Below are 60,767 nucleotides of genomic sequence, written 5' to 3'. Positions count from 1 at the left end.
TGACAAGAAATCATGAAAAAAAATTTGTGCAATACAAAAATATATGTGCCATGAATCCGAGCAGAAATTATTAAATTTAAAAAAAAATCAAACTGAATATTAGTAAAAAAAGAGAAAAATTAAAAATATGAATTTTTCTCAAGACGGACAGCCCCAACGTAGGGGGGAAACCCAAATGCACCAAACTAAAGACCAACTGATCAGAAAACAATTTTAACATTTAAAATTAAAGAGAAACCCACAACTTTTTATTTATAAAACCGAACCTAAGTATTTAAAACTTTTAGTCTTTGCTACTATTGGTTTACCACCTTCACATCATCATCTTGAAAACCATAATATTGATAATGGATAGTCTTGATAAGTTTATTTATGAAATTCAGTAGGTTAAGGATTAATTTGTATTTTCATACTTGTGAAATCAATGTATTTTGTACAAGTTATTAAAATATCAAACGACCAGATCTGTCCGCCGCATATCTCAGTAAGGTGAGCATTACATGTAAGGTTTTATGGCTGATATGCGGGCGAGGCAAAAGTTCTCCGCGACAATTGATCTTATGGCAATTTGTCCCTCACTGCTAATTCAGAAAACATGTGGTTGTTGTTATTTCTGGCTAGTAGTCCGGAAAAACCGGTAACGTGGATCGACCACTGAAATATGACCGGAAAACAAACAAACAAACTAACTGAAAAGATTATTTCTACAAATGATATTGACACTCTTGATAATTGTTTGTTTGAAAAAAGAGAAAAACTTTACGATCGTTTTATTAGTATGCTTACAAATAATATAACCTTATTAATCATTATCATTCTACATTTTATTTCGTTTAAATTGTGAACCAAATTGTTACAATCGTAGAGACGTGTTAAACTTAATGTATTTTCAATATTATATAAGTATGCTTTGTATATCACCAGGCATGTCAAAAGAGCACTAAGGTGGACACCAGCTGGCAAAGGGAAACCAGGAAGGCCCAAAAAGGTAATGGAGGGGGCCATAGCAGGGGAGATGAAAGATTTGGGATACGGGGGGAGAAAGATAAAAAGACAAAAACAGATTTTTGGTGGAAGTTTTAGTGTTCCCTTACACGAAGATAAATTAGAAAAAAATTACCTCTGTTACATTAATATTTCCCAATCGATGATAAAGGAAGTATAAGGTTTAAAAATTTTTAAAAAAACAGAAAGAAACAATTTTTAATTTTCATTATGTTCTTATTGCTTCAGAAATGACCTCCCTTATAAGTGATTGATAATGCAGTGTGTATGTTTAAGTTATGCTAGATTCCATGTTTAATATTCATCAAATAATTATCTTCCTTATCTTGTATTAAAAAACGGAAACAATGTATCGCAACTTTAATCTAACATTTTTTGCAGGGTTCTTTTTGTTCTTCTTTTTTTTGTCTGCGTGTGGGGTGTGATTGTTCACAGTGAGCATTCGAACCCAAAAAAGGAATTCAAGCAAGGGATTAGACACACGTAGACAGGTCAGGCAAGCAGAAAAAAAGACAGACAGACGTTGGTTAATACAATATGATAAACAAGATCAACAAGGAAAGGCGGCGTTCAATGAACGCAACCCCCATATGACCCAGCATCAAGAACCAATGGCAAGGAGCCCAGGCGGACCAGCCTACTATTTATGTCATGATACTACCCATCTTTATTTTAAAATAATTTATATAAAATGTATATAAGTATTTATGTATGTATGAAGGTAGGTAGGTGGGAAGGCAGGAATTCGAGCGCACGTATGTGCGTGCTAGGTGTGAGCAATAGAAAACCGTACGTTAATGGATAACTTTATTCTGAATAAATAAGAATATTTTATTAACAATGATAATATTATCAAATGATTTATTGACAATTGCATCAAAACAAACAGAAACAAATCTGGCCAATGTCAAAATTATTATAAATGATATAACGATACTAACTTTTACTTTATTTCTTACATCTAAATATTTTAATAAAGGCAAATCGAAAACCTGGCGAGCTTAATGTGTAAACTATTGGGTTTACAGTCGAATTTACGTATGTCATCCAAAATGTTACATGCCAAATAATTTCTGGCACCAGGTTTGGCTTTGAAATAGAAATGTCAAAGACAATATGAAATGGAACCCATAGTATTGCATATGATAAAACAATTAATTGCAAAGTATAAAATATCTTCTTTTCTTTTTCTAAACGTCTATATGTCATACTTTTGTGTTGTGTTTTAAAGTCACTAGTATTTTGTTTTTCAACACTTATATAACTGACGCATTTCGCGTGTGCTTTTCCAATTCCGCTTGAATCATTAGTTTCACTATCGGTGTCAACAGCTGTATGAATTGTTTCCCCATTCTTATCCTCATTCTGTGGTGCGGACGTCGAGGGAGTTTGCAGTGAGTGTCTAATTCGGTATATTGCAAAATTTTGTTTAATCTTATTTCTGAAATATATTGCCAAGTGAATGTAACAATATAAAATAGTAATAAAAGGGAGATGATGTCCAAGCACTGCTACAACGTAAACCAATTCTTGATTGAGAGAAGGATCCCACAAACACTCATTAGGTGAACTGTTTTTTAGCCGATCAAGAAGCCATGGAGGTACCCACAATATTAACATGAACGCCCTAAAATATATCAAGAAAACATTGAATAAAAAATGTAATTTTGTCTAACTTATATACTCAATAAAAGCAATGTCAAAAGTATACAAATTATGCATGCCTTACCAAATGGCAAACAGACTGATAATGCATCTTCTTTTGGTATGGAAACGCCTGTAGTTGTAACTCCATGTCACACTCCAAAATCTGTCCACCGAGATCAGAATCAAGGTGAAAACTGACACAAAAGTCATACCTGAAAGAGAAATGCATTGTATCAGTTCAATCAAAATAAATCCTGCTAAATGATTATTTTATATTATAGCAATTATCTTTGTTCATCGAACATATTAAATATTTTCTTAAAAAAATAGCTGTCAAAACTGGTTATCATAACATTTAAAAAAGTTCAAGCTGTGTGAACCCCAGATGATCCAAAATATTTCGAGACAATTAAACTCGGGGGAAATGTACTAAGATTTTAAGAAAAGTAAAAAAAAAATCAAAAAAAATCAAGAATCAAGTAATTCACATGTTTATGCGATTAAGACTACTTTTTCATTTTTGTAATTTACGTGGATTGTAAGTGCTGTTTGCAATAGGTAAACAACTTTTTTCACTTCACAATATTTTGCTTTTAAATTCATTTCCATAATTTAAAGCCACTGACCTCCAAATGGTAAAATAAAAAAAAATGAAATAAAATTTCAAGTAAATAGTTAGTACTGATCTAGTTAGGTTTATTTATCATTCCATCATTACTGACATCTTTATTTAAGAAAGAATGTTGACAAAAGCGTTAATAAATCGGGTTTTCTTTTCCATAATCTACTACGTTACTAACGCAGTAGCCAATACAAATAGAAGAAGATAATTCATTTAACGCGGTCACGTGTCACAACAGTGATCCGGAAAAATCCCTGTATCCGGTATGCCCGGGATCGTTTATCAATTTTCGTCATTAAGTAGGCCCCTATCACATTTCAAGCTAAAGGTTAAATCGATAAATTAGTCATCATATATATGAAATAATTAAACAATTAAAATTTTTTGTCCCACGAATTACTACAAATATAAAAACAACAGCAGTTATTCGTATCCCTAAATGTTTGATAAAATCCCGGATTCCGTGCGTTCCGGGGCACAGGTCGCGATATTGCCCTGTACGATCACGTGATACTAGAAAAAAAACCGGATGAAAGAATTCCGTGGTATAATAAAAGAAGGTATTTCCAGTTGGTGGAAAAGCGAACTGTTTGTTTTCAGAGCAATACTGTTAAAATATGAACATTTTGAAGTGTCATTTCGATTTCTTTAAACTATATAATGTTTTTTAGGGGGGAATTTGAAATATTAGCAAGCCGGCAGTTGTGTGCTATCATTTGGAGGTCAGCTGCTTTAATGATAATAAGCATTAATCTGGAGGCATGCTGTTTTTTTGTTTTTTGTTTGTTTTTTTTTTGATAGGATGGAACTGGTCGTTTGCTGTAACTGATACATAACTCGTAGCCATATCTATTTGTTTCTATTTTTGTTCATGTATCTGTAGTGTTTATATGAACGGACACATACATATAAGATTTTGAATAAGTGTAGGTCCAATACTGAATTTCTTGAACGAGTTGAATAGAATTATCTGGCGAATATTACAAGTATATTTATTCAACGAGGACAATAAATTTGGTCATGAAGCTACACGAATATAACATTATATATACATCTCCAAATATACATTTGTTTGCAGTAAAATTAAAACACCTTTTCATTTGCGCGCTTAAAGAATGATGCTTACATTTAGTCTTGTTTGTATAATGCAATTAACGTCACGTCAAAATATGCAATACTATATTTTCGGAGTCGCAAAAGCGGCACGTGTATGTTATAAAATAAATAAAACTAAAGCTAAACTAAACAAATTAAATAAATTTCAGCTTTGACTGGTGGCTTTTAAACTTTAAACAGAAACTGTTACCCACATGTTTGAATAGTTAATAAAGATAATATAAAACATTTTTATTTCTGCCTTGTTGGTATTACACATCACATATATTTCGCCTACTATTGTCTATAATGCAGCCACTTCCGGTACAACTAAGGCATTAAGTTAAATAATAATTTATTTGTTTACAATAGGATGGCAATGGAAATAAAAAAAAACTTATGTAAAAATGGAGAAAAAAAGAAGAAAACATTTAATAGTTTTATAGCTAATCAGTAAAAATCAGTAACCACTGGCTGCTCTTCGTTCAGCTAACACTCCGTAATAAAACAATAAATTATTCAAATAATTTAAAAGCTATATTTCTATTTTTTTAAATCTTGATTTATTTATGCTCTGTACAAGAATTTTCCCAAGTGGTACTCATTTCCCTGAACCGTCGTTTGCTACATGAACTTTTTTAAGTTAGTGTAATATGTATTAAAGTAAACACAAATACCACTCTTTTACGTTTTGCTACTTTAATGGCTTATAAATTTACATCCAACGCTGTCTGCTTTGTACACTTAACTTGATAATTAAATATATCTAAACGACAGTTGGTCTCTAGAGGAAAAGGTATTGAATTTTGAGGCTGAATGTATAATAAGAATTTATGTAATTCGGTTTGAAAAAGTCTTGGAAAACTCCAAGTTGGTAAAATTAAAAGAAAAGATTATTTCAACGGTTAAACAAGATGCCTTGGATAATTAAAATCGTACTTACACAAATTCAAAAAAGTTATTTGATTTTTTTTTTCAGATAAAAACAAATTGAGAATACTTCAGTCTATGAGTATATAGTAGTTTAAAAGATAACAAAATAAAACTTATTCTACAACCATAATCAAAGAAGATCCAAGCAGCACAGAGAACTTCTCCGAAAGGCCAGTATCCAAAGACCATGTGTGTTGCTTGGAAACTCATAGCAGTCACGGCAACAGCCACATCTGTTATAGCCAGATTTACAATGAAGTAATTAAACGACGTCTGCAGCTTTCTATCTATTTTCACGGCGATCAAAACCAGTGTATTGCCCAATATTGTTGCCAAAACAATTCCATAAAGAATTATCCCAACTACCACTTTATTCCAAGATAAATTTACATCTATATCCCTTTCCTTAGTATTATTTGATTCAGTTGTAAAGATCATGATTTTATTTTTTAGATTTTTAAATTTATTACTTTAACAGTTACATTCACCGGTTGTTCGCCAATTGTTCCTTACTGTAACAAGCAAACTATCATCATAAACCCACAAATGACAACTCTAACGAATACGACGCAATAAAAACGATCAATTTCAAAAGTCAATAAATTCATTTTCAAATTTTAATATGCTGCAATATGTATCTTGAATGTTTTTGCTGTACGAGGGGTAATTAGAAAAATTCATATACTAAATCTCATTGCAGTCCGGTAAGCTCAATATGTAGAGCGTTCGACTGTGAATCGGGCGACTTCGTTGCGTTTAATCATGAAGTCCTTTCTACTGTCATTTGCATTGTACTTCTTCTGTAGCATGTACAGAAGATATCGTTTCTATGCTTAAGGGAAGGCAACTAGTACTGGTAAGCTACTCGACAGCCTGCCCAGGAAAGATGCAATTGCTTAACTGTTAGCTAGTAAGTTCAATGTCGTTTACTGCTGTAATCCGGACTGACATCACCACGATTGAAGGTTAAAAATTCAATACAGTACAATTCAATATCTGTTTCATATTCTCTAATTTCTTTTAAAGAAAGCATTTCAATTATAAAAGCTATGACATACATAAAACATAGCCCGAAGCATGTCGGACTTATATAACCACGTTACATTGTGACGCTTTAAACAACGTTGCACAGAGTGACAACTTAAACATCCCATACAACTGTTCCTCTTTCGCAAAAGTACCCTATGAACCTGGACATAGCTTAACCAGGTAATCGTTCAATATATTTTAAACAATACAATATGCGATTCCCATAGCTTGTACGATTTCACTGTTTTGGCAATTACGGTCTTCTCCTTCCGTATCAGGAAGTCAATGAAATAAATAATTAGTAAAAACGCCCTTGACGCTGTTCCATCCATATTTTGAAACCGCTTAAAGAAGATTGCTTCATTATCTGTGTATATGTAACAGTTTCCAAATTTCCATACATTGGCGTTGCAAAAAAAAAATCCTAAACACAGGCATAATTTCACTGCTGCTTGAATTCCACAATACGTCAAACTGTCAAGGTGGTAAAAATTTCGCAAACATTTTATCGACTGTAAAAACATTATAATAGTATGTGGTCGTACCACTATACATCAAGTACGGAATGCTCTTGGATACTAAATATAAATGTTGAACATAGTCGCATAAATGTTTGCAAAAATGCATAATATGCAGAAATATTCAGACGACTTACGAGTACACAGTACGCAAACGTTTCAAAATATCGAACGTAAAAGTAACAACAAAAGTCTACGTATTTTCTGATCAACCCTCATATTTTTGGTCATTTCTAAATTTATTATTTATTGAAATGTAATTGATTAATAAGTGATAACGAAAATTTATTTAAAGTCGTAATTTAAATGAACGTATTGGCAAGTGGAATTTAGAAATTTAATTATTTTGATTCTGATGTTGATAATTCAAATGTCAGTTTTGCGCGTTTTTATTTATTTATTTTTAGTTTATTTCTATTTATCTCTTTCTTTCTTTTTTCTTTTAAATTATTAATTATCAGAAATTAAAACGACATTTTTATCCAGAATATGTTTTTTGTGTATAATATTCCTATTTTTATTAATATTAATGTATATTCTCATGAATATTTAAATCTTAAATGTCAGTTTCCGATCAATTATTTCCTTCGAGATTTGGAAAATGTGTCACTCGTACTGCTGAAACTTGTATTAACAATATGATTTAATTAAAATGTAATTTAATTTAAATCCATAAATATTCAGACATCATAGAGTTAACATAAACAACCTTGAAACAGACTCAACCCGTTTTTCTTCATGTGTTGACAAATGACAGTCTGTATTCAATTTAAAGACCTGTATTGCTCCAGGCATGTTTTCATGGAATGACACGTAAGTGTCACATTGAAGGTTACATGATAACCGCCATATGGACACACTTGCGGATGTTTCAAAATTCAAAATTATTGTACCAGTTCATGTTGAATGTTGAATTCTGCTTAAGGGGGCGTGGACGGTAGTTTGCACTTGACAGTACCGTCCATGAACAGGCTCAACCAAACCGAGCATGCAACATTTTCAATTTGCCGTGTTGGGCATTCTTTAGGGGGTTCCTATTTTCTCTATTTTATATTTTTTTCATAACGTATTTTTTTTCATCTGGTGTTCTTTTAAAGTTTCCAAAAACGTTACTCATTGGCGAAACACCTACACCATCTTTTGCTTCTATTGCTATTGATAGTAAGTGCATTACTTATTTGCCTTTAAGCTGAACTATAATTTGTTGTTGATTTGTTTTGGCCGACAAAACATACATTATAGATATTAAGTAATTTGAACTCGTACGAAAGACAAAAAACAATCCCTTTCTTTTTGCTTTGTTATGACATAACATTTGTTCAACGCTGCTTTCTCCTTATAATTCACTTATAACATGTTTTCTGTGAACAATTTTGTATTTCTATTGTATTCATTATTTGTCTTTTACATAATAATAGCATTTATTTAGTCATTGAGACATTTTGACAGATCTTAAATCTATACACTGTTTTTAACGTCCGCTTTTGGCGAATTCCGACGTAACGCTGAATTTAAACCCCGTTGAGAAAAATAACACTGCCAACTTTTTGACACTTATGTCGTTGAAATCTGATCAGTCGTTGTATCTAAATCAAAATGGGGAAAAAAGCAAGAAAATCTATCTGAATTAAAAACAAAGTTATTATCTAACAAGTTCTAATGATTTAAAAGTGCTTGAGAATTTTAAGACAAGTTTTATGGTCGAGAAAGGTGCCGCGTTCCTTTTTATGCCAAATGCACGCATGTTTATAATATGTAATGAACCAGACAGCCGCAATTGGAACTCACACCATAACCAACCCCGTAACACCTTGGTGACTTTAGAGAAAAGCTTTAAAAATCACAGAATTCTTCTAACACGACCATGATAGCTTATTACACTAATTTAAAAGAAAAGGAATAGCATTAGCGTTATGATACTAAAGGACTAAATACACAATAATCTCCCTCTACAATAACTTTTATCCTGATGTTTTATATAATGTCAGATACCTTTCGACAATTCTTACAAACTTTAAGATATTTTTAAGACAACAAAAATAATACATTTTATACACATGAACAAATAAAGAAAAAATAATGGTTTCCAACAAAAGGAAAATAAATTGAAATGTACACCTTGGGTATAACTAAAACTATTTATTCAATGGCGGATACTCAACTTTTGTTTGTCATCGTCGCAAATTGTGTTCAGCAACAAAGAATACAATAATAATTGCTCGGGTTGTACTATTATATCTCGTCTTTTTGGTATTTGTGCAAAGCTTCTAGCAGGATGAACGTACCAAATGATGATATACCACAACATACATAGAACAGAAGTCCCGATAGCCAGTGTTCTTTTCTTGGGGCGTCTGTGGCAGTAGTTAAGAAAGATGACTTCAAAACACAAGCCCCTAGCCACAGAGTCATGGGTTCTTTCATTTGAGGAAGCTATCACGCTAGCTTGCGGAAGCAAACTGTCAAGTAGGTGTTACATTATTAGCAAACGAAATATAGCAATAAGAAATATCGAAACATTACCCACTAACAAGAAATAACCACTTTCTCTGCAAGTGACCAACAACTTATCGCTGAATCGGCAAGAGTCAAATAACACAGAAACGGGTCAGCCAGAGAGCTCTTGATTACATCCCATGCTCTCCCCATGCTCTCCCCAAAGAGCTCAGTTGACGGACAAAGTTGTTTGTTTAATTAGTATTTTGCTGAAATACAGTCAGTCAATGCATATGCTAAAGCTTTTCTGCTATTTAATATGTTCATGTCCTTGCTGTAGAAATATCCATCAACTTTGGATGACACAGCCGATCTATTTTTAAATTTCTATGTAAGTTTGAATTTATTCTACTTAAATAATCTTCTGCTTGCTCTAGTCATAGGTTCCAATACTTTATTTTATTTGATAATTCACATTTGTACATTAATATACAGAACGCAATCTTACCCTTTATTTTTATGCTAAGGTTTGCACTATTATTTCAGACAAATTTAGTTAATTACGAGATATAAACATAGATTGTAACGTATGCTTATAAAAATGAAACACACGTTGCACTCAGACACAAACATCACCAAACGCTTGCATTTTGGTTTTTAATAATTTTACTTCTCAAGCCCTCTTTAATTTGTGCGAATATATAATGTTTGTGATATTATATTGGGTATACATATTCTTGTAGACGTGAGTATAACGGCATTACATATTCTTAAATAATACAATGAGAATTTATTCCTCATTTGTTACATCTTAATATCTTAGTAAAAGCTGAACGAAAACCTGGCGTGCTTAATGCGTAAACAATTGGGTTAACAGTCGAATTTACGTATGCCATCCAAAATGTTATATGCCAAATAGTCTCTGGCACCAAATCTGGTTTTGAAATAGTTATGTCAAATACAATATGAAATGGAAACCATAGTATTGCATATGATAAAACAATTAATTGCAAAGTATAAAATATCTTCTTTTCTTTTTCTAAACGTCTATTTGTCATTTCCTTGTGTTGTGTTTTTAATTCACACGTATTTTGTTTTTCAACACTTATGTAACTAATACATTTCGAGTGAGCTTTTCCACTTGAATCATTAGTTTCACTATCGGTGTCAACAGATGTACTAATTGTTTCCCGATTCTTATCCTCGTTCTGTGGTGTGAATGTCGAGGGACATTGCAATGGCTGACTAATTCGGTGTAATGCATTATTTCGTTTCATTTTTTTCCTCAAATATATTGCCACGTGAATGTAACAATATAATATAGTACCAAAAGGGAGATGATGTCCAAGCACTGCTATAACGTAAACTAATTCTTGATTGAGAGAAGGATCCCACAAACACTCATTAGGTGAACTATTGTGCAGCCGATCAAGAAGCCATGGAGGTACCCACAATACTAACATGAACGCCCTAAAATATATCAAGAAAACATTGTAGAAAAGAATATGTATTTTGGTTCAATTATATACTCCATAAAAGCAACGTTACCGTTTTACAAATACTACATGCCTTACCAAATGACAAACAGACTGATAATGCATCTTTGTTTGGTATGGAAACGCTTGTAGTTATAACTCCAGGTCACACTCCAAAATCTGTCCAAGGAGATCAGGATCAAGGTGAAAACTGACACAAAAGTCATACCTAAAAGAGAAATGCCCACAACAACTTGAGGCCTAAACATAGCTTTAAAATCACAGAATTCCTCTGTTATAAGGGAGGTAAATGAGTTATTAAACTGAAGTTAAAAATCTCAGTAATCTCCCTCTACATAAATATAAGAATACCTTGCTATTTCTGTCGACAGCTATACATTTTAATTGAAGACACTGGCAAGGAAGTTAAACAAAAAGGCAAGAACATTGAATATATGTGAAAATTGGCGTTTTTACAAAACTTGTCTGCCAGCTGACCGGAAATCAAATTGAAGCTAATAATCCCGCAGTCAACCTGCAGTCAATTGAGAGTACATGGGATAACACATGATAAAACTTATAGTGTACTTATAACCTTTTGTTTATGGGGTTTTTTTTTGTTTGTTTTTTTTTTTTTTTTTTTTTTTTTGTTGTTGTTTTTTTTTATTTTTTTGTTAAGGAACCAACACAATTAGGTCATATGGCGCTAGAACAGGAAAGTTGATTTGATGATTTTTTTCTAACTTCAGATGTTTAAAACGTTAAGCAACACCATTGGTGGATCACTATCGAAGATAAAACGTTAAATTGTTAATCAGTAAAAGTTTCCATGACATAAAGTTAAATGCACAGTGATTTATTAATTGCCCTTAGTGCAGTAAACAATACAGGAAAGTTGATTTGATGATTTTTTTCTAACTTCAGATGTTTAAAACGTTAAGCAACACCATTGGTGGATCACTATCGAAGATAAACCGTTAAATTGTTAATCAGTAAAAGTTTCCATGACATAAAGTTAAATGCACAGTGATTTATTGCCCTTAGTGCAGTAAACAATAACCAATAAAATATTAATTAAATATAGCTATATTAAAATTTTCCAAATGCCTTTCATGCAAGGTCTGTTATCCCAAGTGGTACTAATTTACATTTGCTTCTTGGACTTTAATGTTAGAGTGATATTTTATTTAGTAGACAAAAATGCCACACATTTCCGTTTTGCTAATTTAATGGCAAATAACTTCACATTCGACGCTGCTTTATATACTTGATAATCGAACCTGCTTTAAACTTTTTTAAAACGAAAGTTGGACTCATCAGGTATCAACAGGTAAAAAATATTTATTTTTAGATCTTGAGGCATCGAGTAAAATAAGTGGAATTTATTGAATTCGGTTTTTAAAAAAGTTCTGGAAAACTATACAAGTAAATTTAGAAATAAATAATTTAATTAAATGGTTAAACAAGTTGTTATGAAAAAAAGATAAATTTAAGATTTATTTTGTACCAGTGAAATTTTGACACGTAATATGAATTCTGTAATTTCAGTTAAACGCAAACATAATCTCAGTACATGAGTATGTAGGAGTCTTAAAGGTAAAAATAAACTTATTCTACAACCATAATCAAAGAAGATCCAAGCAGCACAGAGAACTTCTCCAAAAGGCCAGTATCCAAAGACTATGTGTGTTGCTTGGAAACTCATAGCAGTCACGGCCACAGCCACATCTGTAATAGCCAGGTTAACAATGAAGTAATTAAAAGACATCTGAAGCTTTCTATCTATTTTCACGGCGATCAAAACCAGTGTATTGCCGAATATTGTTGCCAAAACAATTCCATAAAGAAGTATTCCAACAATCACTTTGTTCCAAGATAAATTTACATGTTCTGTATCCGTTTCTGTAGTAGTATTTGATTCAGCTGTAAAATTTGACATGATGCTTTAAATTACTTTTAATGTTCACCAGATGATCCCTACTGTAACTTAGTCTAGCAAAATATCATCCGTTAAATCCACAAATGCCACTCAAGAATACGACGCCATTAACTAAATCAATTTTACGTTAAAGTCAGTAAATTCATTATCAACATTTGATTTGTTGCAATATGTTTCTTGAATGTTTTTGCTGAACGTGGGGTGATCAGATAATTCATAGACTTTTTCTATAAAATAAAAACTAAATCTCATTGAAGGTTCATAATTCAATACAATTCAATATGTATTTATTTGAAAGAAAAATCATCACAAATATCAAAGCAGCTATGAGATATATGAAATATGCATAAAAGTCAAATGAAATATACATTAACACAACCCTGAGCATGTCGGAAAACACAACCCGAAGCATGTTGGAGTTATATAACGACGTTACATCTCGGCGACTTAAACAACGTGGCACAAAGCGTCAACCCTAACATCCCATACAACAGTTGCACCTCTTTAAGCGTTCCCTATGAAAATTGTCATGTAATATGTTTCATATGAATTCCGAAGATTTCCCGATTTCACTGGTTTTGTCTCCTTCTTTGTATTTCTTCGCCCACGTCAACAAGTCAGTGTGATTTTTGAAGACGCTGATTGTCAAACACGCACTTCCGCCCTTTTTTACTCATTTTTATTTTGAAACATTCAAACCACTCGAAGAAGATCGCTTCAGTACATGGTTTAATATACGTCACTGTTTGCAACTTTTCATACATCCGCGTTGCATAATATTTTAAACAGACACATAATTTCACCGCTGCTCGAATTTCTTGCTGTTCCGGCGGGTCCATTTTCTACTCCGAAAGTGTGCAGGCTTTGCGGAAAGTGCGTTATTTACGGGTCTAGCATCATACAATACTCAAACTGTCAAGTTGGTGTTACATTATTAGCAAACGAAATTTCGCAAAAATTATATTGACAACAAAATCATTACAATTATAGTAATTGATCGTACCAACATACATCAAGTACTGAGATTCTAAGTTGTCCATATGGGATATTTAATATGTGTGTTGAACATAGTCGCATAAATTTCGTCAATTATACATCATATGCAGCAATCTTTAAGCGACTTATTTAATTTAACAGTAATTTCAATAAAGTTCTCCGAAATCAAATATAAAGTAACAACAAGAGTCTACGTATTTTTGATCACCCCTCATATTTTTACCATTTCTGAATTTATTGTTTATTGCGATGCGATTGATTGATAAAAGAAAGAGAAATAATTATATTAAAATCGTTATTAAATTGGATGCATTTGCAAGTGAAATTAAATTTATACAATTGAGAGTTTTCAGGTTGATAATTCAAATGTCAGTTTTACGACTTTTTGTTGATTGCACAAATTTACTTCAATTTTAATATTATTTTAAGAGATTTTTATCGTTTTATTTATCAATAATAATTTAATGTTGACAAAAAAGCATAGGAAAAAAATGGTTATGAAATGTTACTATGTTACCTTTTATATAATTAAAATTTTAATCAGTTTTAAATTGAAAGTTCTGTCCAAAACATGTTTCCAGTTGATGATAAAACTATTTTGTTAATATCAATGTGACGTCATTAATATATTTTCATAAATATCGTAGTCTTAAATTATAGTTTCTGACTTTTTTTCTGAGATTTGAAACATTTGTCACTTGTACTGTATTTTGTACAAAACAACGTATTACTTAATCAATATACACATATCATACAGCTAGCATGAACAACTAAGACGCAGACTCCATCCGATTTGTTTTATATGTTGACCAAAAAAAACAATTTATTATTTTTTATTCATTTACTTACTGTTTTTTGTTTTTTTACTTTATCTTATTTTATTTTTAATATTTTTTTTTTATTTTATCTTATAGTTTACATAAAGTTACTCTTTGGCAAATAACCCCAACCTATCTTTTGCCCTTTTAGCTGAGCCATACTTTGCTGCTGTTTATGGCCGCCAAAACAGGTATAGCGATTTAGTAATTTGTACGAAAGACAAAATTTAATTTTCTGTAAGACTTTCACGTTTTGCATCTTGAATGGCATATTATTGATTAAACCCTGTTTTCTCCATATGATATGCATCTCAAATCTACTTTGTGAAAAAATAGTGTATCTATGTTAATTACATTTTTTCTTTTGCATTATAATTTATTGTATGTAGTTTATAGTATGTTAACAGTGTGACATTTGTCACAAATTTTGTCAGTCATTGAATTTAAATATTGAGGTTATTTTTTAACAGTTTAAAGTTGGTTTGTTTATAGTAGAGAAACCCTTTGAGAAAACAGAAATTCCGGTAAACTTCATACAATTGTTTTTTAAAAGCCAAGTCTGTGCCAAAACTGTCAACTTCGCTGAGATAAACAAGGAAATCCATATTTTAGACAATGAACTGTTAACAAACGTTGAAGACAATGTTTCCGACAGACACTTGTGTGTATAGTCACTCAGGGAGTCAAGTCCTGACCCCAGCGTGATTCGCCCTTGTTTATTCATATTTAATCACGAGCGGGAAATCTGTTTTAGTGATAAGCTTGGTTTTACTCAATTCCTACATGAATTGAAAAAAGATTCCATTTTACTATTCTTATATAGTACTTGGATGATAATTTGAAAGTAAATAGGAATTTGTTTACATTTATAATGGGTTTAATGGTTGAGACGGGTGTCAATTTCGTGTTTACATCAGCTGCACGAATGATTATAATGTGTAATGAACTACAGGGCCGATATTGGAACTCCATCCATAAGTAACCCCACATCAACTTTAGGCCTTAACTAGCTTTAAAATCAAAGAATTCCTCTTTTATAAGGGAGGTAAATGAGTTACTAAACTGAAGTTAAAAATCTCAGTAACCTCCCTCTACATAAATATAAGAATACCTTGCTATTTCTGTCGACAGCTATTCATTGTAATTGTAAACACTGGCAAGGAAGTTAAACAAAAAGGCAAGAGCATGTAAATTGACGTGCAAATTGCCGTTTTTACACAACTGGTCTGCCATCTGACCGGAAATCAAGTTGAAGCTAATAATCCCGCAACTGAGAGTACATGGGATAACCCATGATAAAACTGAAACAAATAAGAGAGAATTTAAAAAACTATTTCATTGATAGCGTTGTAGGTAAATCTAATTTCATCGCTAGAAAAGAAATGTCAAAATGACAATATTGACATTCATTCATTCATTTATAATTTTCCGTTTAAAAAGTGGTTATTATGGCTTTCCTCCATGGTCGTAATTTCGTGTTTTTGATGTTTTGAGTTATGTTATGTTTCTGTTTATTATCTAGCAAGTGATTGAGAACATGTAAAACTTTAACATATGATCTTACATTATTTCTCTATTCATATTGTCTAAACTATGTGGGTTTTTTTTTTTCTTATTTTTTTAACACGTCTAAATAAAGAAATAACTTAACTTTTTTTCTGATGAATGTATTAAAACTCAATTGCTTTCCACGGGTCATGAATTTTAAGATATCAATGATGATACGCATGATTCCCATTTTTACTCTTGATTAAACTTTACATTTTTTAACATCTCGGGGCACCACCACCAGTTTAAAAACATTAACACAGAGAGTGTTGAAACGATTAATCTGAAGAAGGTAAAAATCGATTGGATAAGATACTAATACTTCCCCCTACATTCCCTCCTAAACAACGGTTTTAAGTTTATGATTGAAAACAAACTTTTCACATTATATATGCCATTCTTCGATCTACACGTCTCAGCACTGTTCAATTTTAAGCACGTAGAAAATTTGACAGGTAGTAACGGTAGTATCGTTTACATTGTATGTACAGACCAAATGAAGTGAAGATCATAAGATTTGTAAAACTAAAGCAAAATCAAAGCACAGAAAGCGCTGAATTTGTCTAAAAATGTCAATAAAGAGAAGATTGTGAGATTATAAAACAATTTGTTTTTGTAAAGTGCCACCAGTGCTGTTTTCAGTGTTATAACTGTAGTAAATTCGCTATAAGGCTAATTGCAACAATGATATTCAATTCAATGTTTATTTGGCTTAAATCATTTTAAAACAAAACAACTAATAATAAAAACACATTAGTTGCCTTATCTGGGATTTGAACTCCAGATCTCTCGCTTCCTAAACGAGCGTGTAACCCCTCGACCACGGGAAGAAAGCCTGAAGAAAACCTCTTCATACTAAATTAGGGTTTGTAACCCTTATTAATTTCGAGATATTTTGTTCGCGGTAAATCTGTTGTTTAACACTGATGTAAATAATCTTGGAGCTTAATATAAGCATGTATATCTGTGAAGAACTACACAATATTAGAAATCTTCGACGAATTGGGAAGTATTTATCTTCCCCGAGTAGGCTTAAAAATGTATGCGCCTGTCACTTGACAATCTTTACACAGTGATCTCCCCTTATCCCCTTAATTTTTCGGCGTTAGTGTACTTATAAAGGGAAGTAACCGCTTCGAGGAGTTCGGACTATTTTCGGATTTTGCAAATAAACATATCAGGGTCTGAAATTTCGCTACCATTATTTGTTTGGTCTGACGACCCAAACAAATAAAAACAGTCTTGATTAGATGAACATTGACATCTTAAAATCAATCGCACCCTCCCATGTCATCCATGATTTCATCTATGCACCTACTTTTTCTTTGTTATCATTGTCAGAAGTAACGAGTTTTTTATGTAATATTTCTTTCCTCTAAAATAAGTTGGTTCTTCTGTCTGATCACCAAGAGTATCCATGTTTTCTGCCATTATGTTATTCAGATGGCTGAAAGACCCTTTAGGTTTGTTTAGGCTTACTGTCATTTTTCTCTTGGCAATCGTACGTACATTTGATATAAAATAACCCAATGAAGAGCGTCCCTAATAAACTGTGGCAAATCAGTACACTGACTCAAACTTTTTCATCTATTATCGAATTTTTTCTAACAAGTATGTGTTGTTCAAACTCTGAGAACGAACTATCTCTTCTTTAATAATTAAAATATTCATTCAGTTTAAAAAAAAAAAACAATTTATGTTTCATTTGACTTATACTGTCGCCATCACCATTAAAAACCGTTCGTTTGCATTGTTTAGTTATATTGCAATACCTTTGATAGTCAGGCATGAGACAACCGCGACAAAAACAGTAATTGCAAATTTCTTAATATTACTAAACGCATGCGCATTATGTACAGTTACAACATACATCGTACACAAGAGTGCACACTTGCTCATGCATAGCACTGCAACTATACAATTATGTAAGTTCAATAGAAAGTGTGCGATTGATGAAATGCACATAAATACCAAAAATTGAAAACAAAATCAAACCTTTAAATCAAATCTAAAAAATGAAAGTTTAAGTGTATGTAAAAGATTTAAATCTTATGAAGCTTCCCTCGAAAATGTTTAAACAGGTATCTTCTGAACATTTTTTGTTTCGAAGAAGCCTTATTTACGAGCATAACAAACATATAGCTTTATAAACGAGTGTTCAACCTAAGAAAGAATGTGTGCTTGCAGAAAAAAAAATGTTATATTGTTATACAAATATCAAGTTTTTCAACTGGTTTAAGATAGCACAAGTTAACTGAGAAAAAAATGGACGGTATAAAAACTTATTTTTTCTTATTTCATCTTAACTAACCATGTTTTTAAATGTTTTACCCTTTTCAAACGATTTGTTAAAAATGTGGGAAACCTTTCTTGTGCGGGAAATTTTATCACATTTTAAAACAAAAAAAAAAACCCTTTAAAATCCCATTTGTATTTTTTTATTACCCAAATTTAATTTATTTTTCCCCCAATCAACAGTCATGCTTTATTTAAATTCCCAAAACACTCTTTTAATGTATAAAACTTTTTCACTTTTATTGGGAAATTTAGCTTTCAAAACCCAAAAAAATTTACGAAAATAAAGATGGAAAAATCTTCCGAGGAAAGGCTTCATTTGATTTTTTTTCAATTTATTGATATATACATAAAGTTAACTATCATTTTCGGATTTAATTTAAAGGTTTGAGTTTGTATTTTTATTCCCTATTAAATCTTTTGGTATTAAATTGCATTAATTTCGTTAATCGCACGCTGTCTATTGAACTTAGCATAATTATTGTGCAACGCATATTTGTGCTTATTTTAAAAAATGCTATAACTGTTTTTGACACTGCCGTCTCTTTTTTTAGACTAACTAACAGTTGCATTGATAATAAAACAAATCATGCAAGCAAAGAGTGACTTAATTTGAAGTTAATTATGATATACATGTACTGTAGTCCGAGAATTAAAGTTAAATGAAAAATAAATTGTATCAATGAGTCGATATTATAAGAATTTTAGATTCGTTCTCAAAGTTTGAATAACACATAAAAAGCAAGTTTAAACACAATCTTTTTGATTGTCTCCTTTAAATTAATATTGTTTGATAAAGGTCGTTACATAAATTTAGTGGGCGGCCGTGGCAGACTGGTTAAAATTTTAAGGTAACTTGTCCCTCTCCGCCGTGTGTTCGAATACCACCAGGCACTTTGGATTGTTTCATGTGAGAGGGCTATCCGGCCACTTTACGAAAAGTCAGTGATCTTACTCAGATTCCTGTTCGTACCTGAAATAATGCACGGAGGGGCACACGTATGCTTGTTTGTTTGATAGATTGGGTTTTACGTCACACCGACACAGTATATGTCATTTGGCGACGTTCCAGCTTTACTGGTGGAGGAAGACCTCGAGTCCCCTTCCGTGCATTATTTCAGGCACGAACGGGCACCCGAGTAGAACCACCAACGCTCAGTAAACACTCTTAGGTATTCCACCACCAGTAAAGCTGGGCCTCTACTATATTGATGCCACGTTAAACCCAACCCACAAATCAATCAGCGGTTGGGATACTCGAAAAGGACACACATACTAATGTTAGCTTACAATGAGCAGTAATCAGTAAACATCCCCAAAATTAAATACGTAATAGTGACAGCTTGCAATATCATTTGAAACGGAATCAGTTATAAAGTAAGAACAGTGTTTCATTATCTACAAGCGTCTTAATTTGTGAAAAATGTAGCCATTTTTTTATTTCCTTTGCAAAACTACAAACGGTAATGAATAAATGTCTATCTTAATTGTACAATTACATATTTTTATAATCTGCTTTGAATGTCAAACAATACTGTATCCATCATATTTGAGTCCTTCATTATTCAAAAAGCCAACCAGAGGTACTTTGAATTTATGTGTAAAATTTGGAAATATTTGCTTTATATCAACTGAATCATTCAGACTCTGTCATCCCTTAAAAGAGAATCCGTCATTTTAAGTGTTAACCCGTCAAACATAAATATTATTTTATTAGGAATGTTAAACATTTTCGGTTTTGGTTTTCACTACGTATTATATTGTCGAATTTTATCACATCCAATACATGATTTTTTTACAATAAAACAGTACACTTAAGGAACGCCCAAAGGGGTTAAACATCAATACGATCATCACATTTTCACATTTGTTTTACAGGCATCATTTTAACACATCTTCTCCAGTCATAAACAAATAATTTGTACGAATATATGACTAATACAAGTAAAGCAACAAAATAAACACAAACTGTGCATTTTATGACAATTATCTTTTAAAATCTTTATGTGTATAATGTAGTTAAAGTTTATTGTAAAGTTTTGTTCAAGTCAACATTTGATTCATATTTTATATTTGATCCATGTCAACTTTCAATTCAAACTGTTTTCTTTTGTTTGTTTGTTTTTTTGTTTTTGTTCTTTTTTTATCGTAATTCATTTGCTGTCCTCGTTTATCTTAATGATATATTATTCTTGGAAAAATATTGATAGTAGCTGGAAAAGTTTGAGTGTATTGATCTTCAGGACTTCCCATTGGTACTGCTTTGCCACATTACCTTTTAGCCCGCTCTGCATCGTTTTTTTTTTATATTCATTTCAAATATAGGATTGCAAAGAGTTTCAAATGGATGTAAACCTAAACAAGCCCACAGGACCTTGCAGCAATCTGAGTAGCATAATGACAGCAAACATGGATACTCTTGTGAATCAAACAGAAGAAGAGAAACAACTTATGTTGGAGGAAAGAAATACTACAGACAAAGTCGTGGCCTCTGATGATGGTATCAAAGAAAACGTAGTTGCATCTCCTGATGAAATCATTGAAGATATGGGAGGGTGTGGTCGATTTCAAATCCGTATGTCTGTTGTTGTACATCTAATCAAGACCATATTCTGCTTTAGCTTCACAAATCTTATGATTTTCACTTCTACAACGGCATGGTTCTGTGCAAATTCTGAAATGTTTACAAACAGTACATCAGCACATATTGGGTCTCCAGTTTGCTTGAAGCTAAATTGTATAGAGACATGTAAATCGGAAAATGGCACTAAATGTGAAAGCTTTGTATTCAGTGATAAACTGAAAACCGTTAATGGAGAGGTAAGAAATAGTATCTTATATATTAAATTTATTTACACCTCAAGTAAATCATTTTATTTTAGGCCATTTATTTCAATACTATGTTAGTGTAAAGAATGATACTGCTTTGACCGGTTGTTGACATCAAAGATGTTAAAAAAATCACTCAATTAAGAATAAAAATGAAAAACATGACAGTGTATCATGATTTTAATCTTATAAGATTAAAATGATGATAAAATCATATACGTTATAAATGATGATGATATTATTTATGAAGCGGAATGAAGTATTTAGGGGTCTTTTATCTATTTAAACATTTTAGGCGATTACTTATTGAACATAAATCAAAGTTATTTGACTCAATTGACAAGACTTTAAAAAGTTATTTTATATCACAGCTTGAAATGAAAGTTGTATTTTCTGTATCGCTTTTTAAATGAAAAATATGAATAAACACATGTCAAAGGCCTTGTCATTTAGCCTGTCTTCTAAAGATAATAACATCAGTTACACTGTTATTGATGCTAAGGTTTTTTTTTTTTTTTTTTTTTTTTGCTTTTTAATTTTTTCCGGATTGTTTCAGTTTAATCTTGTATGTGACCGAGATTTTATTCCAAGTACAATAAGTTCACTGCAGCTGGCAGGATCATTGGCTGGCAACGTGATTTCCGGCCATGTGGCAGACCAGTTTGGTAGAAAACTTCCATTCTTCATGTCAATACTATTGGTCCTTTTGTTTAACTTCCTCGGCTTTTTCGCATCGGCATGGCAGATGTTTGCTGTATGTACATTTTTCACCGGTTTAGGGTACGGAGTATTCACAGCAACCCAATATAACATTTTGTCCGAGTTTACACTGGCAAAATGGCGAACATGGATAGTAGGTTTTCCATCATGGCCAATACAACAAAGCATTTTCGCTCTGTGCGCATGGTTAGTTCATGACTGGAGGTACATGCAATTAATTACAGCGTTAATGGCAATTCCGTGCTTGTTTGCATGGCTGTAAGTATACAAAATGGAATTTTCTTATATTGTTAGTATTTTTGTTTCCATTAATTAATATTGCAAACCATTATTTTGCATTTTCTGTATAATGTTTTTTTTTCTGAAAAAGGTCGCTACTTATTTTTAAATTAAAATGTTTACCATTGTCCTGCATAATTTGTAATATGCCGAGCCTTAAAAAATTTAAACAGTAAAAAGAATCATAATACAAAAACTGAACTGAATAACATTTATTTTCTGCCATTATAATTTTAAAGTCATAACGAGCGGTTTTCTTGATTAGACTAATCAAGCTCACATATATGTAACTGACCATTATGAATTGTGTTGATATCAAGATATGTATTTGAATTTGGTGGGCCAACAGTGTAATCTGGCCAAATGCACCAATGCTTATCTAGTTAACTTCCAGCAGGATAAGTGTTAGTAAGTATTAACATGAAACTTATCTGGCAGGAAAGTAATACTACAAAATGACAAATAAATAGTGCATTTTAGCGACGTTTAGAAAAGAAATTGCATTTATCTCTTTAGATATCTCCTTTATTGTCATTAAATTTAAATTGTACGATTCCGCATTTTATTTTAGGATTATACCAGAAAGTTTTCGATGGCATATTGCTCGAAATGACTACATGAAGGCAAAACAGGTCATTAAAACTGTAGCCAAATTTAACGGTCATGAACATGATATTTGTATAGATAAGGTGTTTAGTAGACAAGAGAAATTCAAAAAGCAAACATACACATTTGTTAGCTTGTTCAAGACGCTTGCAATGGCTCGGGTAACGATTTTGCTGATCCTAAACTGGTAAGGTGTTATCTAAGATTTTTCACCTGTTTTTGTTCTCTTAATTTAAGACTATTTCTAATAAGAACATTTGGCTGTGATATAACATCAATATTTATTTTAACATCAGTTCAACATCATACATTTGATAATAATGTTGGGGTACTGAGTGATATTCAAGATACTGAGAAAATCTGCAAAGGGGGTAGGTGATCATTTTGAAGAATTGAAAACAACCTTTTTTGTGAAAGAATTGCAGTCTTGGTTTGATTGAGTCTGATCATGAGAGAAAATGTAAAAATACAATTATACATATCTTTATTTTGTTTTGAAATTATGTGTTTATTTATTTATATGTTAGTTTGTTTGTTTGTTTGTTTGTTTGTTTGTTTACGTGTTTGTTTTATTTTATCTGTTAAATGAAGCAATGTTTAATTATAGGATCGCCCTGGGCGTGGTCGGTTATGGTATATGGTTTGGCATTCAGGCTCTCTCTGGAAACATCTTTCTGAACTTGTTCTTGTTCAGTGTAACAAGCATTCCATCAAAAACATTAGGCATTTTCCTTTGCAACAAGTAACTGAACTCCTGCACTATAATATTATTGAATAAGAAACAATAAAAAAGCCTTGTTTTATTTATTGTTTGAAAATATATTCAGCATTATAATTCTTTTTTACAATCATTGAGGATTGCGTTAAATTTGTCAGTAAGAGCTCTTGTATTATCTGTTCTTATCTATCGTCGAAAAAAGTATCAAAATATGCTTTATACATGATTTAATGCGTTGTATAGGACAGGTAACACTACCGAGTGCACGAATGTTAATCACATCATGCATGTTGTTAAGCTTTTTAAAACAACTGCTTTACCTTAGACTAATAAATTACAAAACCAACAATTGAATGATGTTGATGTATTGTAATTGTTAATACTTTTTATGGCAGTTTCTGTATTTTGCCTGAAAAAAGTTAAGATTGGATACAGTTATGGATGAGGCTACTTTTGATGTATAAGGTATATGTTATTTCAGATTTGGGCGACGTAAAACCACTATTTTGTGTTTCCTGATAGTGACTTTTGCTGGCACCGTTATTGGATTGCTCCATACAGTTAAACACAGTGAGATATTGACCCATTCAAATCAAATATAATTCAAGGTTTTCTATTTACCTTTTATTTGCAGAATTTCACAGACTTGTCCTGCTCCGATTTTTTAGAACTGGCAATTGTCAATTTTGGAAATATTAGCACGAAAGTAAAGAAAACCATCTGTATAGAGCCTGGTCAGCATGATGTGACTGCAATTCTGTACAGGCTAGACTAGTTTTACACTGTTGAAAAATAGCTTATCAAAACCGGTTTTATCAGTGTAGAAGTAATTAAACTTTCAAAAACTAGTTTTAATTAAAATTCATGTATTTAAAATTTAACTTACTTTTTAACATTTTTTTTTCAGATTTCACGTTTACAGATCAGATGACAAATATTCTAGCAATTATCGCTAACACGAGCATAAGTGCCGCATGGTCATCGGTGCAAACGATGACCGTTGAGTTATATCCAACAGTTATCAGGTAGACTATTTCATGTTCATTTGCACTACATGCACAGGCATAAAATGAATTTAACAGAAGTGAGTACATGTAACCAGGTGTTAAAATATGTTTGATGAATAAAGTAAGCTTTTATTTCATTTAATCTGTGTAATTAAGCTAATGATTCCTATAAAACATGTTTTCAATAATTACTTGTTCAGATTTTGATTTCATTTACATGTAAAAGGATATGTGTGGTGCAATAAAGGGGATGATTTATTTTCAGAAACATCGGCTTTGGAACCTTGAGTTTTTTAGGTGGAATTGCTGCTGTGATTGGACCACAACTTGTCTATTTTGTACGTATTAAAATCACCAACTAGACAGATAACTAGTGATATTGAACAATCAAGACAAAAAAAGCGATCATTATAATTATGTGTGTGAATAAAATATTTGAATTTTCGGATCACCGATCGCTTTTATTTAGTTCAAGCCTAAGTTTGTACATAATATAATGTAACTTGGGTGTATTTTCGTCTTTTTAAAGAATGCTTTAGCTCGATGTTCTGGATTTCCTAATAGTTTCCAAATTGTTTTGCTACCTTTCACATTATGTAATTTAAAAGCAATTCTTCAAGTGAATTCGTTGGTTTGCATATGTTTTCATTCAAATTTGCTAATTTAATTCTGTTTCAGAACACTTGGCTACCTGGACTTCTGTTCTATGTATGTGGTGGTATATCATGTATATGTGCGGTTGGTACGTTCTTTCTGCCAGAAACTATGGACAAATATTTGAAAGACGACATATAATGACAAAACCCAGCAGCTGCTGTTGAAGATGTTCTTGTATGTCTTAAAATATGGCGTGAAATTTACTATACAAAATGTTCAACATAATATAAATATCAACTATCAAATAAAAGTTTTTATCATATATATATTGTTCGTTTCAATTTATTTGTCAATTTGCTGCAAATTTTGTCCAAAAGTAATAACATGTCAAGGTTTTTCTAATATTATATACATATCAGCATACAATGTATAACATTTGTTTAACAGCACATTATAATGAATCGTGCTCGTCAGAAAAATAATATTTGAGCCGCGTCACGACAAAACCAACATAGTGCGATTGCGACAAGCATGGATCCAGACCAGCCTGCGCATCCGCGCAGTCTGATCAAGATCCATGCTGTTCGCTTACCAACCCTATAACAAGTAGAGAAACTGATAGTGAACATCATGAATCCTGATCAGACTGCGCGGATGCGCAGGCTGGTCTGGATCCATGCTGGTCGCAAACCCATTATGTTGGTTTTGTGGTGGCGCGGCTCATTTTATTTTTACTTGAAGAGGGAGATAAGTGAGTATTTATTTTTTGAGTATAATAACGCACTTATTTCCCTTGTCAAAGACGGATAAAATACTGGCAAGTTCTTAAGTTGGTTAGGATTGAGTACATTAATTTGCTATAATATTTTAAATGGGCGTTTGTTTACAATTTACTACTTTTATGAGAAATTTCTCCACATTAAGCGCTTCTTTCTTTATATGGTAAGCATCTATTACGTTTTAAAACCACAATCATGTTTAATGTCATTAAACTCATGTTTGCACTTTCTAGAGAAGCAAAAAAATTTTTTTTTTCTTATGCATAATGTATTTTTAATTGATTAAAACTCTGGATTATGTATGATAAATATGATGGACATAAACATAGCAGTTATTTCTTTTAGTCCACAGATGCTACATTTATTGACGATGTGTTTGCCTTTAAATAACATGCTTAAAAAACAAAAATCAATTTGGACACACTGACAAACCATTAAGCGTGTGAAACATATTGAACATTGCAAAATAATGTTGAACAATGAATAATTGTAAAGAAAATAAAAGGGAAAGATAAAATATCGTAACAATTGTTGATGCAGTAGGCGTGGTATCTCAATAGACAATGTGTAGGATGAACTGTTACTGAAGGGTTTACAAAGAAATTTTAACGAATGTGTATATCACATATTTAATGGATTTATAAGAAGTGCCGAAGTTTGATTCCATAACTACATATTTTTTAATTGTTGTATTTTTATCTTTTTTTATCTGATATGGTTAATCATTTGCAGTTAATCAAGTGTAAAATGTGTACAAATTATATAAAATGAAGCTGAAAATGAAACAAACAAATGCGAAAAGATGCAATACTTGTAGAAGGAAAACTGGAATGTATATCAACAACAAGGATAATATAAAATTAAATTCAGGGATATTTTGATAGGAGGCGGCAATGCTTGCTTAGTCAACACATTTTGAAGAATTTGTTAAAGATCCAATGGTCATTTTTATTTAATATATGATAAAAGACTACGTATGACCATTTAAATTTTCATTTACTGTTTGATGCCTTTTTTCCTGCGTTAGCTGTACATGAAAAGATAATTTCTATCTCATGGGCTGGACATATCGGTATATTCTTTCAAAAAACCAAAGGTGGACAATATGCACTATTGGCTCCATTTGATAATTTCAATGAAACATGTAGTTGTTATGTCTACTTTTTCGTGTTTTATTCATAAAGTACTGCTTCCAAGAGCTGTAATGCACCGTAATAGACTCACAGCTATCGTGATAATTTGCTTTTGGATATTCAGCACATACCTTCATATACTAGCAGAATTAAATGCAGTAAGTATGACCCTCTGTTAATTTTTAGATAAAATTTTTAAGAATGTAAGTCGACAAGCGCGATCAACAAGTGCTAATGCAGTCCCTAACAAATTTTGATAACATGACCATTAGAAAGGCATCTAGTAGGTCAGTGAACAGAAAATACGGGAATAGTTATCCTTTGCAAACATCCATGGTAGATAAAACTTTGACCATGTTTCCAGTTTTTGTTTGACTTTTTTTTAAACGACCAGTTATTGTCTAATGCATAGAATCGAAAAGACTGTGTGTTGAAGCTTAGGTCAGGAGATGACGTTGAGTTTGCAAAACTTCCATATTTGCAATTCCATATCTCCTTTAAACGAGGTAAATCTTTCATGTCAACACATGATGTTTTATATAATTTTCTATGGAGAATGGGCCTTAATTTCACAGCATCATATTGTTTACTACATGCATCTGTAGTTCATAAAATTATATAAGTTATGATAGAGTCAGATTATTGAGAGACTCTTACTCTGCTCTGTTAGGCCACATGTGTCACAAATCACATTCGTCACAAGTTTTTATGAATTTGTGACGAATGTGATCACATTCGTCACAAATGACTTTTGTGACGAATGTGATTGACCAAAATCGGGTAAAAATGCCAATCACAAACGTCACAAGCAAAATTGAGAATTTTTAAACAGGCGAATCACAAATGTCACAAGTTTATTTTTCAATATGTGATACACGGAATATCATAAGGACAGTCGTGGTTATATCAGTGCGATAGTACAAGGGCGACAATGCAATAAATCGATATTGTGATGTCGACATCACGATACCAATATCTTTTCACCACCATTGCATTATCGCCATCGTACTAACTTGTTGCAATATCGTATCGTCGGCATTGTATTGTCTTCATAGAACTGTCGCATTGTCGTAATGGTATTGCTATCAAGTCGTCTTACGTTCTCGAAACCTTCAAAAAATTTTTGGTGACAATGCACGGCATAGTATCAGACTTCAACTGGAAGTGATCTTTTACCTCTGTGAACCCTCAAATTTCTTCCCACCATACAGCGACAGTCTAAAGGAATCTCACAGACTTAATCTTAGTTTCAGTACAAATTATGACCATATTTACACCAATGAGACCATATATGATTGTTTGGGAAGTAGCTGAGACCCCCGTTGACTTTCAGGATATCTAATTAGAGATTAGGACCTTTTGACATCAATGAACCTTTTTTGGTCTGACAGACTTTTGACTTCCGCAGACTTTCAGGAATCTTGGTTCAATTAAAGAGTACAAAAGATATTAACACATGTGTTCGGGATGAAAATGTTAGCTAACATACCAATACCCATAACATTACCCAATTTTTCCAATTATTAACCTCTGTGTTGAGTTTTTTCTGTAACTAGTATCTAAAGATATTCACATGAAACTCGGTATTATGTGTCTCGTATTTGGATGTTATAACACGAAAAAACATGCGTTATCCCTATATTGAAAATGAAAAGCAAAACATAAATTAGCAATAAAAAGGTTATAGAACAGGTCTGGTGTGCCTAAATGCGATTTATCACATGTTTTGACGTCGCGGGAGTGTAATAAAGCCATTACATATTTTCCATATTACTTAGAGGTTATTATACAGGGCAAGTGTGCCTGAAGGAAGATATCGGCACACTTGGTTAGGTATTGGCCCGAGGGCTTTAGCCCGAGGGCCAATGCGGACCAAGTGTGCCGATATCTTCCTTCAGGCACACTTGCCCTGTATCATAACCTTTTTATTGCATATGTAGACACTCAATTATGTTATTCTTCTAAACAAAGTTTAATGTTTTATCTCCATACTGTTTTCTAACAAATCGTGTCTATTTTCTTCACATTTTCCGTTCGCCACAAACATTTGTATTTTAAATATCTGCTCATTAAATTTCTATAAAATCATATAAAAATGTGCAGAAATTTAATCTTTATCTATCCTGTTGCGTGTTATGCTGATAAGTTAACTATAAGTTATATCTTGAGCGCTCCAACGTCAAAACTTGTTTACGTCAACCGGACGTGACGTCATGATATGGATTTTTGGCACACTAGCAAGTGTGCCGATATCTGGCACACTTGCTCAATGCATGCTTATATCGGCACTCTTTGGGCAATATCAGCACACTTCCTTAGCATTTTTGTTACTATTTATAGTAACAAATGCAATAAACTAGTATAATATCGTTTTGACGTCGACGTCATTTAACGTTAGCGGACGTCGCTTGATTTTACCGCGTTTATAAGGCAAAATAACAACAATTTTTCGGTTTATCGGCTCCAAAATTTAACCTGTGATATGAATAAAATAATAAAATGCTCGGCAGAGCCTCGCAATTTATTATTTTATCCAACTCGTTTAATAAATTCAATATGAAAAGACACTCATGTAATATCCTCTATATTGGCCTACGAGACCGCTAAAGCCCTCGGGCCAATACCTCTTCTTGGCCAATATTGCATTCAGACACACTAGACCTGTGTAATAACCTATAAATACGCAACGGCAAACACTATAAATAGAAAAAAAATGTGAATTTAAACGTATATGAGTTTTGTCCATGTAATATGACTGTGGTCAGGTGACGTGATGCGCCAAATATCGATATCGGTCCGACTTCCGGTTGGGCCGATATCGATTTCCCACTTCGGGTTGCTAAAAAACGCGGAAAGATTGACAATTTTATAAGAAAAAATACGTTTAACTAAAATATATCTTGATAAAAAAGCAAAATTGAAGAAACACTTGAAAAACAATCTCCAAACAGTTAAATAACGCCAAAATATATTAAAAACAAATGTTTGTGAGGAAATGACGTCAACGTCATTAGACGACGTCAAAAGTCCCTCGCTTTTTAAAATAAATTATACATTGTCGCTGAACAATGTTTTCAAACGATTTTTTTAATTCTATAATGAAAACCAAAACATAAATGAGCACATGCAATAAAAAGGTTATAGAACAGGTCTGGTGTGCCTTAATGCGATATGGGTCTACAAGATCGGTATTAGCCCTCGGGCTCTTTTAGTGGGCCAAAATCGAATAAAGGCACATCAGACCTCTGTAATAACCTATAAATATATCCCGCCTCTAAACCAATGAAAATTCGTGAACTTTATTAGCAGTATTATAATTGCGGCTAGTATTGTGCAATGTGAGTTTGCTTTTAGTCTTCTTGGAATCCATGTTGTTATTCATTACTTTATATTCTAGCATAAAATTGCCGTTATAACCATGATTTCGGGGTGTTTTAACAGGACCAAAAAGGTCTTTTAACAAGGAGATTCTAGCGCTCATGCGCTGTTAAAACACCTTTTTGATATACGTTTTCCGTGGCACAGCGTCAATACATTGTGGCCCGGACGCTGCTTAACTAAAACGGAAATGACGTCACGGTCACATACAACGCTGACGTTCCCGTGCAATCCGAGGAAAATCAGTGATGTTGCTTGATTGTGTATGGATTGTGTTAGATTTATGCATGCTTTATGCTAGAATAGCGTTAACGAATGATTGTTCCGTGTCATAACAACTGCTGAAACCCTCGGGATACGTTGGGTCGGGTACCAACTAATCCTTGGGTTTCTACAGATATTTTTAACACGAAAAAAGAAACATGCGTTATTCCTATATTATATCAGAGTTCTTTAGTACTGACGGCTCATCTAGGGTTCAATATGGCGCGGTTCATATAGTTATTTTACCAGTAATATCTATAAAGGAAAGGGTTAAATGAGAATCATGAAGGAAGTTGAATAAATAAACTTAAAGAAAACTTAACATTTCTTGTAGAATATGATTGGTCTTGCGAAGCTATAATTACACGAGGTCATTCAAATATCTTGCAAGCAAATTCGCTGAATTAATGTTTACCGCCGACAGCATCATATACTGATTGAAAATTAAACAATTGCAGGATACATTTCGAATAAAGACTCCGGGGAAATAGTCGGTTAAAGCATAAATTATCAGGGCCCATATCACTCAAGGTCACGGCGATAATGCACATGCCCTTTTTGTATTGAAGGTTCCCACACAATTAAAATTAGATATATTTAACATTTGAAGACATGAAATACTTAAGTTATCTGACTGAATATTAAGCAACCAGGGGTCTTAACTTCGGGTAAGTACCGTCAATATACACATCTCCGCTTGGTATTAGATGTACCCACATAGTTTTGTTTAAATTATTCAGCAGATTTGTTGAAGAATAGGGTTGAATTAATGCTTTTCTATGAACAATAAATGATAATAAATTATGGATCATAACTCTGTATTAAACGGCCAAACGGGAAATACTGATGATGATGAGGATGATGATGATGATGATATGCACATCTTGTTTGTTTGTTTATGTGTTTATCTAAAGTCGCCGCCGGAAAGCCCATATAAGCGACCGTACCCTCAAGTCGGACCAAATCCTTTAGTGTCCCGTCGAGATTTTTCGAGATGCGCATCTCCTCTTTATATTAAACTAAATTTCGTTGAAATTCCTAGAGCGCAGAAAAGCAATAGTTCTATATACAGTGTTTTATAAATAACAACAACAACAAGGGGCAATAAGTCTGTTTTTAAAAAGAAATGGAGATATGCTGGTTATATGTGCAACTGGTTTGTGAATGAAGGTTCCTACAAAGTTGCAGAATCGATATCCATCCAGAAGTTGCTGAAAAATAGCGTGGAAACGAAATGATTCCATATACAGTAATCAATGGCCGGATAGTGCGGAAACTAAATCTGGACTGACAGGCGGACGAACACGCTAAAACAGTCCCATCACTCCCGATTTCATCAGCGGGGGAGGGGATAAAAATGTCTGTAGTTTTAGTTCCAATAATTGATTTCAGTCCTAAAAATTTGTGACGTTTGTGACTCAGTGAAAAGCATTGAAGAAAACAATATTTATCTCAAATTTGTGACATTTGTGATTTTAAACTCGTGACGAATGTGATTGTCTAAAACATTGGATCACATGCATCACAAAATTTGTGACGAATGTGATCTCATTCTTCACAATTGTGACGAATGTGATTTGTGACACATGTGGCCTTACTCTGCTTTTTCAATGGAATAACTAAAGATATGACCACAAACATTGACATGTGCTCTTTTGTTAACAAACTTGATGTGAATCGAAATTTTTTATTGTATCCACTAATTTGATAACAAGAACTGGACATGTCAGGGATCTATGCATTAAATGTGTTTAGTTCCAACAAAAACATTTGATATTGATGTAGGTGATGTGAAACGTGAACCTATGAACAGAAAGCTGCGTGTGATATTAGCATAAAAGATGTAATGTTTGAATAGTGTCTTTTGCTAGAAATATGACATTCGTTTACTATTTATTCCTAGCATCCACTCAAGTATAAAGTTTATTTGATATGTTTTCAGATTGACGAATATAACACTAGTTTGTATGAAGGTGGTGTGTCATTTCGTAATGTGGTGCATGTGTAAGTTTAAAAATGAGCCGCGTCACGACAAAACCAACATAGTGCGTTTGCAACCAGCATGGATCCAGACCAGCCTGCGCATCCGCGAAGTCTGATCAGGATCCATGCTGTTCGCTATCAGTTTCTCTACTTGTAATAGAGTTGGTAAGCGAACAGCATGGATCCTGATAAGACTGCGCGGACGCGCAGGCTGGTCTGGATCCATGCTGGTCGCAAACCCATTATGTTGGTTTTGTCGTGACGCGGCTCAAAAAGGTCTTTAATAAAACGATTACGTTTTCTGTGGATTCTTATTGTTGTTTTTTTGCATTAATACATTTATAAAGTTAGAAAGTTATTAAATTCTCTCTATACTTTATGCTATTTTGTCTTCTTTTATTTTTCAATATATGTTAACATGTACATTTGTACTTTAAATTGATGAAATCATTTTGTGATTAAAAAAAGATTTATATATATATCCTTTTTTTTAATTTTTATTTATTTATTTGTTTATTTTAATTTTTATTCTTGTTTTTTTTTTTTATTTCTTTTTTTAAATTTATTTTAAGAAGGGTAAAGTTTTTGTTGTTCGAACTGCTGCTTATGCCAATCCTCTTCTCTTGCAGGTTTTCAAGTTGTATTTTATGTTCCTGGGTTTTAATGCCTTTTTAAGTTATCTTTTTGTGCTAAACTACTTGATAAATTGAGTAAATGCGAATGATTTGTAATGTGTAAGAAGTAGATTAAAAAAAATTAATATTATTAGGTTACAAATACCTTGAGGGTTATCCATGTGTTTTCTTTCATTTAATGAATGAATATCTATAAACGATATTTGTTCGTCACTCTTTATATGTTTATTATGATCATTAAAAAGCCATGAAACTAATGCTGAATGAAAAAGACATCTCAACAGCTGCTCTGAAAATAATAACTTTAAAATCGATTAGCTGTTTAAATGCATATATAAAGTATGATATGATATGAATATGATATGATATGTTATGTTGTTATGATATGATATGATATGAATTTGATATGATATGAATATAATATGATATAAATATGATATTATATATGAATATGATATGATATGATATGAATATGATATGATATGATATGATATGAATATGATATGATATGATATGGATATGATACGATATGAATATGATATGATATGATATGAATATGATATGATATGAATATGATATGATATATGATATTTGAATATGATATGATGTGAATATGACATGATATGATATGGCATCACATCACGTCACGTCACATATAAGTTTATTGTCTCAATCTACACAAGAATAACCAACTGAATGAAATATATGGGGGGGGGGATAACAAAAACAAAAAACAATCATATGTTTTCATATGTTATGAGCATTTTCTTACTTTAATTTCAAGTCCACACAGAGAAGATATTGATGTTGTATATACATGGGTCAACGGATCAGAGAAAAAATTCAAGCAAGACCTGGATGAGTACATTTCTCTCATTAGGAAGGCAAGGTATGACGTTACGTAAGTGTCTGACCTTGACCTTTAATGACCTTGATATTAAAATCAGTAATAACCGTGAAGATGTCATAGATTTGATTACATTCTAACATATATATACAATAAAGAGAACAAATTTTTGCATTAATTATTTGCGTGTCTTCTAAGGTTTATTTTTACTCTGACCTTTTATGACCCTGGCATTAAAATCAGAAATAACATTGACGATGACTCATTCAAGAGATATACTAAAATAATGTTAATTTCTTTCTGTTAAAACGGATAACAGGGTGACCGAGAATTTCAGATCATTGTTCTAGAATCACTTGTCCCCCCCCCCTTATTACCTGTTGGATAAAGTCGTCAACTAGGGAAAATATATCCAGCTAGTCTTAGGAATGTCAATTGTTCTACTCAGGTGCCTGAGATGAAGTCAAAAACGCACGATGTCTTCATCAACCAATTAAAGCTTATGGCGTTTACAATTATGTTGGTTTAATTTTCAATTTATATTGAGCACAAAGAAAATAGTTTGCATGAACTGTCTGTGTGTTTTCTAAGGTTCATTTGTCATCTTCTCAACATTATCATAATGTTATCTGTTTCGTTCAAACTTTTGCTAATTATTTAAGGAACTCCACTAAGATCCAAAGGTCTATAAACATAAAATATGAATTATTTACAAAAAAAATCTGCTGGGGTCATACAAAAGATAAATAAGAAATATATTCAAAAATAAAATGGTATGTATGTACTATTTATAGCCGGAGCTGAGAGTTAAGCGTTGCAACGCTTTACATCTTTTGGTCGTTTTTTTTTTCACAATTAGAATCATTAGTTTTGAAAAATCTGAGCGAGTGAATGATCTGAAATTTTGCACACAAGTTATTGGTCTAGACCTACATCAAACGGAACACTCATCTTGAAAAATTATTTCCAGCCCGTCATGTCATGAACCTCAGTGCAGTCCCTTTAAAGTTCATACGTCAAAATAATTAAAAAATTTGTGTCTATGATTGAACATGTAACTTTTATTTCAATTCTGATATATCCATTTACGACATTTTCAAACGTTGTTTTTTCAGAGCAGATGTACTGGCACTGAATAGATATTTTGACTATGGAACACTGAGATATTCATTGAGGTCCATAGAAAAATACGCAAACTGGGTCAGATATATTTACCTCGTAACGAATGATCAGATACCAGACTGGCTTAATAAAGACAACCCTCGGATCAAAATTGTTACTCATAAGGTATATCTTAAAAGATTCCAGCTTGTTTCGATTTCGAGTTTTTTTCTGTGGCTCTAACTTTGAAAATTTGACCATTTGTTCATTATTTAATAGTGAATTAGTGTATAAAGTAAGGTATTAAATACTCTAAATAATAAGTTATGATAGTATTCAAGTTTACTATCATATGTAAAAATAAATCACGAACGAGTTATAAGTGGACAATGTTGGCAGGAGTTAGATACATGATCTGATATATGAAATATCTATATATAGCAGATAATAATGTGTTCTAGAACACATTATCATAATCATTATCATAATTCATCATGATATATGTTCATCATATAAATGTTCATACTAAATCACTTTAGAACTATATTAACAGATTGTGATTTCCAAAAAATATTTCATATGATTATCCAAATGATACATTTCTAATGTTTTTTAACCTACTTTTAGAATACTTACGAAATATGTGCCCATTGAAAAATTACATACAAAACCTTTTTTATGTAAAAGATTACCATAAATTCTCGTATTTATTATGTTGTTTAAATCTCAGTATGTTTAAGTACTAAGTATAGTCACGTATAGACACAGCATGATTGTGTTCATGTTTGTTGCTTTAATCTCAGTCTATATTTGTATCATAAACATGTATCATTATTATTTGGTTCACAGTATGTGCTTGGTTACATCCTTGTTTGTCTTTTTACAGGAATACAAAATCTTTCAGATTTCTTTGTTTAAAAAACTTATTATTTTGTTAATGGTACCGAATACATTTTCGCATATATTTTGGACATTCAGTTTTCAATGTTTAACATTTGTTGTAAGTCAGCGTTTTCACAAGGGTTACATGTACATGTACTGGCTCTTTTGCATCAAACAAATGGTTACTAGGAAATGTTCTTTTCAATTTGTTACACATTAATCCATGCTTTTAATGTCGAATATAAAGTTCAGTATGCGTTCAATATCAACTTCATTTAGAGATAATGTTTCATAATTAGTATTTTGACAAATTTGCGCATTGTTGCTTAGCAACAAATCCGATTAATAAATGCAAGGGTGTTGATAAGTTATTATAGCTAGACATAAGCTGATTAATCTATTATAATTAATACTATTGGAAACTAGTACTTAATTTGTTTAAAAAGCTAGATTATAAACAAAGAGAAATTGCATTATGTTACCATAGTATCCTTATCATTATTTTTGTTACTAAACACAACATTATAAGTTGTAAAATGAAAAAATACGTTTTGTTTCTCAACGATTAATCATTTATTCTGACAGTAGTTCTTGACATTTTAGAAAACCTCACAAATGTACGGCAATACATTTTATGTCTAACCTAACAAAGCGCTTCTTTTTATTTATTTAAAGATTAAACCATTAATTTTTACTTTATTTCTTTAAATTTGACATCAGTTATGCCATACATACATTTACAACAGGGCATTTCTTTACTGTATTTCTTGAACTTTGTAGTACTATCACAAAAACGGGACGAACGCATTTTAAAATGTTTGTTATTGCAGGAGATATTTCTAAACAAAAGTCATCTTCCGACGTTCTCTTCACCGGCAATAGAATGCCACATACACAACATTAAAGGACTTTCAAACAATTTTATATACATGAATGATGATATTATCTTAACATCAAGACTAGAACTTTCTGACTTTCTCACTGAAGACGGCAAATATGAGGTAATAAGAAATTATTATTATTGCTTTTTTATTTTCTTGCAATCACTGTAGTTTAAAAGTACATACAACGTTTTTATTATAGTGCACATTTGAGACGTCGGTTTTAGAGGTATAATTGTGACTTTTATATAATATGTTTACACAACTGCTGTAAATTTAAGAGGTACCAAAGCAAGTAGTTGTGCAAATAGACAGTACTATAACACGTTATATGACCGTGAATATGGTGAATTAATGATTGTTGCCAATATAACAATCGCCTTACGATCGGGTTATATATGCATAAAACCGTTTATATTGAACCATATAACAGTCAAGTAATCTAGATCTATAGCATTAATATATACATGTACAATGTTTTGTATAAATTTGTGCACCTTTATAGAAAGTTTGTTTTTTTAGAAATAATTGAAATATTTTATTTATGATAATTATCATCATCACCGTTATCATCATCATTTCATCATTTCATCTTATATTTTATTATTATCATTATCATATCAGTATTTTAAGAACACTTTGATTAATTTGAACATTACCAGCTCCGTTTCATGCACGAGAAACTGGAACGCTGTAACAAATTGTGTGCCTCTAACAACGTTAGCAATGGTGTTTGTGAACCAGAGTGCAACACCGCCAGCTGTGAGTGGGACGGTGATGATTGTGCAGGGAAAAAAGTTCCGACATATACAGAAAATGACAGATTTTTTATGTTCGACAGTTGGATGGGCTCGATGATGCATGCTCATTTTCTCTTCAATAAAGTTTTTGGACCAGCAAATAGATACATACCGGAACATGGACCTCACATGTTTAATAGAGACATTCTTCGTTTGCTGCAATATAGGTTGTATTTTCATCTAGATATGACCAATTAAGTTATGAATTAACAGCTAATTGAAAATTTTTATGCAAGCTCTAATCACATTATGCCGCAAAGCGAAGAAAATTTGTTTAAAAATAATAAAAAAGTTGATGGAGAACTAATATCAAATATGTAGCACCAGCATCAGAAGTAGCAACGGCAACAGTAGCAGTAGCAGTAGTTTTGTTTTAAGTAGTAGTATAAGTAGTTTTGCTGCTGCTGCTGCTGCTGCTGCTGCTTATGTTGTTGTTGTTATGTTTTTGTCTTCTTAGCTTTTTGAAAGATATTTCCTTCAATTTTGTTGACCACTATAGGCTTCTTATCATCAAGACATTGCGCCACAGTTTTTCTTCTTCATTTATTTATTTATTTTTTATAGTTTCCTATACGAATGGGACAAAACATCTTCAATCAAAATCCGGCATCATCTAACGATGCAATATCAGTTTGCTTACAATAACTTCCTACTGACATTGGAGGAAAACGGACTTGTTAATGTAAAAACAAATTTAACGTAAGTATATTTTATTGCTAGTACTTGAAAAAATTATCAGTTTTCAACAAACATACATTCAACAATAAAAGGGTCCTCTTGGTATTTTCTGTTCTTATCCACTTCCAGTGTATAAATGTTATCATATGTACTGTATGTGTATGTTCTTAAATAAAAACTGTTTAAACTAAACTGATCATTTTATATATTCTGTATATGAAAATGTGTCCACCTCACATATTTGTCTCTACATGAAGGGTTATTTCAACCAAACAATAGCAAATTTTGTCTCTATCACAAATATTTCCTTCTCAATCAACATCTTTTAATTACCCCAAAACGGAAAACAATTGTAGCATACTGTGATGGAAACCAAACATTATCTGATATTAGATTTTTCATGCTTCACAAAAAAACAATCGCACTATTTTACTTTAAAAAACTTTCCGGATGTTTCTTTACATCTTCAGATTTGTAAAGGAGTGTTGTAACAAGGATATCCTTGAATTGGATAATAGAGATGTGAACGCTAGAAGAAAACAGCTTGACGAAGCCAAGAAAAGACTTCAACTTCTGTAAGTTAAAATAATAAACCCATTTTAAACTGTTTCTACTTTTACTCTTTCGTGACCAAATGAACAAAACAGTCCTGCGTTCCAGCGGTTTAATCTCAATATATCTCGATATATCATTGCGACATTAAAACAAAGTTTCTTTGATGTTGTCAAATGATTGTTTTAGTTGCACTATTAAAAGTATATACAACAATATTTAAATACCATATTCTTCTGAGGCAGAGAGAACGAAATGTTCCCCCTGCGACATTTCATGCCAACCAAGTCGTTAACCATGGGTGACACTATCTTATAAAGGGTGAACATTTTGTTCTATCACCTGCTGTAAGATATTAAATTCATTTTCTTATACCGAACAAAAACATAATCAAGAAAGACATGTAATAACTAATATGCTCGTGAGGACCGTTTGATACTGTCAGCGACCCGAAAAGCAATGTTGCCGGCTTGTTTCCCCATAAAGTCACATAATGTTATATAGTAATTAAATCACGAGAGTTATAATAATGAGATATTTATTACATAAAAAGCATGGCACTCCGGTCATTTTACACTTCTTCACAATGCAACAGTTTGTGAACATCAATCATGGCATGGAGATTTTTGTTTAGAAAAATTCAATTAAACAATTAATCCTATTTATGTATGATACAATAGTTTTGCATAAACCGAGCGCACACATTTGCACATAAATAGAGAAGAAAACGTGCATTACGCGATAAATAACATATTTAACAAACATCATCACATTTACGTGTTAATGGCATTACATTACAGTTTCTTCATATGAAAAAACAAATAACGAATATCAGAAACATCGAATAAAACATACTTTTATGCAAGTATAGATAGCGCAAATGTACCTCTTTCGTGCCTTTAAATCTGATTCAGACTTATAAAAACCATCACCATGCATATGCACCCGTGTGCTTTTTCACATAATACTGCACGAGTACGGGTAATGGCCCATTAACCCTCTATTGACATCAGATAATATCAACTTATGACAGGGATAAATGAATGAATGTTCACATTAATTAGTCATACGACTGACGGTTTACTATTAAAGATTATTTATTCAAGATAGATTATAATCGTTACAAATATCTTTAATGCGCTTCCTTGAACTACTAGTATAAAAAATTATATTTTATTGTCATATGAAGAAACATTGTCGTGGTCCTTATAAGGCTCTAACCCACAGTCTCTCGGTAGATTGACAAAGGTAGATATATTAAGCATGGTACCATCGTTCCACTTTGACAAAACGAATATATGAGCCGCGCCATGACAAAACCAACGTGATGGTTTGCGACCAGCATGGATCCAGACCAGCCTGCGCATCCGCGCAGTCTGATCAGGATCCATGCTGTTCGCTTACAAACCATATAACAAGTAAAGAAACTGATAGCGAACAGCATGGATCCTGATCAGACTGCGCGGATGCGCAGGCTGGTCTGGATCCATGCTGGTCGCAAACCCAATTATGTTGGTTTTGTTATGGCGCGGCTCAATTATTTAGTTATGTTTATCTATATATCTGCAATAGAACAATGACAGTTATAGCTCTATTGTATTCTTTTCATTTCAGAAAACCCAAGTTCCTGGTCATCACGACACGGTTTTTACAAATGATGTATGAAAATGACAGGGATGTTCTTGTAAATGACATTACAAATTTCCTACATGAACTTTTTCCGACACCGTCGCTGTATGAAATATCTTGATGCAGGCTCTTTGATTAGTTAATTATATTTAGAAATATTTAAGAAAAACGGAAACTTGTATAACGGCAAATATCGTCTTATTTCAGGAAATATTGTTACATTAACTAAGCCGCTTTTTCTTTCTTTTCGTAAACCTATTTTTGGTATTATTGTCACGTGACAGGGTATTTCCCACTGTGACGTCATAATATTAGAAACTATCAATATGGCGGCTTGCATACTTGCTCAAAAGGGTCCGTATCATAATTATTAAAAGAAAAGGAAATTCCGAGATTAAAACTGGTATTACTTAAATCGCATTTGTTGAACAGTAAAGGTTCAGTTAAAAAAATATACATGTACTTGCAGCATAATCTTAGATGAAATAAAGGTGTACAATTGTGTTAATTCCAAGGCATTACATATGCTTAACAATCTAAATTGAGTTTGCATTTATGATGCTAGCAATATTGATTTAAGATATAACATAATTGATACTCCATTAATTATAATAGAAGATTTGTCAGGCTGTTACATTATAATCAATGATGTTTATTCATCATGGTATCCAGTGTATGACGTCATAACTTCGTCATTATGCATTTTTTTTTCATTATTTATTTGTTCATCTATTTACTTGATATTTATTCATTTACATCACGTATCTTTTCATGTCTTTACGTCCAACAGCATTTCATGGATACAAGGATAAATGATACGTACTTTACCTTTTTATTCCAAATGTGTGTTAGTGTGATGGTGTGCTTGTTTGCTGGTGCATGCGCATATGTAAATATAGAGGATCTAATTGAGCATATGAGTAATTCAGTACTTTGATTAAATTATGGTTCATGCAAAAATATCTATAATGAACAATAGATCATTTTGTTTCCTATTGCTTTACAGTTGATTTAAAAGTCTCTTTTCTGGTGATGAATTTCCTTTTTAACCATTATAAGTCCATGAAAATGGTAATGTTGGCAGCCTTGCGGTCTAGCTGCGTAAAGTTAGTGATTTAGATAGGAGCTACGTTGGAAAATGGCTTATAATCATTTGCTGGTGACATAAAAAGCACATATGAAATGACAAAAGAAATCTAACTGTTTAAAGGTGGCAGACTTTTAGCCTAAATAAAGTGATAATGGTCAGTTTCGATAGTTACTATATTACTCATAAAGGTCTCCCCTTGTGGCTGAGAGGTTGGCTTTAAGGACTGAGCCATCATAATTTTAGCCACCGTTTATCCTTGCGTGATCACAAATTATCGGAATCTATGACTCTCTTAGCTCCAGCAGGTGGGGTGGTTTTGACCCCTGCTGTTTCTTTAACTTTGTAACAGCTTAGGTTAGTCAAAATCATCTCTCCTGATGCGGCTCCATATCACATAAATTGTGCACCATAAAGCAAAACACCGATTAAGGTCAATAACTATGACTGCTACACTGCCAACATCAAGTTTCTTGGGTGCCAGGCTGTTTTGGAGCATAAGTTAGCTCATCTGAGCTTTAGCAGCACAGAGGTGATTTTTTATATCACATATGCTTATAATGTTCTTTCAAGTGATAATGCATTTTCGAACAGTTCTGTTAAACAGTATGTCATTAAATTTAAGCTGCTAGACTAAGTGCGTTATGCTGCCAACTTAACTGGCATTTTCAACAGTATCATTATTATTCGGTCTATTATAATTATAATCATAATAGTTATCATTATTACATGTACCATATTCAAAATTACAGTTATAATCATTCACATGGAAATGCTTTGATAGAATGTGATTTATAAATGTATTAGAAAATCTTTATGTATGATAGCTCTATGAGTGTTTGGATTGTTTTACATTATATTAATGTTTCCTTGTTGCCTTTGTAAAATAAAATATACATGTTAATTCATTAATAGTTGTGTTAAACCTTTTTAAACATATATATGCTTTTTTCTACACTCCCGCCTTCTCGCCCCTTCCTGGCCAAATTCACCCTTCCATACCTTCCCTGCCCCCCTCTCCGTCTTCCCCATCCTCCGTGCCCCCCGTACTTGGGTCCTTTCAACCAAAAAGAAATGACTGACTAAACATATTACCATATTTCCTTGATGAAAAAGCCATTGTTTTCCAAATGTAAACCCTTAACCTGCTGGAACTTGAAGTGACCAATACACTACCTGTCTCTATGTTGACTATGTTGTCTCACCAACCTTTATTCCGTTCGTGGCTTAATTTTGTACCTTTAGGGAGTCTGTATTCTCTATTCTATTACAGAAAATGTCATTATTACTTGAAGCGTATTTTGTCGTAAATGCGTGTCGTAATGACATGACATTTTCGTTTTAATACTAAATATACACATTCATACATCTGTCACCTATAAATGGCCATGAATCTTATTTCTAGATGTAGATTAACACCTGACTGTTGTTTTGTTATTGTTAAAACTCCATGTCCTTAAACAAGTACATGTATGTTCTTTTTCTAATACAGCTGATCCTTGTTTTCCATGTATAAAAGCAGGAGTTCAGCTCTTAAGTGAATAAAATATCAAAGAAAAATAATTTGATTATTACCATTAAATTTTACTGATCCCAAATTGATTCAAATGCAAGGATTATTGGTGCCCAAGTAATGTTATATGTCCTACGGCCAGATTTATACCATTTATGTTATTTCATTTATTTAAGAGAGATCAAAGGGTATAAAGCTATTGCTAGTGAAATATTTTATATCACTAATCAACAGAAAACTTATATAAAGTAGTTTCGATTTTCTTATGGTCGATTCCGTTTAGCAATGAATTCGATTACGCATCATTTGCTTTAAGGGAAATATACAGACATATTCCTTTCATAAAGGCATTTCAGAAGTATTATTTTTTCAAAATGAATATGGCTTTGTACACTTTAAACAAGAAGTTTCTTTAAAAAGATACTCGGCCGAACTAAAACTGTTTTGTTTTTTTTGCATATCGTACATGTGTCATAGGAAACATGGAAAAAAAATCATAAGAATTATGATGTTGAACCTAGTATTGAAATTTGCGTTTAAATTTTTGAAATATTAAAATCATATGCATATGTTGGCGAATACATTTTTTTTAAAAATAGAAACAAAATCCTAAGTCTGAGGTAAATCCTTTAAAAGTAAAGAAGATGTAAATAAGAACTACAAACAAAACAATTTATTTCGTACTCAATTGTTTTGTCTCAGTTCATTTTTACCGTCATATAATTCTTTTATTTCTATTATTGTGAATGTCGTTTCAACTCAACGGAAAACATTTAAGTTATTGAAGGTTGTTTCAATCGAAATTTTAATTAAAATTTTATAAATGACAACGTTTTGTTGATACGAAATACCCGAATCAACAGATTTGCAACACCTTTGGAAATAACGAAAGGAAGCTAAAATCTGAAAAAGAACCGAAAGAGAGCCTCCTTATCTTCAATACTTTGGCAAACATTTATTATAAACAAACCATTCAATCGTTAGCTGTTATAAATATACTCAACAAAAATAGAAAACTGACACTTTTTTTTTTTTTTTTTTTTTTTTTTTTTGATATTTTCTAATTTTTGATTTAAATCAAAACATGTGAAGTGAGTATTCATGTACTATAGATACACTATACATGTTTTTTGTTTTGACCGCGTGTTGTCAGAAGAATGCATCTAAGCGTAAAATTTTAGTTTTTGCACGTGAACCCCGTGCATGCTGAACAATGTCAGATAGACAGCGATGTAAGGCACTATACATATGTTCAGTAACAATTTAGTGTTATTCACACCTAAAGTTGATAGTTTTCACAATGCCACGTTTATCAGAAGCAGAGAGAAATCAAGCAATAGGAATGCTGCTGGATGGGTCACTGTTGTTGACTGAGTAGAACGTTTAACTTCAGTCGCAACACAGTTCGTGAACTTGTAAGACTTACAGGTGATGTGCACGATCGTCCAAGGCCAAAAGAGGTCCGACACACTTGGGTGTGTTCATATATAGTGTAATTAACTTACACAAGCAATTTGACAAAAATATATAGACAAATATTTTATATAGAGACAATGGATGTAACTCTAACATTACCCTATCACTGACAGTCTGTGAAAAACAGTCCACAATATACATAAATATCACTTTAACTTTTCATTTCTCTGCTTATCACAATGTTATACCATGCTGATCATTTTAACTACAGCTTCAAATAATTCATGCAATCCGGTAATGTTTAATAAAATGTTTACCTTTCCCAAAATTGTCCAAAATGAAGTTCATTTACACGAATGTGTCCACATACACTCTGCCTGTAAGCATGCGTTTCCGTGATGATTTCCAGCTATTGACCGATACAGTTCGTTGAATAAACTTGTTTGCGATATATTTTCACCTATAGTCTTACACAAAACACTAAACACAGCCGATATACTTAACATCAATTTCTGAAAAATTGACACTTGCCATTGTCATTTTTGATTTCATGTGACTGTAATGTAACACGATTTTTGATTGGTCTTTGTGGATGCTCACAATAATAGTTTCCCTTGATATCTGGTATCTAGCCAATCGGATTATAACTTTCATCGGCGGAAATGTCAAAGTCACGTGACTTCCAATCAGTCTGCAAATGGCGTAAGGGTTCAAAGGGAGGTAACTGTTGCTCTCCAAAAATAAGTTGATGAGAGTTATCTCCCCTGATAAAAATGCAAATGGCGTAAGGGTTCAAAGCGAGTTAACTGTTGCGCTTAAAAAAGTTTTTTAGAGTGACTTCCCTTGAAAACATTGCAAATGGCGTAAGGTTTTAAAAGGGAGATAACTGTCGCGCTCAAGGAAGAGTCGGTTTAAGTGACCTCCCCTGAAAACATTACAAATGGCGTAAGGTTTCAAAGGGAGGTAATCGTAACTGTTGCGATCAAAAATCTTTTTAGAGTGACTTCCCTTGAAAACATTGCAAATGGCGTAAGGGTTTGAAAGGGAGGTAACTGTCGCGCTCAAGGATGTGTCGATTAGAGTGACCACCCCTGAAAACATTGCAAATGGTGTAAGTTTCAAAGGGAGGTAACTGTTGCGCTCTAAAGATTTATTAGAGTGACTCCCCTTGAAAACATTGCAAATGGCGTAAGGGTTTTAAAGGGAGGTTACTGTTTTGTTTAAAAAGAGTTAGTTAGAATGACCTCCCCTGAAATCATTACAAATGGTGTAAGGTTGCAAAGGTAGGTATCTGTTGCCTTGAAAAAAAGAGTTGATTAGACTGGCCTACCCTGATATTATTGCAAATGGTGTAAGGGTACCAAAGGGAGGTTACTGTTGCGTTCCAAAAACGTTGCTTAGAGTAACCTGTTCTGATAACATTACAAATGCTATAAGGGTTCCAAAGAGAGGTTACTTTTGCACTTAAAAAAACAGTTCTTAAGAGTGACCTCCCTTGCTAACTTTCTTATACTAAGCCTTTCCTAAATAGAATTTAATTTCTCTTAATTATAATTTTGAAATATGCCTTTGTTGAGATTTTCGACCATGCGACCACATACATGCATCGAGGACATGTTTGAAGGAAAGTGACCGTGCGACCACATACACGCATCACAGGATTCCCCTTCTCTTACGAAGAAGGGACAAAGAGATGTCCGCCCTTTAATTAAGGGCAGACTTAAAAAAATGCCTTTGCCTTATGTTATTGATAAGGAGGCTAATTTTCACAGATATGTCTTGAATTGGTTTATATACAACATTAGTAACGCAAACCAAGCGGGTTATCAGTTTACGTCTTTTTAAGTCCGCTTTGAAATTTTAAAAAGATCATATATAACTTCTTGGAACATTTTGAGTTTAAAGTTTTTTCTACTTCTCATTAAATTAATGTTTATGAATATAACAGAATTATTTTAATTTTGCAAAACATGAACGTTTCGAAAACGTTTTATATGCGTTAAATATTGGAGATATATTTCACACGTAGTTTTCACATATTAACCTCGGGGCATTTTTGCCGAATTACTGTCCAAGGACAATAACTTGAGCCTATGTTTACATAAAAATTAATAACAATGCAAAAAAATAGGTAAAGCAGACTGAAGCCTAATGAATGAAACACAAAGTAAAACGTGCCTTGATAGCGGAGTAGGCAGAGCTTCCGTGTCAATGTTGTTTCATGCTCGAATCATAGTTAGGTACCAATACATTTGAGTGGTTTATGTATCGTTTTCTTATCTGACCAATTTGTTATAAATGCATGAGATAGAGTATTTTTGTACGCATGTTGATATGCAGTTGTGTTAAGTTTGGGGAAAACGCCAAACATCGGGAAAAAGCGTTATCAAAATGTAAGAAATATAATGAAATGAAGTGTACTCTATATTGATCCGTATAATATTCAAATTATATAATATATAATGTGTTATACATGTGAAATTTCTTTGTTTTAGCGCCATTGCTTATTGATGTAATGAGCTAGTTTTGCAAAGTTCCAATTTTATTTTAACATGGTTTATTATTTATGCTTTAATGTTTTAAAGGACGAACTTATACTATAGGACGTTACCTGAATATACGTTGTGTGTTGAATATGACAGGCAATTTTAGTACGACACCATTTTCACGGCATTTGTATGGTAATTTTGTTAACAGACACGAAACATTTTTTGTACAACCCCCTTTTTGTTAGTGATTTTTTAAATTTGATAATCATTGTTTTTATAATATTACGTCTCATCCTGAACAAATTAAAATGGTCAAAATGTGTAAAAAATAAGCCTTATTAAACACGACAGAAACATGACATTCAGCCAACGGCGAAAAACAGAACAGTGTAGCATTTTCGTTCATTACTTAACTATTATTACGATATTTCTATGCAAATTCAACTTTAGATTTCAACATGTTGGTAAAGAGTTTTGCAGTAGCCAAAAACAGGAAGGAAAAATCTCGAATAAAATTTAAGCTCACAAGCCTGGAATAGAAATTTTAAATCTGAATGAAAAAAGAAGGAAAATAACAACAAAAGTTAAAAATAATTATAAATAGCTGGGTCACATTAATATAAAAAGAAAAACATTTAAGTAATTGAAGTTTATTCCAATCAAAGTTTAAATTAATAGTTTATAAATGACAACGTTTTGATGATAAGAAATATCCGAATCAACAGATTTGCAACACCTTTGGAAATAACGAAAGAAACCTTAAATCCGAAAAAAAAAGAATCGAAAGAAAGCTTTCTTATCTGAAATAATTTGACAGCATTTATTATAAACAATCAATTAAATCGTTTGCGGTTAAATTAATACTTCATAAATATGCAAAATATATGAAAAATATAAACTTTGTATATAACTGATAATACCAGATAAGTTCGTTTTCTTGTGTGGTTTTTGCTATTTTCATGCACATGAGTAAACGGGAAAGTGGACGTTCTTGGTGGTTTCGTTTATGTTTGACAAAATTTATAACTCGACAGCGTAAAATAACCTGCAAGATGCGTGACAATACAGAACTTATAATGTGTAGGAGAAAGCATGGTTAAACAGAATATATAAATATAGTAAAAGAACTTATGAAAGTAGAAAGTTCGTTTCCAGACTCCTTTAGATCAATTAAAAAATAAGACGCGTATACAATGTCAGAAAAAAATTCTTTATGTCATTTTACTAATTTGACAATGGCCAATCAGATTCCGTGATTTTAGATTGTTATTTTAAAATGACCAATGAAATTTTTACATAAATATAGTTCACCCCTGTAAATTTAACAGGAAGTCAAACTGAAAACAGACCGGCCTTCGGCTGGAAGAATTAGTTTTAAATATGCTGTACCTATATTTATAAAAGAAAACGTTAAGAGGAAATAATGTTGATTCATTACCTATCACAGCTTTGAACATGTACTGCCTATCAAGCAGTCAGTGGACAGTTTTACCTGACCCAGACACCGTCGGCGTGAAATAAAGTTGGCACACACACAAATAGTTAATTGACATGTAAATACAAAGTGTAATACAATGATCCATATTTTGTTAGTTGCGATATTGGGGACTAAAATCAAATTTCTGCCTTCCTTCGCTGTCTTTAGTACAGGTATAGATATAGAGGAAGGGAATTAATAAAATGAACACAATGACAGAAAGACAGAAACATTTTATTGCCGTTCAGTTTTCTTGTCATACATTTTACATATATACACACATACATTGGTCAATTGGTTAAACAAAGAATAAACAATAAACACATTTTTACTACATAAATAAATTTCTTGGAGGATGAATAAACAACTTATATTTCTTATTTAATGACAATCTGAAGTTTTACTTTGAAATTCGTAAATTACTGCAAACAATTTTCCTTACAGTATATAGATGCTATATGTATGAGTTTCGCCAAATTTACAACAAACGGGAATCCCTTAAGAATTCATAAAACGACAAATTTAAAAATGTTGTGGGCTCGGTTTGATTGTATTGCAATTCACACATTTCAAGATATTTTACATATTTCATTACATTTGGTATACGTAAATCTGGGTTCATAAAGACGGGAGTGGTTTCAGTTGAACTTGCATGGAAACATATGTTACTGAAATCTTTGCTGCGTTGAATACAAACTCAGCACACGTAACATCTTTCTTTCTGTATAAACAAGAACAAATATCAATACCAGCTCACCATATGTTGTAAATCGATGCTTTATGTTATATGCCATCAATGATAAATATAAAATATGTTTTTACATATAAAATTGTATTTTATATAAAATTGTATTGTTTATTTTTTTATCGATGTTCGCCAAATTTCCGCGCCGTATGATGTAAATTGCTTTGGTGCGCCGTAAAACCAAACTAAACAAACAATAAAAAAAGTTTTAGTAAAAGTTAAAGGAACTCTGAAATAGATGAAAAGGAATAGCTTGTATTAAGACAATCCCCTTTGAACATTCATTTTAATGTTATGTTTTTGTTTCTTGAAACAGGAAAAACTTATTATGTGCAATGGCAATTTCTATTCGTTATAAAAATAATTAAATACATGTATATAATTGAATGTTAATTTGTATATGTTCTTTTCCATGCATTATGGCAGGATGTTCAGCTCATATTTTCACATATATAAGTGTATTAAGCTGTTTCTTTTAATCACTTAAAGTTACAAGTTCACTTACATATATATTTATTGCTGAACTTAGCAATTCAAAGTCCTATACTAAAAAGGCCTTCATATATGTACATCTGTTCAGTAAAGTTCAATTGTTCTACAGAATTGCTATTATTGCTTTTTTCAAAATCATTTCTATAAGTGTACTCATTGGCGGCCATCAAACAGAGTCGAGCCAACATTTGCTTCCTTTGCGTTATAGCAATTAGTACACTGTTTGCACTTTGCTAACCTATGTGGCAAATCATTTCTCATTCGGTGCGATTTTACTAAGCAGGTGATGTTCTTAGTCCACTATTTCAACATTACAAAACACATTTTTGCCCTTCCTCCAGAATATTTCACTCCCTATTGCGCATTTTATTACAAAACAAAACAGCAAAGTTCATATTTATATCACATTAACCTACATCAATGTACAAAATGTAATCATCTATGAATTTTTTTCTAGTTTATTAATTACTAATCATATATGAAGTATTTAGATCTAATACCTAAAACTAAACCTTGCAGATGTTTAAATGATGACTGGGAAAAGCTAGATTTTTAATTAAATACTAGACACTAGGCTTGTCAGTTCAATCTGTTCTTCAAATATTGATGGTTCTGGTAATAACTTATCAAACAATGCGTGAATGTCCTTTTCAATAACCCTTATTCGCTCTCCGCTTATATGTTCTTTAAATTTGTTGACAGCAATTAGAAACTGTGGTTTTCTGCAAAAGAAATCAAAATTTTCAGTATGTTAAACAGGAACAAAAAGTTAGAACAAAAGCATTGTATATCAACATTATGGGTAAGTTAAACAAGAAAAAATTGTTTGTGTATCAACATAAATAGTAAGTTTAATAAGAACAAAAAGTTAGAACAAAAAGTATAGGAACAAAAAGTATTGTATATCAACATAATGAGTAAGTTCAATAAGAACAAAGAGTTAGAACAAAAAGCATTGTGTATAAACATTATGAGCAAATTTAACAAAAACAAAGTGATAGAATAAAAAAAGCATTGTGTGTTACCATTATGAGTAAGTTTAACAAGAACAAACAGCAAAGCAATGTATGTCAACATTATGGGTAAGTTAAACAGGAACAAAGAGTACAAAAAAGCAATTGAAAATCATATTTGCATGTAATATCACAAATTGTATATGTTTAGGTGTTAGTAATCTTAATTTTGAATTTAGAGTGAAAAAAAGCACTTAGTATAAAGATGTAATAGGATCGATATTTATCATCACAAATGTCTGCGCGAAAACAATGTATGCTAAATTACGTGACAACTAATAAGAACTAGACTTAGCGTTCACACAAGGAGTATAACAATTATGTGTTTTTAATAAAGGAGATGCAAACTTTAAATGAAAAATATGTCAAAGTAAATATGTCGTAAATGTTAATCATTACAAATTTATTTATTTCTATATCAATAATTTGAAGACTAATGGACCTAATGCATAATTTAACCAACACAAAACTTAATACAATATTTAATACCAAGACGCTGATCTATGTATATGAAAACTATGAAAAAGGGCCTTAAGGGATGCGTTTTACATCGTTCCAACACAGTATAGGTCATATGGAGACTTTCCAGCTGCTTTGCTGGTTGAGGAAGTACTCAGGTGCCCTTCTGTGCATTTATATCAGTAAGATTATTATTGATTATTAAAAAAAGCGGCCTGATATTGATTATATAGAGGATTATTTGAATGAGTGTAATTCAATACACTTGAATTTATTGCACCGAGTTGAATAAAATTATATTTTGCGAGCCCTCTTGGCACGTGAGGTTGCACCTAAATTATTATTTTATTTCAACCTGGTAATTTATTGACCACGAGTTTGATAAAATTATATTATGCGAGCCTTTGGCGAGCATAATATATATTTTTCAACACGAGTGCAAAAAATTCAGTAATGAACTTACACGAATAGTTAATATTCTATTTTCACATTACCCAAAAATAAAGACAATTTTTAAAGGTGAAATAAGAAGTCATTTTCATTGACGCGCCTATAGTTATAACGCTAAACATTTTTTAGCACGTCTTTACCACTATGTTTGTATAACGCTAATGACGTCACGTCAAAATATATGCACGGCCATGCAATACCATATTTACGGAGTCGTAAAATCGGCACGGGTGTGTGATAAAACAGGTTTTTTAACTATTCTTTAAATTAATGTTCTCTAATAACGGTCTTTACGAAAATTAATGAAAATTGGGGAAATACCCCAATAAGCATTTAGGGTGTTTCCATTCTAATCATTTTCTGTATTGATTGTAAGTGTCATTCAAAATTTGTTCTTGTATATGACAAATAAAATATGTTTCAACCAATAAAAAACGTATTGAAAACATGCATTTATAGGTAAAATTCAATTCAGTCTATCTGGATTGCATACTGTAAGCTGTGTCATACGGACACCGTAAATAAAAATTCCCTAATATGCAAACTATTTAAAGGAATTGCACATCACAATGTTATCGAAAAATTAAAATAATGTCATGTACTTAAGCTCGATGTCCTTTTTTGTAGTCTTCAGTTGTTGCCTTCTTTCAAAATCATTCTTGCTGTCTATTGTAAGCATTAAATATCTCCAGCTTTCAGTGTTTTCTCTGCCGAAAATAAAACACACTTCTTTTTTTCTAATTAAAGTCTAATTATGAGAAGAACTCATGTGGCTTCAGTAAGATTGTATCATTTAAATCTAAAATGAATAAACTGATCGACAAGGGAAAGCCACACATACGGAACGCACTTTGTCGTCATCGGGCCACGAAGGACCACCGGAAAGGCACCCTGCTGGAAACCGACCAGACATGATATAGATATTATTGAGTGACTACAATGTACTTATATTTTTATACCTTTATAAATACCGTATGCCTGAAAATCGTTACATTGGTGTTATGCGTAAGTAAGGTAAGTAACTAATTAAGTAAAATCGTATTTTTGGGCATGTTAAAAAAAAGGGTTGCAAAAAAAAAAAACACATTGTAACAAAACAACTCCTTCAAAATGATTAAGAAAAATTCTTGCAAAAGAAAATCCATCGATTCATTGAATGCAATGATTTGATAATAGTGGAAAATCGTAGACTTAGATAAATTTAGTCTGTCCTTGGGAGGAAATGAGATTAACGGAAGTGCAACATCACTTAAACCCCCTGGCACCGACTTAAGTGGTGTTGAATTCCCAACACTAAAACAGTCTGTAAATGTTTCTGTTATTACCTCTAAGACGCTGGTGAGAAATATAAAGTATAATTATATAGCTGTAAATGTTCATCATTTTATGTAGCATAATTTTACCCTAAGATTTATTGAAACTGGTTTGATTTGCCTGCCAAATATAGTTCAGTACTGAAAGTACATTAAAGGAAGTGACTAATTTGCAAATTCACGTGAGAAAAAAAAAGATTATGTGTTAATTAAATACAAAGTAATGTACTTACATCTGATCGGCAGATATATTCTGTAAACCAAGTATTGAAGCCTCAATTAAGAAGTTATAATAGGCAAACTGTAGATTAATTGATTTATCGTGACGAATTTTATACGTAGATGTTTTTACCCAGTCGTCTTGAAATCTATTTTTAAAAAGGAAAAAACAATTTAAATTAATATATAATTGTAAATGAACTGTTTCTGAGATATGTATGCTACTGTGAATTTGTATAATTATGCAAAGATTATATAAAGCGACGTAATGTGATTAAATAAAACAAATACAAAAAGTAGCATTTTATATATGTTCACAATCAATATTTCTCTCTGCACAATATCAAAATTGCAGTCAAAATGATCACCTGACTTGTAAATGTTTGAAAATCCCTTTATCATACAAATGTGGTCCACCCCTTGGTATTTCTCTGATCCTAGGTCCAAACTCTTTATTGAATAGAAATTGCGTATGCAGGATCGATCCCTTATAGCTGTCAAACTTAATATTTTCGTTATTGTCTTGACTTGGCTCAATATTTTTACCAATGCAGTCGTCTCCGTCCCATTCACAATTCTTAGTGTAACATGACCTTTCACATTTACCATTGTTCACATTCTCGGACCGACAGTTTAGGCTACAGCTTTCAAGATCCCCGGGGAAAAAACGGACCTGAATGTAAAAATAAAGAACTCTTCATAAAAAGTGTGCAAAGAGAAAAAAGAAAAATGACATAGTTAACAAATATAAATCAGTGAAAATTGCTATCATGGTTTGAAACAGTCTGTCTATGAGTGCTACATCTCGTTCCCTCTTTAGCACCAGGTTAGCTGGTATTCTAGTACTGGACCAGGAAAAAACATAACAGTAAAATGTTTACAAGTTGTTATAATGTCTGTAACAAAATATATGATTTATATTCCTCGAAAAGCTATCGGAACGTTCGGTCAAGGACAATAAGATAATATATGAAATAACTGTAATGCACTGAAAATACTGTGCAACTAATAAAATCGAAACCATGTATTAAATAACTATCACGACAGTTGACACTATAAAAATACATAATTATAAAAGAGTATCAATATGCTGGTTTGTCCCATTGGTGGAGACAGTACGGAGAGCAACAATCTGAAAACAGTGTGAATTAAAGGCCAATGTTCATAAGGCAAAAAGATTATTTCAGTTGTAATCAAATTAGTTTCAAGATATTTTTAGAAGTTCACTTGAAACTAGTTACATAACCTCAATCTCAACCCTGTGGTAAAAAGCATACAAATGGGTCTATCAATATTTTAATCTTAATAATTATTACCTTAAACTTTCCCGATGATGTAACAAAATCTTCCAGCGCAACTTTTGATGTAAGAATTATGTCATCATACATACATATAAATCTTTTTGAGAGTCCTTTTATTCTGAACATGTGACTTTCAACTGCTTGGAATGAAAACGTTGGTAAATCGCTTTTGTTTGGAAACAGCTCCTGTTAATTCGTGAAATGAATGTTTAAATCAAAACCAGTTGAGTTTCCCAGCTTTGAATATATAAGAGTCCATTTGAGTGTTCACGGATTTCAAAATTTGACTATCAAAATTAGTTGCAAGATGTACAGAGCTTCGTCAGACTGTAGGGACGCTGTCTGACTGTGCACTATTGGCAAAAACTTTATTTTTTTAGGTTTCAGCAGGTAAAGTGATAAGATATGAATACCGTTGTCCAAGAAAGTGTTCATTCAAAAAACAATTATTAATAACGATAAAACAATACGACAGGGCAATAGTGAAATCACTTTAAAAGTTTTTCATAAAAAAAAAACACAATGTACTACTATTTATTTACTATGCGAGTCAAAAGTCAGCTAAAATTAGTTCCTTAATGAGTTTATAAAAATAATATATATAAATTGTTCAACAAAAAGATGTTCACATATACACACATTGTTTACTTGAATAATAATAAAAACCTTTTTATAAATACCTCGTGTGTTACAATTTTTATGCGTGAGCTATCTGTCTTGAGCCAATAAGGTATCTGTCCATTTGTAATAAGGTAAATACGTCTAAACCAGTTGGCATATTGTTGAACTGATCTCATGGAATACTTCAGGGTGCCAAAATCGTAGTATCTATTTAACGCCAATAGTTTCGAGCTGGAGTAAAAAAAATAGTGTTTTTAATGAATGAAATTCTTTAAACTTGACTTATCAGTTGCAATTGCTCGGCTCCCGGCGTCTAATTTTGGTAAAATGAAAAATTTGAGTGAATGTAATCGGTTAACGAATAGAATAATGTTGAACAACAATTAGCACTGAAATGACACAAACTGTGTTGGTGCGCTTTAAACCAAAATCATTGAATGTCGTTTTGTACATCACTGAATAAAAAAATTGGTTTTATTCTCACACAGTTTCAGTCTGCTGTATTTCAATGAATGGCTTTATAAAAGAAATGCTAAATTGATATTGAGGTTTAAGGAATAGCAAATATGAATTTCATACTAGTATTAAATTCACGTGTGGATTGGTTAGCATGCAATTAAGTACCACTCTATTGCTAGCATATATATCTTTGTTTGGTACTTTGATTTATATTTTATTTATTTATACATTTTTTTCTGGTTCTAAACTTGTTCGAGTACTTATAAATTTATGCTGCAACTGTAAATGGCAATATTGTACATACTCTTTTCTGTTGATTGACTGGAGATACTTCGTAAGATTGTATTTGAATTGTGAATCTGATCCATTTATCCAGATGTAAACTAAATCAACTTCATTGTCCCGTTCGGTTTTCTTACTGAAGAAAGCATAATATTAATGTTATCTAAATGTTTAGGAAACATTCTTGGTGAGTTTATAAAGAAGCATTTTTGGAATATATATTACAGGCTCAAAAATTCGAGCCTAAAACATTTATTATTGTTTTAATATTATATACATCTTGTAGATCTTACTGTTCAGTATTCTTTTCTGTAGTGACAATATATGGCCTTTCAGTTCTTAAGCTTTCATCAACTTGGTTGACTTCATTTAAAGAATCGTTGTCAAATGTCTGCAAAGGCAAAAAGAGAAAGATTCTTTTAACAAAGAGACCTGGTTGGTTTGTCACGCGTCACCATGTATTTTAACGAAGTCGAATCTCCAAGTTTATCACATTTACAAAATAAGTGATGTGAACATTTTGTAAAGCAAATCATCAATAATAATTAGCCTAAAGAATATAATTTCAAAAGTGCAGAAAACAACAAAAAGCAGTTGAGATCTCAGCGACGGAACACAGTCAGTTATCAAAGTCTGTCAATCTGAAAAACGGTAATCTATTTTCCGAGCTTAAATTGTTCTTTCATGACAATTTGTTAAGAATTTTACGGAAAATTACATTCGAATTCTAATACTTTACTCTATAAAAGATATTGAAACATATAACTGATTGTTTCCGTAATTTGTGACCAAAGTCACGTTTGTTCAAATTTAAATTTTCAAAATTGAATGGGATTTGGCACAAAACAAAGAATATTTGGTATATTCATATCAATATTATAATTTATATTCGCGTCATTCAACCTAAAATAGTATAAATCTATATCCTTCGAAAATTGGAAACAAAATTCAAAAACTGTTCCGAGAGATTGCTATACACTTAAGGGCTTTATAAAGAATAGTATCATTGTTATTCAAAGCACGTGGATATTTTATATATGTTTATACCCTTTAATATGACCTGTGTATCAGTGAAAATTGATTATGAAACAAAATGTTCTGCATTTATATCTTGAAAAGCCAACATACTAGAGTAAGGTGTCTTAAAATAGTCATGAACAAAATAACATTTTAACTAAAAGACAAAACATGCCTACAGTATGTTAAAGTCATGATATCTATGTATGACAACAGTGTGACATGTTACGTTATTGGATTGCAAGATTATAGTTTTTCTCTTTTTCTTAATACAGCTTGATCGTGTCACGTGGTTATACATTCATGCTTACGGAAAAGCAAACAAAGTGCATCAATACTTACTCTGACAATATTCCTAATGTTAGGAAAAACATTACATCAGACAACAAATTAGGATGCTCTGTAGGATAGCAACTTACAGTTTTTCTATAAGCATACATGGTATTCCATTAACAGCATTTTCTCCTCAGAATAGAGGTAAAAACGGCACTCTTGATGCTTTGAGATGACGTCATAAACCACGTGAAATGGCCGCACTGTTGCTAAATAAATAACAAAAATTCGTGCATTTTGCAAAACAGATATTGATTCCTCTGCTTTTAGCAAACTGGAAGTAAACAAAGACTTACTCTTTTCTCCTTGTTAAAATAAAGACCATATGTAAACATTAAGCCGCAGCATATTAACAAAACCATGCATGAGATATTCCCCTTATTTTGGCACCATTTAATAAACATCGTATTCAATGTGACAAAAGTTTGCAATGATAAGCCCAAGATTTTTGTTACAATTGTTTTCAAGTCATGCTTGACAGAAGGTTGTTATATTAACATTTCCGTTCCATATTTTCTGTCAACATGAATGCCATGTACATGTATAACAAAAGGACATTTAAATCAATATATCATGTTGTGTTCTTAACAGATTTTTAAACAATTGGAAAGATGTTACATCTTGGATTTATTGGTGTTTCTAACAAACAAATGTGATGATTGTGACATTTTCAACAAAATTGATTGCAATCAATCCTTACGCCTACTGTGCATTTCCCTACCTTAATACAATCAAAACCAATTAAAACATCAGATGTGAGAACTTTGGACAGATTAGCATCTTATGCTCAACTTTAAACATTTTTTTTAAACGAACTATAAACACAAAGGTATGATACTACATCGTCGCGCACCTGCAAAATGCTCCCAATCGGACTGTTTTCTTTTTCCTTGTTTTCTTTCTTTCTTCTTTGTTGTTGTTGTTGTTTTTGTTGTTATTTTGTAAACATCCAATCGACTCAAAGGTAAAATATGTTTTTATTTGAAATCGTTAGAATATCCAAAAGTAATGTAGTGCAGCAAAGATTGGCTTTATATTACTTGATATGATTTTTTAAAACGTGTAAAGTTTTACTGCCTAATTTATCCCTGAAAACGGGAAAAAGATTCTGCTTCCTAAACGCTCCCACTCGGACTCCAAAACAAAATTTATCCCGTCGGGGTAGGCAACAGCTTTGAATAAAGATAAGTTTCTTCTGACTTAAGATTTTAATAAATGATACAACTATATTTTAAGCTAAAATTACATACGGGTCATTTAGCTCACACATTTCAACAGACCAATCTGCTGTCTAAAAAATACGGTTTTTTAATGGTAAAACAAACGATAGTTGTAGCGCCGATATATGTCTGTAGCAACGCTATATGTCGCAACGCCGCTATATGTCGCAACTAACGCTAAATGTCGCAACGCTGACGCTATATGTCGCAATCAACGCTATATGTCGCAATCGCCTACCGCTAAATGTCGCAACGTTGCCGCTATATGTCGCACAAAAATTGATTGCCGCTAAATGTCGCAACCCCTTGACGCTAAATGTCGCACTCGGTAGGAAAGTAACAGATGAAACTGACACAAAAAGTAAGTGTTAAAACATTTAAAGTTTATATAATTTACACATGAAAACATATCCTAGTAAGCAAACAAAAGTTGTATTTCGCGGTCTATGGCAAAAACCTTGTATGGCCATAGACACAGTTTTTGATTAAAGGGATGGATTTGGATCTCAACCACGGACCAGGTGTGAGATCAAACTTTCTCTTTGAGGATGTCTTTCTCACAAAATGCATCAACAAAAACATTTGGATATACATGTATATTTGTTATATTATTTGACATAACTGAGCAAACCGCTTGTTAATGCTAAGGGGGAACTATATATCTTAACATTTTTTATCACACACCCGTGCCGATTTTGCGACTCCCTAAATACGGCCGTGCATATATTTTGACGTGACGTTATTAGCGTTATACAAACATAGTGTAAAGACGCTCTAAATGTTAGCATAATACTATAGGTGCGTCAGTGAAAAATGACTCTTTTTTTCACTTTAAACGGTCTTTATTTTGGGTGTGTGATAAATAGAATATTAAATTCGTGTAAGTTCATTACTGAATTTATTGCACTCGTTGAATAAAATAATATTATTCAACTCGTGCAATAAATTCAGTATTGAACTTACACTCATTCAATATCCTCTATATGTTAATAGCTGTCATTATAAATAGTGGTCGAATAGCCCAGTCTAGGTAATTCGAATTTGGTATTTGTCCAGAGCAGATATATACTTATGTATTGAGTAATAAAATGTGAAACATCAGTGTGTTCTCTCTCCGTTATACGACAGGGGATACAACAATATTTTGATATCCGAAGTACTGTGTCCAATTTCTCATATTATACTGCGCTTTGTTTAAGCCTCGTTTTTTCTCCGTTACATGGATACTTTTGTAATGGTTTGATATTGTAGCTTCATTTTTACTTCAACATGGTTTCGTTTGTGGCGTTTTCATAATGAAGTATCATTTTCATTTTTATAATGATACATTTGCCTTGTTTTACCATTACATGAAATACTTTTGTAAAGTTTTCCTTATTGCAGCCTGGTTTTCAGTGTCACATTTCCTTATTGTAGCCTCGTTTTCATTATAATAGGGTTACTATAGTCTCTTTTCCTGCGTTTAACTGTAACGCGAATACGTTTGTAAAGTTTCCTTACTGTTGCCTTGTTTACACTGTAACGCGGATATGTTTGTGACGTTTCCTTACTGTTGCCTTGTTTTCACTGTAACGCGGATACGTTTGTGACGTTTTCTTACTGTAGCCTCGTTTTCACTGTAACGCGGATACGTTTGTGACGTTTCCTTACTGTTGCTTCGTTTTCACTGTAACGCGGAGTATGTGAGAAGTTAGCAGTTAACAGTGAGCTAAGCAAAAAGGCATTGCAATTTATATAGGGAAATCAATGATCTGCTGCTATGCTCAGCTTGGTAAGCAATCTAGCGGGGCATTCCAAAATATAGTGCGAAAAATGCTCTGCTCCTATGCTCAGCTGGGTAAACAATCTAGCGGGGCATTCCAAAATATAGTGCAAAAAATGTTCTGCTGGTATGCTCAGCTGGGTAAGCAATCTAGCGGGGCATTCCAAAATATAGTGCGAAAAATGCTCTGCTCCTATGCTCAGCTGGGTAAACAATCTAGCGAGGCATTCCAAAATATAGTGCGAAAAAAGCTCTGCTGGTATGCTCAGCTGGGTAAGCAATCTAGCAGGGCATTCCAAAATATAGTGCGAAAAATGCTCTGCTGGTATGCTCAGCTGGGTAAGCAACCTAGCGGGGCATTCCAAAATATAGTGCGAAAAATGCTCTGCTGCTATGCTCAGCTGGATAAGCAAACTAGCGAAGCATTCAAATTAATGATCTGCTG

The 60,767-nt window shown here is 32.3% G+C and overlaps 4 protein-coding genes across 5 annotated transcripts; 2 read left to right on the top strand and 2 right to left on the bottom strand.

The window, feature by feature from the left end:
- Nucleotides 1–1,829: 1,829 nt before the first annotated feature.
- On the bottom strand, nt 1,830–5,822 carry LOC132743454 (muscarinic acetylcholine receptor DM1-like). The gene is made up of 3 exons (XM_060731977.1): nt 5,428–5,822; nt 2,735–2,864; nt 1,830–2,632 (listed from the first exon to the last, which is right to left on the bottom strand). Exons 1-3 carry the CDS (start codon nt 5,738–5,740, stop codon nt 1,954–1,956), a joined length of 1,122 nt encoding a protein of 373 aa, XP_060587960.1. The 5' UTR covers nt 5,741–5,822; the 3' UTR covers nt 1,830–1,953.
- A 12,805-nt stretch (nt 5,823–18,627) lies between these two features.
- LOC132743452 (solute carrier family 22 member 4-like) lies at nt 18,628–25,417 on the top strand. Its single transcript, XM_060731976.1, has 9 exons — nt 18,628–18,741; nt 20,682–21,176; nt 21,742–22,163; nt 22,756–22,977; nt 23,398–23,532; nt 23,990–24,078; nt 24,416–24,533; nt 24,781–24,853; nt 25,194–25,417. Exons 1-9 carry the CDS (start codon nt 18,646–18,648, stop codon nt 25,308–25,310), a joined length of 1,767 nt encoding a protein of 588 aa, XP_060587959.1. The 5' UTR covers nt 18,628–18,645; the 3' UTR covers nt 25,311–25,417.
- A 409-nt stretch (nt 25,418–25,826) lies between these two features.
- On the top strand, nt 25,827–42,627 carry LOC132743455 (N-acetylglucosamine-1-phosphotransferase subunits alpha/beta-like). 2 transcript variants are annotated; one of them, XM_060731978.1, is made up of 9 exons: nt 25,827–27,182; nt 32,609–32,670; nt 34,069–34,185; nt 35,247–35,418; nt 36,945–37,115; nt 37,658–37,962; nt 38,360–38,494; nt 38,944–39,048; nt 40,640–42,627. In XM_060731978.1, exons 1-9 carry the CDS (start codon nt 26,997–26,999, stop codon nt 40,773–40,775), a joined length of 1,389 nt encoding a protein of 462 aa, XP_060587961.1. In that variant the 5' UTR covers nt 25,827–26,996; the 3' UTR covers nt 40,776–42,627. The 2 variants fall into 2 exon arrangements, with proteins under 2 accessions (XP_060587961.1, XP_060587962.1); XM_060731979.1 differs by having other exon boundaries at nt 25,828–27,182; nt 34,069–34,173.
- A 7,531-nt stretch (nt 42,628–50,158) lies between these two features.
- On the bottom strand, nt 50,159–57,447 carry LOC132743456 (N-acetylglucosamine-1-phosphotransferase subunits alpha/beta-like). Its single transcript, XM_060731981.1, has 8 exons — nt 57,350–57,447; nt 56,013–56,126; nt 55,309–55,480; nt 54,644–54,814; nt 53,696–54,000; nt 53,342–53,476; nt 52,398–52,502; nt 50,159–50,595 (listed from the first exon to the last, which is right to left on the bottom strand). The coding sequence occupies exons 1-8, from the start codon at nt 57,445–57,447 to the stop codon at nt 50,430–50,432; spliced, it is 1,266 nt and encodes a 421-aa protein (XP_060587964.1). The 3' UTR covers nt 50,159–50,429.
- Between the last annotated feature and the right edge of the window lie 3,320 nt (nt 57,448–60,767).

This window comes from Ruditapes philippinarum, unplaced genomic scaffold (assembly GCF_026571515.1).
Source record: "Ruditapes philippinarum isolate M1 unplaced genomic scaffold, ASM2657151v2 ctg5134_1_1_1_1, whole genome shotgun sequence".
Lineage (NCBI taxonomy): Eukaryota > Metazoa > Mollusca > Bivalvia > Venerida > Veneridae > Ruditapes > Ruditapes philippinarum.
The sequence above is the reverse complement of the archived record's forward strand: the minus strand, read 5'-3'. Positions and strand labels throughout refer to the sequence as shown.

What these genes read in the sequence shown, in the direction of transcription:
- LOC132743452 (XM_060731976.1), top strand. Translation starts at nt 18,646, where the DNA reads ATGGAAAAATCTTCCGAGGAAAGGCTTCATTTGATTTTTTTTCAATTT. An exon ending in TGAAAACCGTTAATGGAGAG is followed by an intron (nt 21,177 to 21,741) that starts GTAAGAAATAGT and finishes GGATTGTTTCAG; the next exon opens with TTTAATCTTGTATGTGACCG. An exon ending in ATTTTGCTGATCCTAAACTG is followed by an intron (nt 22,978 to 23,397) that starts GTAAGGTGTTAT and finishes GTTTAATTATAG; the next exon opens with GATCGCCCTGGGCGTGGTCG.
- LOC132743456 (XM_060731981.1), bottom strand. Translation starts at nt 57,447, where the DNA reads ATGTATGCTTATAGAAAAACTGTAAGTTGCTATCCTACAGAGCATCCT. An exon ending in CAGTCAATCAACAGAAAAGA is followed by an intron (nt 55,481 to 56,012) that starts GTATGTACAATA and finishes TTTTTACTCCAG; the next exon opens with CTCGAAACTATTGGCGTTAA. An exon ending in TAAAAATTGTAACACACGAG is followed by an intron (nt 54,815 to 55,308) that starts GTATTTATAAAA and finishes ACGAATTAACAG; the next exon opens with GAGCTGTTTCCAAACAAAAG.
- LOC132743454 (XM_060731977.1), bottom strand. Translation starts at nt 5,740, where the DNA reads ATGATCTTTACAACTGAATCAAATAATACTAAGGAAAGGGATATAGAT. An exon ending in TTGGATCTTCTTTGATTATG is followed by an intron (nt 2,865 to 5,427) that starts GTTGTAGAATAA and finishes TTTCTCTTTCAG; the next exon opens with GTATGACTTTTGTGTCAGTT. An exon ending in ATCAGTCTGTTTGCCATTTG is followed by an intron (nt 2,633 to 2,734) that starts GTAAGGCATGCA and finishes GATATATTTTAG; the next exon opens with GGCGTTCATGTTAATATTGT.
- LOC132743455 (XM_060731978.1), top strand. Translation starts at nt 26,997, where the DNA reads ATGCACTATTGGCTCCATTTGATAATTTCAATGAAACATGTAGTTGTT. An exon ending in TTTCGTAATGTGGTGCATGT is followed by an intron (nt 32,671 to 34,068) that starts GTAAGTTTAAAA and finishes TTTAATTTCAAG; the next exon opens with TCCACACAGAGAAGATATTG. An exon ending in CTGAAGACGGCAAATATGAG is followed by an intron (nt 37,116 to 37,657) that starts GTAATAAGAAAT and finishes GAACATTACCAG; the next exon opens with CTCCGTTTCATGCACGAGAA.